The sequence below is a fragment of the Oryx dammah genome, unplaced genomic scaffold (genome assembly GCF_014754425.2).
Source record: "Oryx dammah isolate SB20612 unplaced genomic scaffold, SCBI_Odam_1.1 HiC_scaffold_15, whole genome shotgun sequence".
In the NCBI taxonomy this organism is placed as follows: domain Eukaryota; kingdom Metazoa; phylum Chordata; class Mammalia; order Artiodactyla; family Bovidae; genus Oryx; species Oryx dammah.
This window is the reverse complement of record NW_024070199.1, coordinates 1,238,355-1,310,443: the sequence shown is the minus strand read 5'-3', so window position 1 is coordinate 1,310,443 and position 72,089 is coordinate 1,238,355. Positions and strand designations below refer to the sequence as shown.

The 72,089-nt window shown below is 39.6% G+C and overlaps 1 protein-coding gene across 2 annotated transcripts; it reads right to left on the bottom strand.

The window, feature by feature from the left end:
* Positions 1–32,636: 32,636 nt before the first annotated feature.
* On the bottom strand, positions 32,637–68,743 carry SLC36A4 (solute carrier family 36 member 4). Of its 2 annotated transcripts, XM_040256505.1 has the most exons (10): positions 67,883–68,743; positions 66,438–66,528; positions 65,169–65,257; positions 64,101–64,196; positions 61,371–61,455; positions 56,383–56,610; positions 53,504–53,602; positions 48,849–49,018; positions 42,332–42,501; positions 32,637–36,402 (listed from the first exon to the last, which is right to left on the bottom strand). In XM_040256505.1, the coding sequence occupies exons 1-10, from the start codon at positions 68,002–68,004 to the stop codon at positions 36,095–36,097; spliced, it is 1,458 nt and encodes a 485-aa protein (XP_040112439.1). In that variant the 5' UTR covers positions 68,005–68,743; the 3' UTR covers positions 32,637–36,094. The 2 variants fall into 2 exon arrangements, with proteins under 2 accessions (XP_040112439.1, XP_040112440.1); XM_040256506.1 differs by lacking the exon at positions 67,883–68,743 and having other exon boundaries at positions 65,198–65,257; positions 66,438–66,456.
* Positions 68,744–72,089: the final 3,346 nt, after the last annotated feature.

Below are 72,089 nucleotides of genomic sequence, written 5' to 3'. Positions count from 1 at the left end.
TGGGAGATGGTGGAGTAGACTCGCTGCTTCCCGAAAACCACCTGTGAAGGCTCTGTTCAGCCATGAAAGTTTTTAAAGGGGAAAAGGGAAGTCGCCTCAGGTAATCATTGAGATTGGAGGGGGGTCAGAGTTGTCACCACCCACTGTGTGCAGGACTGTCCACTCCTATGGTCATCCTGTAGATGTTATCTTGTTCACCCAGTTTGTTGGAGAGATTATTGGAGGGGAAGCCAGAGAAAAGATCTGGTCATCTGTTAATTACTAATTCATTTCTCCTCCATTGATCTTACAGAAAGAACCAGCAAATTAGACAAGGTATTGTGTGATTAAACGTTTTGAAAACTGTGCTTGGGCCAGAGAAGAGTAGAGCATGATTTACAAGTTAGTTACAATGTAGCTTCACGCTCAAGTGACAAGAAAACGGGCTTCCTGCTGAGGGTGGTTTCCTGCAAAGAGCTGCTTGCAGCTTCTGAGGGTGATTGACTCTAGGAAAGCAAGCTTGATGCAAGTGTTGACCTCACACAAATAGACTGCTGGATGTTTCTCCAGCAGAGATGGGTTTATTCAGACTCCGTAGGCAATTTCAGTTCAGGGTCTGCAACCATGGAGGGCCATGTGCAAACCCCCTTACAGCCAGGGAAGGAGAAGTCTTTTAGAGAGAGGAAAATGAAGTTGGAAGGGCTCTAGTAAACCTTGGTTTAGTCCATGGCTTTTCACTGGCGAGTCATTGCCAGGAAAGAGTCTTTCTTCTTCCTGCAGGGCTCTGAGATGGTCACAGGGCGAGACAGCTCCCCCTTCTATTCTCCTAGCTCTATTTGTTTATTGAGGTTTCAGCTTACAAATTTTTTACATAGAAAGATTCATGATAAGGCTATTTTAAAAATCCAAATGAAAATTGGTGGTGTGAAATAGAGCCTTTCCTGCCATATCAATAAACAAGGAATCACAGCCATCTGTGATTCCAGCCCACCAAATGTGAATTTCTGAGCCCAGGAAGAACAGTGCCTGCTATCCAGCAGCCCTCAAGCTGCCACCACAAGCTGCCCCTACTCCCTACAGTGAGCAAGGAACTAAGGATGTGAAAAATCAAATCTCAAGAGGCTGGCCCCAGGTAGCTGAGATGTTTATGAAAGGAATGATTTCAGTAAGCCCATACTCTTACATCTTCCCTAAATTCCTTCACTTGAAATATCTGGTTTTCCTTAATTAACAATAATCTTTTGATGCTCCAACTACTTGCCCCTTGCTGCAGACTTATCTGTATAACCAGACTGCTTCCCCCTCCCCGCCTCCTTGGAGCAGTTTTCTCAGGGTCTCTTGAGAAGCTGTCTCCCAGGCTTGAATCCTAAAAATTTCCACCAAATAAAACGTAACTCTCAACTTCTAGGTTGTGACTACTTTTTAAGTTGACAGTGGTATGGACTAGTGTGATTGCAGTTAGTGCAAAAGGAGCAGATGTGAGCTGAGCAGATTTTGAGAGCTGAAACTAATAGGAGTTGCATATGCATTGGATACATGGTGTGAACCCCCACAAAAATGGGGGGAAAGGGGCAAGACTTACCTAAGAGCAGATGGAGACAGGACTGATGGGACGGCAGGAAAGCTGATCTCTCCAGACCCTGCTGGCCCTGAAGTACCTGTTCTTTCTTCAAGGAAAGCCTTGGTAATGCATATCAGGAGTTAGAAAAGGTCAGACTCTCTAAGCCCCATATCTACAGGAGCATCTCAGGACATTGCCCTCCAGGGTCCTTAGCAACAGTGTGACTCTGCTCCTTCTGGAAGAAGAGTTTGGCTCTGGTGGCTCCTTCCAGAGGCATTGGAGTGAAAACAGAGGAGAGAAATGAAGATTTGGGAGTCAGAAGTCAAAAAAGAACCTCTTGCTGTTTGTCTAACATGTAATTCACGAGGGAGCTGGGCTTTCAGGCAGTAAAAGCAGGCAATAACAGCAGAGAAAATGAAGGAAGAGGTAGAAACCAAAGCAAATCCCTCCAAACCAGCACAACTAAACCACATCGGGAGGAGCAGGGAGGCAACATCAGGAGAGAGTCCACCTCACCTTGGAAAGTTAGTCAAGATCAAAGCCACTCTGAGCAGGTCTGCCCAAGGGCACTCCAACTTCCCCATGGTCTGCAGAGCAGACCTACGGGTCTGTCTGGTGCAGAGGGAGCCAGACGAGGTCAGGGAGGGTCCCTGTCGCCTCCATCTCCCTGCTCCTGTCCAGCACCTCTTTGGACAGGAAGCACCTTCAGCGCTGAAGTTCCTTCGCCTTGCCTGAGGCAGCCAGGAAGAACCATAAACCATGACCCTGAGGGCTGGGTGATTCTGGAGCCGCAATTTAAAATCAAAGACAACCTAGGTTCTTTGTTACTTTTAAAAATCGTGTGAGGACTGAGATTTTCAAATTCTTTCCCCGTCCCTGCCCCTTCCTAGGCCTGAATCACACTAAAATCGTAACAGCAACAATCCCGATGATAACCTCCCCCCCCCCCATCTACCATTTGCTGATCATTGTTGAGAGCCAGGTACAGTGTTAAATAATTTCATCACATTAACTCATTTTGGGATCAGAGCACCCTTGTGAGATCAACATTATCTTCATTTCACTGATAATAGTGCTAGCTGACATTTACCCAAATCTTTCAGGTTAAAGCATCTGCCTGCAATGTGGGAGACCTGGGTTTGATCCCTGGGTCAGGAAGATCCCCTGGAGAAGGAAATGGCAACCCACTCCAGTATTCTTGCCTGGAGAATCCCATGGACGGAGGAGCTTGGTGGGCTACAGTCCACAGGTCGCAAAGAGTCGGACACGACTGAGCGACTTCACTTTCACACTTTCACTTCCACCTTCCAGGCACTGTAAATAACATGTATTATGTTATCATGGGGACAGAATTATTCTCATCCCCAGATCACAAAGGAAAAAACACAGAGAAGTGAAGTAACTCATCTGAGATTTTACAACCAGCAGAGTGCTATCATGGATAGGGTTCCCCAGAAAGGCTCACATCCTGGGACTCCTCAGCTACTGAAGGCCAAAATTAAGGTACCTGGGAGCCCTCTCCACTGGCATTTTTACCAACAGCTTTATTGAGATATAATTCACATACCATCTAATTCACCCATTAAAGCGTAGGATTCAAAGGCTATCAGTAGATCCACAGAGTTGTGCAACCATTACTACAGTCAACTTTAGAACATTTGAAATAAAAATGCATTACCCCAAAAAGAAAACCCTAAACTTTCATCAGTGTAGGGTTTAGAAAATAAACCCTAATAACTTTCAGTTTAGGGTTTAGAAAACCCTAAAGTGAAGTCGTTCAGTCGTGTCCGACTCTTAGCAACCCCATGGTTCATGTTTAAAGACAGACATTTGAAAATAAACTTTAAATGGTGTCCAGGATAAAAGAAAAGAAAAAAGATCACGGAGAAAGCAATGGCACCCCACTCCAGTACTCTTGCCTGGAAGATCCCATGGATAGAGGAGCCTGGTAGGCTGCAGTCCATGGGATCGCTAAGAGTCGGACACGACTGGGCAACTTCACTTTCACTTTTCACTTCACGCACTGGAGAAGGAAATGGCAACCCACTCCAGTGCTCTTGCCTGGAGAATTCCAGGGACGGCAGAGCCTAGTGGGCTGCCGTCTATGGGGTCGCGCAGAGTTGGACACAACTGAAGCAACTTAGCAGCACTTAGCAGCAGGAGAAAGGAGAGAGTTGTCATGCTTACAGCTCTCTTTGCCGCTAACACTCATTATATCATGCACCAGGGTGCTGCCCTGTCTCCCATCCAGGGGAGGAATCCGAACCCACAGCCACCTGGCCCAAAGTCAGCTTCTGGTTGACACTGTCCCTATCAACAGAGAAGGTGTCTACTGGCCATAAGCACAGGGAGACCAGGATGGACACAGAGGAGCCAAGTGAAGGTGGGGCTGCAGAACCCCAGCCTTTGTGACCCAGGCACCCAGAACTAGTCATAGGTCTCCTGACAAGAAACTACTGTCGGGAGACTTGTTTCCTTAAGCAATAAATGGTTCCAGTTGGTTCAGAAGGCAACTGTATTGGGAGACTTCTCTGGTGGTCCAGTGGCTAAGACTCCGAGCTCCCAAGGCAGGGGGCCTGGGTATGATCTCTGGTCAGAGAACTAGATCCCACATGCCACAACTAAGAGCCTGCATGCCACAGTGAAGACTGGCACAGGCAAACCCCCCAAAAAGGGGGTGGGGTGGGGCAACTCTATTCATAAGTGAGCAAACGGAGAACAAAGAAGAGCTCGTCTAAGACCCACCCTGCAGCTGTGCACGCCCTCCCAGTGCTGCAAGAGTGGTGAAGAGACAGTTCCCACCCCAGCCCCAGGGAGAAGACTTGGAGGCTCGTGGGAGCTGTAGCCCAGACAAGCTCTTCCTTCTGGCAGCAATTAGGGGAGAACCTCAAGGTCCAGGGAAACTTCTCCACTCTCCTCTAGTTTCCACCTCATCTATCTTATTTCCCTTCCCAGCCAGCTCCCATGAAGGATCCCCCTAGGTGCAGTGACACTGCTTTACTCTTCCCTCCCTTTCATCCTCCCCATGCTCAAAGCACTGTGCTTCGTCATGAGGAACAATCAGGTGCTAAGGCCAGTAGCCTCTGCTCAACCTTCATCGCACTTGACCTCCTATAATGTTAGACTGTTAGCCACTTTCTTCTAGAAATTCTCCACTGTCCAAATGGAGCTTTCAGCTCTGTCTGTTTGAGCTCCTTTTTGTTTTTTTGATTGCCCCTGTGATGTGCCCAAAAACCTGTCCCTGGCTCCCGTTACGTCTATCATTCCCTGCATGCTCTCTTGTGTTTTCATGATGGCCATTTCCTGCTATTCAGAGACCATAAAGGAGAAGCATTAGGAATTCAGACTGCTTCCAGGAGAGGCCCCAAGTGCCAGGCCTGCCGGGTCTCTCCAGGGGCACCCACTTTCACGAGGATCTGGCTTTCAGAGGCTCTCTCTGGATGGGATCCGAGAGCTGATTAAACTTGAGATGCTGATCCATGCTAGTATCAGGGAAGGTGACATTAACCTCTACCCTTCTACGTTCTTCTGACTGGCCTAAGAATTAAGTTGACATGAGACAGGTTAACAGGAGAAACTCACCCAAAATTTAATAACATGTGTACCTGGAAAAGACCGAGGAAAACTGAGTAACTTAGCAAAATCGCTGAAGCTCTCACCTTAAATACCATCTTCAGCTAAAGGCCAAGGAAGAATGGTGGGGATTGTGGTTTGGGACCTCAAAGAGGAGGAAGGCAATTAACATGGAGGTGGAAAAGTAAACGTTTGGCAGATTTAAATGTTTGCTGGGCCGGACAGAAACAGTGGGGCACTGTCAGAACCATATCTGATTTGATCCAGCCGTGGCTTCACTCAGATAGTAGCCCGGCCTCCTGCCCTCCTTTCCCTCAGCCCATGGAGTGACTCACAGTTGGGAGTGAGAGAGGCTCTTAAAATAATATTTCAGTCCCCTGCCTTCCTGTTTTCAGTGTGATTCAGATCTTGAGCCGCTTCATAGAACTGTATATTTTTTTCAATTTTTATTTTTAAAAATTTATTTTATTTCTGGCCACTCTGGGTCTTCATTGCTACATGTGGGCTTTCTCTAGCTGCAGGGAGGAGGGGCTACTCTTCATTATGGTCGAGTATGGCTTCTCATTGTGGTGGCTTCTCTTGCTGGGGAGCACAGCTCTGGAGCACAGGCTCAGTAGTTTTGGTGCATGGGCTTAGTTGCCTCACAGCATATGGAATCTTCGTAGACCAGGAAGCCAAACTGTGCCCCTTGCACACTGTGGGTTCTTAACCACTGGATGACTAGGGAAATTCCAACTGAATTTACTTTTGATGACAGACTCGTAGCTAAAATTTTTCACCTGATCATTTCACTGGTGGCTAAAAGACTTGCAAAAAACCTTTTGCTCTTACAGGGAAAATGAGAACCTTCAATGACTGATTTAAAAAAGGGGGAGAGGCAAAGTTTCCCCCACCACAGCTGGCCTATATTCTTTTCGGGTGCTGAAACAGTCCCTCTCTCTAAATTCTTAGACATTTAGGGAGAAGGGTAAAGTTTCATCTTGAGTCTTTGGGGCCTTGGATTGTTTTTAACTGGAAATAATCCACATGCCAAAGACATTTTTGGATGACAAGTTTTGCTCCATTACACTAACAAAGCTGTATTATAAAGACTGGTATGTAAATACAGGGCATAGTATATCAATTTATGGCAGAGAAGATCATCTAGGAAGATGGTTTTTTTGCCAGCCTAATTAGGTTTTATCTCCTTGTGGTCAGACTGAGGGACTGTCTGAGGCTGCTGCTGCTATGTGGTTGCTAAGCTGTGTCTCACTCTTGTGACTCCATAGACTATAGCCCAACAGGCTCCTCCGTCCATGGGATTTCCCAGGCAAGAATACTGGAGTGGGTTGCCATTTCCTTCTCCAGGGGATCTTCCCAACCCAGAGATCAAACCCAGGTCTCCTGTACTGGCAGGCAAATTTTTTACCTCTGAGCCACCTGGGAAGCCCTGCTAATATAATTCTAGTATCCAGCTCCAAAACATATGTGTGTGTGGAGGTGGGTTCCCACACACTCAACAATTCCTAGATGCCAACAGGGTGCCCCATAATTCAATCCAGGTCTGACACTGTCAAGAGATGGCATCAGATCCCACAGGTGTTTTGATAACTCGGAAAAATCTCTAATTGTTTCTGTTATTTTTTTTTCAACTTATTATTTCTTCATTCTTTTAACCTGTCAACAAACCTTTCATGCCTACTCTATGCTAGCCACTCTAGGTGCTAAGAACATGTATATGGTGCCTACGTAAGTACAAGACACATATTTGCCCTCAAAAGGACTCAGTCTAGCAGGGAAGGAGGGGCTAGGGGTGAGAAATTAATGTGACAAGGTTTGGAATTCTGTTTTGGCAGTTATAGAAAAGTGAATGAGCATCATATTTGTGTGAACTCTAGAGAATTCTATGAGGCTTGTGAATCTGTATTAGGGTGTAAATGTGCCACAGGAGAGTATACTGCTCAGCTCTTGATGTCTTTGGAAATCCAAGTCCAAGAAGTGACCATTTTCCAGTGCTGTCTTATCCACTTAGCTTTCCTATCAGTTTAGTTCAGCAGTTTTGCTTTGATCTTAACTTTTCACTTATGGTTGAAGTCTAAGGAAGGTCTGATTACAATTTGATTTAATTATAGTATTTTTCATAGTGTTGAATGATAGAAGATAAAACTACCTAGTGTGGTTTTAGGCACTTAGTAAGGGACTGTCCTGGTGGCTCAGATGGTAAAGAATCTGCCTGCCCTTCAGGAGATGTAAGAGGCACAGGTTCTATCCCAGAGCTGAGAAGATCCCCTGGAGAAGGGAATGGCTACCCACTCCAGTATTCTTGCTTGGAGAATTCTGTGGACAGAGGAATTTGGCTGGCTATAGTTCATGGAGTTTCAAAGAGTTGGACATGACTGAACAACAATTTTTTTTTAAGGATATATAATTGAAGCTTGCTAAACAAACTATTGTTTGAAAATTAAAATGCATCAAACCTGTAGACAGAAGAATAAATTAATCTTAAATAAGTCAACCAAATGTCAATAGTTCAAGCAAATTGCTTTCAGACTCCTTTGGATGTTACATATAGGCTGTTTATATTAAAGAAGAACAACTCATGTTCCCATTTCATCTTCCTAGACTTCTGTGGCTTGACTTACTAACATGGGAATACATGTTCTTTCATTCAGGAGAAAACGAATTGATTGGAATAATTTCAAATCTTTAAAAAAAATCTCTATTTTCATTTGATGGAGCTTATGCCCTTTGTGCATGAGCAAAGCACATGAGTTTCTATTTCACATTTAGTTACTAGTTATTGCATTTTTAAAATTTGTACTTTGGATAACTAAAGCAAAATTAGTATTAATATTTACAATGTCTTCTTCACAGTTATTGATATTTTTGTTTGCTTTATTATTTTTTATTTGTTAAAAACACTAAGCACAAGACATAAAAGAGATGTAATTTCTTCCTCTGTAACATCAGCAAATATGTTCTTTATTCTGCCTTCCTTAACTGTGCTAAGGCTAAACTATAGATTTTATCATTATAGAGAAAAATTTAAGACTTTGAAATGGGCAAGAGGTAACTGGATATTCTTGCAATAGAAGGTTGAAGGCCCAGGAATTGTTGAATTCCATCACAAGTAATTCCATCAGGAGGGACTTTAACTAGGCTATTTTATAACTCTGTGAAGATAGAAGTTAATTTGTCACAAACTGACAGCAATGAAAACAATTCTTATCTATGGGAATGTAAATTAGATGTGCACTGTTGAAATAAAAATCAACTATTGCTCTATGCATATGTCGGAGGAGTTTGTAATTTCCTCGGTTCTGTCTCATCACAACAAAAATTTGAAAGGATGGACGGATGGACCAGTGTTACAGCTCCGTCTTACCAGCTCAGTTTCATTTAGAAGGCAAAGGAAAATACATCCTCGAGGTGTGAGGGTGGGCCAGCCCAAAAGACACTAAGAGAAGAGAAGCCCCCAGCCCAATTTTGGCTCCTCTTTTTATGTTTTTTTTTTCTCCTCCCCCTGAGCCTGCCCTAGGTAAATTGGTCTAGCCAAGAGGGCTCTTTGTGTTACCTGAGGTTCTCACTCCAGTCCTTGGACCTTCCTTTCTTCTATTTCTGTGGGCTTTTCCATTCTTTGTCTTTTACCCACTGCCATTCTGGACTCCTTTTTCCTATTCTAACTACCTAACACATAGAATAGTTTTTGCAAATTTCTTTCAATACTTCTTTCCTGCATTGTAATTCATGGTGTACAATAAATGTAATAAAAATCTTTGCTCATTTTATATCTCTCGTCAGTTTTTGAAAATTATCCTTTGACATCACATTTAATTTTCACAAAATTTTAGTTAATTAGCAACTGTACTGAATTGTTAACTTAGTAAGTTGTGGAATAGAAATGTGAACTTTTGCCATTTTGATTGACACAGCAAGATGTCACAAAATATTTAGAACATGAAAACAGTGAGATGCAGGCCTAAAATTCAAGTAGAAACACGTTCCTTTCACCCAAACTTCCAATTCATTTAGCAGTAATTCACCTGGTCATTACTAAGACATCGGTTACAACAGTGATTGTTGCTGTATAGGCACTCATTCATGTCCAACTCTTTATGACTCCATGGACTGTAGCCGGTCAGGCTCCTCTGTCCATGGGATTTCCCAGGCAAGAATATTGGAGTGAGTTGCCGTTTCCTTCCCCATACAACAGTGATGGTAACAGCCAAAGCAGACAGCAGTTGTCATGGAGAACTAGAAGGTGGTTCCATAACAAAAAGGTCCATTCCTAATGAGATTGGAATTTTGGTGAATAATTAAGTAAGTAGGACTTTGGGACAACCAAAACCCCAAAACAGGTATAAAGTAGGATTTTTTACAGAACATTTAACAGCAAATATCAAGATGGCTTTCTAATACAGGAAAATTTATAGAACTTCAAAAAACAAAACTGAAAAGACCAACTTGGTCCTTATCAGAGCTGATGCTGGCCTGTGACAAGAAGAGATATATCCTAGAGCAGAAAATGCTGGGCCAGCTGTCAAACAGCAATGTCCAGTGAAGAAATCTCTCCATAACACAACACTTCCCAGTATGTGGGCCAGAGAAAAGGAACAGTAACACATTTCCTAGTATGTGGGCCAGAGAAAGGGAAGAGTAAGTATTTGATGAATGAATGAACAAAGGAATGAACCAGTGACCATCCTTAGAAGTCAGAGAGTTATGTCATAGAATCTGCAAACCATGGTATAAAACAAGTGTTGCTTGGCAGGTTGAAGAAATATGTCACACATATACCTGTGCTTACTACTATCTAAGGTAATTGTGATAACACAATACAGATTTACTTTAAAGCACCACTAAATTCATTGCAGCTTTTGCTATTCATATTTTCTTATGGATACACGTGAAAAGTATGATGACTATGATGGAAAATTTTCAGCAGTGGCCACAGGACTGGAAAAGGTCAGTTTTCACTCCAATCTCAAAGAAAGGAAATGCCAAAGAATGTTCAAACTAAAGCACAATTGCTCTCATTTCACAAGCTAGCAAGGTATTGCTGAAAATCCTTCAAGCTAGACTTCAACAGTACATGAACTGACAAATTCCAGATGTACTAGCTGGATTTAGAAAAGGCAGAGGAACCATAGATCAATTGCCAATGTCCATTGGATCATAGAGAGAGCAAGGGAATTTCAGAAAAATATCTACTTCTGCTTTATTGACTACACATAGTTTGACTATGTGAAGCACAACAAAACTGTGGAAAAGTTTTAAAGAGATGGGAATACCAGACGACCTTACCTGCCTCCTGAGAAAACTGTATGCAGGCCAAGAAGCAACAGTTAGAAATGGACATGGAACAACAGACTGGTTCCAAATTGAGAATGGAGTATGTATATGTATGTATATAATAGCAGATGACACCACCCTTATGGCAGAAAGTGAAGAGGAACTAAAAAGCCTCTTGATGGAAGTGAAAGAGGAGAGTGAAAAAGTTGGCTGAAAGCTCAACATTCAGAAAACTAAGATCATGGCATCTGGTCCCATCATTTCATGGGAAATAGGTGGGGAACAGTGGAAACAGTGTCAGACTTTATTTTTTGGGCTCCAAAATCACTGCAGTTGGTGACTGCAGCCATGAAATTAAAAGACGCTTACTCCTTGGAAGGAAAGTTATGACCAACCTAGAGAGCATATTCAAAAGCAGAGACATTACTTTGCCAACAAAGGTCCATCTAGTCAAGGCTATGGTTTTTCCAGTGGTCATGTATGGATGTGAGAGTTGGACTGTGAAGAAAGCTGAGCGCCAAAGAATTGATGGTTTTGAACTGTGGTGTCGGTGAAGACTCTTGAAAGTCCCTTGGACTGCAAGGAGATCCAACCAGTCCATTCTAAAGGAGATCAGTCCTGGGTGTTCTTTGGAGGGAATGATGCTAAAGCTGAAACTCCAATACTTTGGCCACCTCATGAGAAGAGTTGACTCATTGGAAAAGACTCTGATGCTGGGAGGGATTGGGGACAGGAGGAGAAGGGGACAACAGAGGATGAGATGGCTGGATGGCATCACTGACTCAATGGACATGAGTCCGGGAGTTGGTGATGGACAGGGAAGCCTGGTGTGCTGCAATTCATGTGGTCACAAAGAGTCGGACACAACTGGGCGACTGAACTGAACTGAACTGAAGGCTATATTTAAGTATGTATATAAGGCTGTATATTGTCACCCTGTTATTTAACTTACATGCAGAGTACATCATGTGAAATCCTGGGCTGGGTGAATCACAAGCTGAAATCAAGATTACTGGGAGAAATATCAATAATCTCAGATATGCACATGATACCACTCTGGTGGCAGAAAGTGAAGAGGAACTAAAGAACTTGATGAGGATGAAAGAGGAGAGTAAAGAAGCTGGCTTAGAACTCGGCATTCAGAAAACTAAAATCATGGCATCCAGTCCTATCACTCCATGCAAATAGAAGGGGAAAAAGCAAAAACAATAACTTTTTATTTTCTTGGACTCCAAAATCACTACAGATGGTGACTGCAGCCACAAAATTAAGACATTTGCTCCTTGGAAGAAAAACAATGACAATTCTAGATAGTGAATTAAAAAGCATAGACTTCATTTTGCTGACAAAGGTCTATATAGTCAAAGCTATGATTTTTCTTGTAGTCATGTATGGATGGAAGAGTTGGACCATAAAGAAGGCTGAGGACCAAAGAACTGATGCTTTCGAATTGTACTGGAGAAGACTCTTGAGAGTTTCTTGGACTGCAAGGAGATCCAACCAGTCCATCCTAAAGGAAATCAACTCTGAATGTTCATTGGAAGGACTGATGCTGAAGCTGAAGCTCCAATCTTTGGCCACCTGATGCAAAGAGCCAACTCATTGGAAAAGACCCTGATGCTGGGAAACATTGAGGGCAGGAGGAGAAGAGGGTGAGATAGAATTATATGGTTGGATGATATCACCAACTATGGACATGAATTTGAGGGCATTCGGAGATGGTGAAAGATAGGGAAGTCTGGTGTGCTGCAGTCCATGGGGTCTCAAATAGTCAGACATTACTTAGCAGCTAAACAACAACTCTGATAAGGGAGGCCTCTGAAAAGTTTTACTGCTTTAACTCTACTCAAGAAACTTAAGTAACATATAGGAAAAGAATCTGAAAAAGAATAGATATATGTATGTGTATAACTGAATTACTTTGCTGTACACCTGAAACTAACACAATATTATAAATCAACTATACCCCAATATAAAATGAAATTAAAAAAATAAAATATAAAAGAGGAATGTCTTGCTAGGGGATGATCCAGAGATATGACATGGGGTGGGAGGTGGGAGGGGGATTCAGGATTGGGAGCTCGTATACACCCATGGTGGATTCATGTCAATGTATGGCAAAACCAATATAGTATTGTAAAGTAAAATAAAGTAAAAAAAAAAAAGTCTGAATTATTATTATCTCCAAATATTCTGAGCCCCACTCTTCCTCCTTTTCTCTGGGTCTCTGATTATACAAATGTTAGATCTATTGCTACAGATTCATAGGTACTTGGGATTCTGTTCATTTATTTTCTGCCCATTTTCTGTTTTTCAGACTGAGTCATTTTTCTTTCCTATTTTCATGTTCACTTACTCTTTCCTCTGTCATATTCATTTTGTTATTGAGTCTGTCCAGTGAGGACTCATGTTTATTTATAAAGGACTTTTAAAGATGTCCATTATTATATAATTTTTCCATTCTGAGACTTCCATTTTACTCTCCTCATATATTTCATTTATTTGTTTAGACTTTCTATTTTATCTTTTGTTTCAAGAACGGTATTAGTTGCCCATTTTATGGTGGCTGCTTTAAAATCCTTGTCAGTTAATGCCAGCATCTGTATCATCACAGCATCCATGGATTGTATTTTCTTGTTCATGTTGAAATGATCCTCGTTATAAGTGATTTTTTGGTTGTATTCTATCGTTTGAGTATTATGTTGTGAGATCCTGGATCCTATATCTCTCTTCTGCAGGCAGTCACTCAGTGAAGGTATAGTTTACAGGTTGACGTGAAAGTGGAAGTTCAGCTCCCTTTTGACCACACTGATGCCTCCTGGCAAAACTGGAGCATTTACTAACACTGCCTCATTGCTGTTTAGTGAGGGTATAAGTTCTGTTCAGCTCTGGGCTTCCATGATGTGCGGCAAGGCACAATGGATCAAGAGTGCCAACTACATAAATCTTAGCAAGAGCTTTTTTGATCCACCTCCTAGAGTAATATAAAGAAAAAGAAGCAAACAGGACCAAATTAAACTTAAAAGTTTCTGCACAACAAAGGAAACCATCAACAAAACAAAAAAACAACCCACAGAATGTGAGAAAATATTTGCAAATGACACAACTGACAGGAATTAATCTCCAAAATATACAAACAGCTCGTGCAGATTTATGCCAAGAAACAAACAAACAAACAAAAAAACAACCCAATCAAAATATATGCGGAAGATCTAAATAGTTTTCCTAGGAAGAAATAGAAATGGCCAAGAACACATGAAAAGATGCTCAACATCAGTAATTATTAAACACAAATCAAAACTGCAATGATGTATCACAACACACTGGTCAGTATCAGTTCAGTTGTGTCACTCAGTCGTGTCCAACTCTTTGTGACCCCATGGACTACAGCACATCAGGCCTCCCTGTCCATCAGCAACTCCCAGAGTTTACTCAAACTCATGTCCATTGAGTCGGTGATGCCATCCAACCTCTGTCATCCTGTTATCTGTTATCCTCTGTTATCCCCTTCTCCTCCCACCTTCAATCCTTCACAGCATGAGGGTCTTTTCCAAGGAGTCAGCAGGTGGCCAAAGTATTGGAGTTTCAGCTTCAGGATCTATCCTTCCAATGAACATTCAGGACTGACCTCCTTTAGGATGGACTGGATTGATCTCCTTGCTGTCCAAGGGACTCTCAAGAGTCTTCTCCAACACCACAGTTCAAAAGCATCAATTCTTTGGTGCTCAGCTTTCTTTATAGTCCAACTCTCACATCCGTACATGACCACAGGAAAAACCATAGCCTTGATTACATGACCTTTGTTGGCAAAGTAATGTCTCTTCTTTTTAATATGCTGTCTAGGTTGGTCATAGCTTTTCTTCCAAGGAGCAAGTGTCTTTTAATTTCATGGCTGCAGTCACCATCTGCAGTGATTTTGGAGTCCACCAAAATAAAGTTTGTTTCTGTTTCCATTGTTTCCCCATCTATTTTGCATGAAATGATGGAACCAGATGCCATGATCTTTGTTTTCTGAATGTTAAGTTTTAAGTCAATTTTTTCACTCTCCTCTTTAACTTTCATCAAGAAGCTCTTTAGTTCTTCTTTGCTTTCTGCCATAAGGATGGTGTCATCTGCATATGATATTGATATTTCTCCTGCCAATCTTGATTCTAGCTTGAGCTTCTCCAGCCCAGTGATTCTCATGATGTACTCTGCATATAAGTTAAATAAGCAGGGTGACAATATACAGCCTTGACATACTCCTTTCCTGATTTGGAACATCTGTTGTTCCATATCCAGTTCTAACTGTTGCTTCTTGACCTGCGTACAGATTTCTCAGGAGGCAGGTCAGGTGGTCTGGTATTCCCATCCCTTGAAGAATTTTCCAGTCAAAGGCTTTGGCATAGTCAATAAAGCAGATATAGATGTTTTTCTGAAACTCTCTTGCTTTTTTGATGGTCCAACGGATGTTTGCACTTTGATCTCTGGTTCCTCTGCCTTTTCTAAATCCAGCTTGCACATCTGGAACTTCAGGGTTCACATACTGTTGAAGCCTGGCTTGGATATTTTGGGGCACTACTTTGCTACTTCAAGTGAAATGAGTGCAATTGTGCGGTAGTCTGAGCATTGTTTGGCATTGCCGTTCTTTGGGATTGGAAAACTGACCTTTTCCAGTCCTCTGGCCACTGCTGAGTTTTCCAAATTTGCTGGCATGTTGAGTGCAACACTTTTACAGCATCATCTTTTAGGATTTGAAATAGCTCAACTGGAATTCTATCACCTCTGCTAGCTTTGTTGATGATGCTTCCTAAGGCCCACTTGACTTCACATTCCAAGATATCTGGCTCTAGGTGAGTGATCACCCTATCATGATCATCTGGGTCTTGAAGATCTTTTTTGCATAGTTCTTCTGTGTATTCTTGCCACCTCTTCTTAATATCTTCTGCTTTTGTTAGGTCCATACCACTTCTGTCTTTATTGTGTCCATCTTTGCATGAAATGTTCCCTTGGTATCTCTAATTTTCTTGAAGAGATCTCTAGTCTTCCCATTCTATTGTTATCCTCTATTTCTTTGCATTAATCACTGAGAAAGGCTTTCTTATCTCTCCTTGCTATGCTTTGGAATTCTGCATTCAAATGGGTATATTTTTTCTTTTCTCCTTTGCCTTTTGCTTCTCTTCTTTTCATAACTAGTTGTAAGGCCTCCTCATACAACCATTTTGCCTTTTTTCATTTTTTTCTAGGAAATGGGCTTGATCACTGCCTCCTGTACAATGTCAGGAACATGTGTCCTTAGTTCTTCAGGCACTCTTTCTATCAGATCTAATCCCTTGAATCTATTTGTCACTTAATGTGTATAATCGAAAGGGATTTGATTTAGGTCATACCTGAATGGTCTAGTGGTTTTTCCTACTTTCTTCAATTTAAGTCTGAATTTGGCAATAACGAGTACATGATCTGAGCCACAATCAGCTCCTGGTCTTGTTCTTGCTGACTGTATAGAGCTTTCTCCATCTTTGGCTGCAAAGAATATAATCAATCTGCTTTCAGTAATGGTCAGTGTCAAAAAATCTATGAAAGATAAATGCTAGAGAAGGTGTGGAGAAATAGGAACCTTCTTACACTGTTGGTGGGAATGTATGGACAGTAGGGAGGTTCCTTAAAAAACTAAGAACTACCATATGATCCAGCAGTCCCACTCTTGGGCATATATCTGGAGGATACAATAATCCAAAAGGATATATGCACCTCAGTGTTCATTGTAGCACTATTTACCATAGCCAAGACATGGAAGAAACCTAAATGTCCATTGACAGAGGAAAAGATAAAGAAGATATGGTATATGTATATATATATATATATAAATAGTAGAATATTAGCCCATATAAAATAATAAAATAACACCATTTGCAGCAACATAGACAGACCTAGAGATTATCATACTAAATGAAGTAAGTCACACAGAGAAAGACAAATATTATAATATCACCCATATTTGGAATCTAATATTAAAAATATACCAACGGACTTACTTACAAAGCAGAAGCAGGCTTACAAATATCAAAAACAAGCTTATGCTTACTAAAGGGAAAATATGGAGGGAGGGATAAAACAGGAGCTTGGGATAAACACTTGTACATTAGTATATATAATATAAATTCTCAGACAAGGCTTACTGTATAGCACAGGGAAATCCATTCAGTGTTCTACGACAACCTATATGAGAAAACAATCTAAAATAGAATGAATTTATGTACATGTATAACTGAACCACTTCGCTGTATACCTGAAACTAACACAACATTGTTGATCAATTTCAATAAAATAAAGTATTTTAACAAAGAATGTCAACGGGCACCACATCACCTGCGTTGTTCAGCTTCCCCTGAACATGAGAGAGTGTTGGGTTGGATCCCACAAAGAATCCTTGTGGGACTTGCTCAGCTTCACGATCAAAGAAAAGAACCCAGAGTCAGCAACAGAGACTTCAGTGGTTTAATGGATGGGGGACTTTACGCATCTGAAGCGAGGTCCTGGAGCTCAAGAATCTTGCATTTGTTGATGACTCTTCTGCAATTCTCTTTACTATAATCCCTTTATTCCCTTTGTATCTCTTGACTGTTATTTCAAAGGGGTGAGGACAGCCCCATGTATGCCTGGTCTACCATCAGGAAATGAAGTTCTTGTGCTTAACATAAGATCAACACTTGGGAGATGCTCCCTCAGTGTCTGTGAAATTGAATTCAGTTAAATCCATAGTGTTGGGATTTCGGCAATTATAACATGTTGCTTATTGTACAACTTTTGAAGTTTCTCTGTGTTTACATTTGGATGTCAGATGGTTTGTTTTTATATCTCTAAACATGTAACTTAAATAATAAATTCATTCTTTAGAAGTTTTCATTTAATTTTTAAAATGAAATGTATTTAAATAAATTTTTCAGAATAATTTTATGACATATGAGTAATACACATTCATCTGCAATACACGTATGTATGGTGTGTGTATGTGTGTGTCCGACATACTTCAGTTCAGTTCAGTTCAGTTCAGTTCAGTCGCTCAGTCATGTCGAACTCTTTGAAGCCGCATGAATTGCAGCACGCCAGGCCTCCCTGTTCATCACCAGCTCCCAGAGTTCACCCAAACTCATGTCCATCAAGTCAGTGATGCCATCCAGCCATCTCATCCTCCGTCGTCCCCTTCTCCTCCTGCCCCCAATCCCTCCCAGCATCAGGGTCTTTTCCAATGAGTCAACTCTTCACCTGAGGTGGCCAAAGTATTGGAGTTTCAGCTTCAGCATCAGTCCTTCCAATGAACACCCAGGACTGATCTCCTTCAGAATGGACTGGTTGGACCTCCTTGCAGTCCAAGGGACTCTCAAGAGTCTTCTCCAACACCACAGTTCAAAACCATCAATTCTTCGGCACTCAGCTTTCTTCACAGTCCAACTCTCACATCCATATATGACCACAGGAAAAACCATAGCCTTGACTAGACGGACCTTAGTCGGCAAAGTAATGTCTCTGCTTTTGAATATGCTCTCTAGGTTGGTCATAACTTTCCTTCCAAGGAGTAAGCGTCTTTTAATTTCATGGCTGCAGTCACCATCTGCAGTGATTTTGGAGCCCCTCAAAATAAAGTCTGACACTGTTTCCACTGTTTCCCCATCTATTTCCCATGAAGTTATGGGACCAGATGTCATGATCTTCGTTTTCTGAATGTTGAGCCAACTTTTTCACTCTCCTCTTTCACTCTCATCAAGAGGCTTTTTAGTTCCTCTTCACTTACTGCCATAAGGGTTGTGTCATCTGCAACATACTTCAGCTATATTGAATTAACATTGCAATTCTTATTGCAAAGCCAACTATTCTTTGGAGGTCTTAATCAGCAATATAATTTTCATTGTCAATATTAATCTAAATTAATTTACTAAATTTATACCAAAATCTTAATTTTCTAAGTAACCCACAAATTCAGATTTGGAATTGCTTGGTCTTGCTTTATTAAAACCAAAGAGATTTTAGACATGTTTTTGGGGATCTGATATTTGATTCAGAATTTCCTGAAAATGAAAACTCTTGAAGACTTCCAGAGTAATTTAATCAGTTTCTCTGGCTACAGGCTGAAATCTAAACCTTTGTACAGATGTCTCAAGATACTGCACTCCATCTTTCAGTAAAACATTTCCATGCTTATTACACTCTTGGGAACATCTTCTTTATATCTGACCTGATCCAATTTGAGCTTGTCTCCTTTCTTGTGTCTCTTGACATTTTTAAGAAGAGTGGAACAACCTGGAAGCATTCACATAATCACCTAAAGAAGTTACTGCTTCATTGTATGACTTTTGAAAAATGCCAAGAGCTATTCCCGTTAAAGCTGGATAATGTCATAGGATGATAATTAATTTGATCCCTAACTGTTGAGTGTCATGGCCCTCCCCAAAGAAGTGATGAAATGTAATAGATCGAGTTGTCCCTTCTTATCCATGAGGGATTGGTTCCAGGTCTTGCCCAACCCCAATAACTAAATTCGGAAATGCTCAAAGCCCTTACAAAACTGGTCTAAGTGCCATTTATGAAGTCACGTGCCCCAAAGTCTTGCTGAGCCCTATGGTGAAAAATCTTTCAGTTCAGTTCAGTTCAGTCACTCAGTCGTGTCCAACTCTTTGTGATACCATGAATCGCAGCACGCCAGGCCTCCCTGTCCATCACCAACTCCTGGAGTTCACCCAAACTCATGTCCATTGAGTCAGTGATGCCATCCAGCCATCTCATCCTCTGTTGTCCCCTTCTCCTCCTTCCTCCAATCCCTCCCAGCATCAGAGTCTTTTCCAATGAGTCAATTCTTCCCATGAGGTGGCAAAATTATTGGAGTTTCAGTTCAGCATCAGTCCTTCCAATGAACACCCAGGACTGATCTCCTTCAGAATGGACTGGTTGGATCTCCTTGCAGTCCAAGGGACTCTCAAGAGTCTTCACCAACACCACAGTTCAAAACCATCAATTCTTCGGCACTCAGCTTTCTTCACAGTCCAACTTTCATATCCATACATGACCACTGGAAAAACTATAGCCTTGACAGACGGACCTTTGTTGGCAAAGTAGTGTCTCTGCTTTTTAATATGCTCTCTAGGTTGGTTATAACTTTCCTTGCAAGGAGTAAGCATCTTTAAATTTCATGGCTGCAATCACCATCTGCAGTGATTTTGGAGACCCCAAAAATAAAGTCTGACACTGTTTTCACTGTTTCCCATCTATTTCCCATGAAGTGATGGGACCGGATGCCATGATCTTTGTTTTCTGAATGTTGAGCTTTAAGCTAACTTTTTCATTCTCCTCTTTCACTTTCATCAAGAGGCTTTTTAGTTCCTCTTCACTTTCTGCCATAAGGGTGGTGTCATCTGCATATCTGAGGTTACTGACATTTCTCCTGACAATCTTGATTCCAGCTTGTGCTTCTTCTAGCCCAGCATTTCTCATGATGTACTCTGCATAGAAGTTAAATAAGCAGGGTGACAATATACAGCTCTGACGTACTCCTTTTCCTATTTGGAACCAGTCTGTTGTTCCATGTCCAGTTCTAGCTGTTGCTTCCTGACCTACATACAGATTTCTCAAGAGGCAGGTCAGGTGGTCTGGTATTCCCATCTCTTTCAGAATTTTCCACAGTTTGTTGTGATCCACACAGTCAAAGGCGTTGGCATAGTAAATAAAGCAGAAATAGATGTTTTTCTGGAACTCTCTTGCTTTTTCCATGATCCAGCAGATGTTGGCAATTTGATCTCTGGTTCCTCTGCCTTTTCTAAAACCAGCTTGAATATCAGGAAGTTCACGGTTCACATATTGCTGAAGCCTGCCTTGGAGAATTTTGAGCATTATTTTACTAGCGTGTGAGATGAGTGCAATTGTTCAGTAGTTTGAGCATTCTTTGGCATTGCCCGTCTTTGGTATTGGAATGAAAATTGACCTTTTCCAGTCCTGTGGCCACTGCTGAGTTTTCCAAGTGTGCTGGCATATTGAGTGCAACACTTTCACAGCATCATCTTTCAGGATTTGAAATAGCTCTACTGGAATTCCATCACCTCCACTAGCTTTATTCGTAGTGATGCTTTCAAAGGTCCACTTGACTTTACATTCCAGGATGTCTGGCTCTTGGTGAGTGTGAGTGATCACACCATCGTGATTATCTGGGTCATGAAGATCTTTTTTGTACAGTTCTTCTGTGTATTCTTGCCACCTCTTCTTAATATCTTCTGCTTCTGTTAGGTCCATATCATTTCTGTCCTTTATCAAGCCCATCTTTGCATGAAACGTTCCCTTGGTATCTCTAATTTTCTTGAAGAGATCTCTAGTCTTTCTCATTCTATTATTTTCTTCTATTTCTTTGCATTGATCACTGAGGAAAGCTTTCTTATCTCTCCTTGCTCTTCTTTGGAACTCTGCATTCAGATGCTTATATCTTTCCTTTTCTCCTTCAGTTCAGTTCAGTCACTCAGTCATGTCCAACTCTTTGCGAGCCCATGAAATGCAGCACGCCAGGCCTCCCTGTCCATCACCAACTCCTGGAGTTCACTCAGACTCACGTTCATTGAGTCCGTGATGCCATCCAGCCATCTCATCCTCTGTCGTCCCCATCTCCTCCTGCCCCCAATCCTTCCCAGCGTCAGAGTCTTTTCCAATGAGTCAACTCTTCGCATGAGGTGGCCAAAGTACTGGAGTTTCAGCTTTAGCATCATTCCTTCCAAAGTAGATGGCAGCTAAATCTTTGGGTGGCAGTTCTCATCTATCATTGGCAAAGTGGCTGTCAAAAGTGGTTGGAATAATTCCTAGATTATTTTATTCTCTGCACTGGACTTCCATTAGTGGAGTCTAATAGCACCACAGAGCAGCAGGTTAGAAGAAAGGAGCAAGACGCCAAACCAAGGGGTTAAATAGAGCTATACTCAAGATACCAAGGGGGGGCAAATTCTTGTGGGTGAGAAGCTGGTGGAAGGGAATATGAGAACTTTCATCTCTTTCTGATAGTGTCATTCTGTGCCCCACACAGATAATGTTTACATTAAATAATAACAGCTACCGAGCTTGAAAACCACAGGCTGAAAACTGGAACCCTCCAGAACATAACTGAGGTGAACAGAAAATGGTGACACAGTGAGTTCTCACGTTTGTTGTTTTTCAAGTTGTAAGCAAATAACTAAGTTTAAAAACCTACTAAAAGGTTTTTAGTGGATACAGACAAGATGATTCTAAAATTTATATGGAAAAGTAAAGGAACTATAATAGCTAAAACAATTTTGAAATTGAAGAATAAAGTAGTAGAGATCAGTCTACCAAATGTCAACTCTTATTCTACAGTTACAATAATCAGAACAGAGTGATATTAATGGAGGAATAAACTCATGGATTAGTGGAATAGAATAAAGAACTCAGAAACAGACCCACAAATATCCCCAAACAAAGGTGCAAATTCAGTGAAGGAAAGAGAGCCTTTTCATTATATAATGCTGGAGCAATTGGACATCTACAGAGGAAAATGAATCGTAACCTAAGTGTCATACCTTAAAAATTCTCTCAAAGTGGATCATGAACTTAAATGTAAAAGGTAAAAATGTAAAATTAGTTTTAAATAAAAAAGAAAATCCTTAGGATCTGGATCAAGGCAAAGAGTCCTTAGACTTGAAACCAAAAGTGTGATCTATAAAATCAAAAGTACATCAATGAGACTTTATCAAAATTAAAACCTTTGTTTTGCAAAATACCCTTTTAAAAAGGATAAAATGGCAAGCTACACTTTGGAAGAAAGTATTTGCAAATCACACAAGGTTAATCTGTGATTGGGTGGGTTTTGCACTCTATTGTAAATGTTTGATTCATTTCATTGCTACCTGTTATCTCCAGATATATGCATTCCGGCTACATCAAATCATGCTTTTTACTTAACAACATGAAACATAACTATTTACTTAGAGTCATGTAATGATTACATGTTTAATATTATTGAAATTCTGGAAAATTAATTCTCAAAACAGTAAGTCTAATTACTGGCTTTATCTTTTTAATATAAAAATGATAGGGTGCTATATTCAGGAGCTGTCAGTACTTCAATACCATTTTTTTTAACCTGTTTCTCAATTCATCAAATGTTTATTGACAGTTTGCTTTGTTCAGAGGGACTGCTTTGTTTTGCTTTTTGCTGGAAAATGCAATCTTTATCATGGCTGCTCAGATGCTCTGAGCATATGCATATAAGTTCAGGAGAAAGGGAACATGGATTTCTTTTGAATAACTTGTGTTTTTGTTTGTTTGTTTTTTCTAGATATACTGCTAATAGCTTTGTGAATATCATTTTTATTGCCATATAATTGTTTTACAATGCTGTGTTAGTTTCTGCCGTACAACAAAGGGAATCAGCTGTATGTATACGTATATCCCCTCCCGCTTGAACCCCCACCCCCCTAGGTCATCACCGAGCACCGAGCTGAGCTCCCTGTGTTGTGTATGTTCCCTACTAGCTGTCCATTTCACACACAGCATGTACAGATGACCGTGCTGCTCTCCCGCTCCATCCCGCCTCCCTTCTCCCCGTGCCCACATGCTGTTCTCTGCGTCTGCGTCTCTCTTCCTGTCCTTCAAACAGGTTCATCTGCGGAAGGGACTTTTAAATTTCATTCATGACTGTATTCCTTGTACAATGCATGTTTAGTTCTACCATTATTTGGGGATTTCCTAGTGGCTCAGACGGTAAAGAATCTGCCTGCAATGTGAGAGACTTGGGTTCAATCCCTGGGTCGAGAAGATCCCCTGGAGAGGGGAATGGCTACCCACTCCAGTATTCTTGTAGGAGAACCCCATGGCCAGAGGAGCTAGGACGGCTACAGTCCACGGGGCCACAAAGAGTTGGACACAACTGAGCAACTTTGAGAGAGAGAGCGATTATTTTGAAGAGAAAATCACACGCAGATTTCTGAAGTGGACACATATGAAACACCACTCCATAGCCCTCTCCACTGTGACGTTTCTCCTTTTTTATTTTTTAATCTTACAATCTGAACAGACTAGATTCCTTCCACCCTTTTTACAGGAGCAATTAATCCTTAATCATCTTCTCCTTTCAGATTCCCATGCTGAGTTCTCTTTGTTCAGATCACAGTGTTAATAAGATCATTACCTCAGTTGTTTCCATCTTTCCATCCCTTAATGGTCATCTCCATTGAGAGAGTGTCTGGAGGGAATACTCCCAATACTTTGGCCACCTGATGTGAAGAACTGACTCATTGGAACAGACCCTGATGCTGGGAAAGATTGAGGGCAGGAGGAGAAGGGGGCGACAGAGGATGAGATGGTTGGATGGCATCACCGACTCAATGAACATGAGTTTGGGTGGACTCCGGGAGTTGGTGATGGACAGGGAGGCCTGGTGTGCTGCGGTTATGAGGTTGCAAAGAGTCAGACACGACTGAGTGACTGAACTGAACTGGACTGGAGGGAAGATGTGAGAGGGAGCTTTGTGCTAAGTGTGCAGACTGTGTACTTGTGTGCAGAGATCAGCTCTCTGATGCTGATCACCAAGATGAAGATGAGGAAGTGTGGCTAGCTCAGTCTAAGGGCATTGCTACCAGCTTCTCAAACATCTTTACTGAGATAGCTCTTGTGTGTATGAGATATCAGTGTGTGAATGTGTTTTCTCAGGGGTCCATAGTTTAACTCCCATCAAAACCCTTCAGCTAGAAATTTCTTTGGAGTATTGGGCTTTATGTTTAAAATGGATATGTCTATGCTTTTTGGATCTTAATAGCCTAACTATGTTTGGTCTCCACCTGAGACTTCCTGAGTGACTGCCAATCCCATTCCCTCTTTCTGGACACAGAGGACAACTCCTTCCCAGCCCCTCCTGGAACTGGTAACCCAGGCTGCGGGGTGAGGGTCCAGGCACTGGGAGGCCGGCAGAAGTTCTGCAATGCTCTTGAGGTCTGGCTGCAGAACTCCACTAAAGGTCTCCCGTGCGGGCTCTTTCTCTCCCACGGCAGCCTTGGAGGTGAATGTAGCAGGGGCAGAAGACGCAGACAGCTGGCTATCACTGAATCCCTCCCTGCATGGAAGAGGCGGCCTCAGTGGATAGCGTACTGTGACCTGGTCAAGAAGGAGAATTTTGCTGCGATTCATGCCTAGTGAGGTAGGTGATGGATGGGCCCCTGGGCTGGACAGCTGGTGTTTGTCAAGTTGAGTAAAATTGAAATTTGTTCTCATCCAGACACTCTAAGGACAAAGCTTGTGGCAAAAGCTGAGCTCAGCTGAGGTGAAGCAATAACATGCCCACTCCAGAGGTCAAGGAAAACTTCCCAATCTGCACGTGTGCAGGAAGGTTCCTTGGGGGTCAAAAGAGAGGGGGTGCCAGCCCATAACACACGTGGGCATACCCCCACAGGCCTCAGGGCTGGAAGCTGTCTTAGCAAAAAGTGGTGTGCACATCTTGGGGAGAAGCCTAGGACCAGTCAGGCTGGAGGAAAGAAGCAAGGCCAAAAATAAACACAGACCTCAAAGAACTGTCCTATATGAGTGACTTAAGTCACCTCAGGATGCCCGCACTCCTCGTGGATGTGTATTTCTGCCTTGTTTCAATTTTAAATAAACAGTTTCTCTGTGTACTCGCCCACATGTTATTTTGTGTGTCTCTAAAGTCTCTAAACTTTATAGTTGTTTTCACAGACTTTGCCTCCTTGAAACATTCTTTCATGAATGTTCAGGGCCACTTTGCTTCTAGCCTCTAGCCCTCGGCAGTTTAGTGGCTAGGATTCTGTTTCCATCCAGGTTGCTGCTGCTGCTGCTAAGTTGCTTCAGTCGTGTCCGACTCTGTGCAACCCCACAGACAGCAGCCCACCAGGCTCCCCCGTCCCTGGGATTCTCTAGGCAAGAACACGTTATCCATGTTCAATTCCTGTGTAGAGAACTAAAATCTCTCTTTAGGACTGCTCAACTACTGTCTCTATAAGATTGCTAAGAATATAGGGGTGATTTGTTACAGCAGCTATATTACTTGTCCTGACATCTTTAGAGCAATTTTTTCCTACCAGTTGCACCTATTATGATGCGATTTCATTGAGTTCATAAAATTTGAAAATGGGGCTAAATTGAAGGATGATAATGAGATTTAGGATCTAGGCAATTTCTCTCCTCTTTCTTCTTGCTGTGACAATGTTTCTAGACCTAAGACGAATACAATGTATGGATACCAGAAAAATTTGTTCTTTTACTTTTCTTTGTTCCCCAAGCTCAACGAGCTTTACTGTGGTAATCACTGAGAGACAATGTCCAGAATATCGCACAAGAGGCAAGGGCCTGTTCTATACCGCACAGAATACTGTACAAGGGGCTACTTGGGTTGACATTTTGGGAAATGAATCTTCTTGACAGGAGGAACAATTGTTTGCATCACTTGGCAGATTTAAGGGGTTTCTGATCTACTGTCATTCTCAGTGTATATCAATTTTTATTGAAAGATGGTGACTAACAATGCAATCAATTTACACTGTGATCATTTCCATCACTTGTATTTTAAGAATTTCAAAAGAGTCCTTTCTTCCCATATTAACTGTCTTCATCAAATGCAAATCTCAGGATCTGCACCAGTTTCAGCTGCGCTATGCTGTACTAAGTTGCTTCAGTTGTGTCTGACTCTTTGTGACCTCATGGACCACAGCCTGCCAGTCTCCTCCATCCATGGGATTTTCCAGGCAAGAATACCGGAGTGGGTTGCCATTTCCTCCTCCACCAGTTTTCAGCACTTATTCTCAATTTTCCACGGTCACAACCAGGATAAGTCACTTGGGGGCGTACTTTCATTACCATCAGCTCTTGAGTAGCCTACAGAATTCCCTCAGCCATTCCTTCCATCAGCTATCTCTCACCAGCAGTTCTCAGATGTTTGTTATTCCCAAACCACCCTATGGTTTGCTCATTGTTCTCACGGACCATGAATTTTAAGTGAATAGAAAGAGACACGATAAGTACTTAAGTTATAAAAATGGAACATAATATTAATGGCAAAAATAATTGTTTCATGTCTGTGGAAGAGACATGACCTCATTGCTAACCTTTTTCACTTTTGTCTCAATAATTCAAGCATTAGGTTCTACAAGCATTATGCTTCTTTCCTGTCTTTTACTGCTACTAAATTAGAGGCTAAAATGACAGTTATCGATGACTGCGAATGTGAGTGCCTGATGGCTCCATCTGATAAATCTGGATATTCAAATCAAATATTGTTTGTTGTTTAGTCGCTCAGCTGTGTCTGACTCTTTTGCGACCCCATAGACTATAGACCGCCAGGCTCCTCTCTTTATGGGATTTCCCAGGCAAGAATACTGGAGTAGATTGCCACTTCTCTAGGAGATCTTCCCTACCCAGGGATAGAACCCATGTCTCCTGAATTGGCAGGTGGATTCTTTACTGCTGAGCTGCCGGGGAAGCCCATTCAAGTCAAACATGGACCCGAAATTAATGGAGAGATTTAGTAAGTAGTACCTTGAAAACTCTAAGTCCAAAATTATATCAAAATGTGGCAGTTTGAGTTTACTTGGATAGCGACAAATGAGTTCTCAGTCTACGCTGGTTACATTTCATTCTGTCAAGCAATTGTTTCCATTTTATTGCTGCATCTTGATGTGGCTTTTAAGCATACCCAAGATTTCACTGTCTTGTTTTCTCTAATGAGAAATAAAATAATCAAATATTGGGAATGAATCAATTTCCTAGTGACTGGAGCATTTTTACCCTAGCTTGTTTTGTCTTGTCTTGTTTTAATTCTGACACCTTATCCTCACCATGGAAAACTGGCAAAAGTTTATTTCTCCTGTGGTGAGTTCAGGATTGTTAAGATAATTGAAGATATTGCTGAGATGCACTGTGCATTTGAAATGATAGAAATGATGTTTATTGAGATTATTAATGTCATGAAGAAATGTCCCATCCCTGATTTCACAGCTCCTAGGAGCACATTTCTCTCTGCCAGCCAACATTCCTCAGCAATGAAAAGCAGTGTTTTACATTCACCCCCCCATTTCGTGGCAGAATGTGCTCGAAAAGTGGATATTTAATAGCTGCAATTTGATGGTAGTTATAATTTCCACTATTTCTTTAAACATAAAATTGCAGTCAGGAGGCTCTGTCACCACAGATTGTTAATTAACCCCTGAAAACCAAGCAGTGCATGGATTTGCATTCAGGGACTGGTGGTCTGTTCTTGTGAGAATCTGGGCCCTTGTCCGAACTGAGCACAGCACATCGCCAGTCTGCATGATGGCTGCAAAAGAAACTTTAAATTAGACCATCTCTTCTCCTGGGGTTTGGGTTTTTGTTACAGCATCACTAAGTCATCGAGTACTTCCTCCCTCCACGTGCATCCTCCCCTGCAGCGGCTGAAAAGAGAAACGCTGAGGCACACCGTTTGATGAGCATCTTCTACCACTGATACTATGCCATTTCCAGCAGTGGTCTTTTTGTAAATTTTTAAATGTGTAATTTTTATTGAAGTATAGTTGATGAACAATATTGAATACATTAAAGAAAGAGATACCATAGATTGATTCACAATTTTTAGAGCTAATATTCCACTTACAGTTGATTACAAAACATTGGCTGTACTCCCCCGTGTGGTACACCACATCCTTGTAGTGTATTTTATACCTAATAGATTGTACCTCTTACTCCCCTGTTCCTATATTGCTCCTGACCCCTCCCCTCTCCCCTCTGGGAACCACTAGTTTGGTCTCCAGTTGCTGCAAGCGGCAGGATTTCCTTCCTTTTTAAAGCTGAACAGCATTGCATTGTGTGTTTATACACCACGTCGGTTTCCACTCGTCTGCTGATGGACACTTAGGTTCATAGCGGCATCGTAAACCATGTTGCTGTGAACAATGTGATGCGTGTGTCGTTTTGAATTAGTGTTTTCATTTTTCCAAGACACAGATCCAGGAGTGGAATTTCTGGGTCATAACGGTAGTTCAGTTTTTAGTTTTTGTGGAGAAACCTCCATATTGTTTTCTAACAGTGTTTTTTGATATAGGTTTTGACTGGTTATTAACACTGGGTGGCCAGAGTTACCAGCATATAGGAAAAAGATAACCCAGATCCATTTTTTTCCAAGAGGAGTATAATTTGATGTCTCTTGTATTTTCCCAGTAGCAAAATTCACATGCTTTATACGGAAAGGTATGACTATGGTCACTCATTGCCACAGAGCACTCCGCTTTATGTGCTAGTAATACACTTGGGCAAAGCCTCGTTAAACACAACGTACTGGGGCAAATGAATTTTCAGTTAAACTAATTCCAATTTCCAGCTATCATTTCTGTTCTTCTTAATTTCATTTTCATTTCTAGCTATTCTTACACAATACTCATCTTGGCAGTCACTTTTCCCACACGGATAGGTTCTCGTTCTTGCCCTGCACTGAGGTCCATCTCTGTCGTATAGAGTGATGCAATGCACTTTGACAAGAGGTAGCTTCTCAGATCTGTTTCCCTGGTGGCTCAGAGGTTAAAGCGTCTGCCCGCAATGCGGGAGACCTGGGTTTGATCCCCAGGTCTGGAAGATCCCCTGGAGAAGGAAATGGCAACCCACTCCAGTATTCTTGCCTGGAGAATCTCATGGACGGAGAAGCCTGGTAGGACTTCCCAGGGGGTGCTAGTGGTAAAGAATCCACCTGCCAATGCAAGAGATGCAGGTTCAATCCCTGGGTTGGGAAGTTCCTCTAGAGTAGGAAGTGGCAATCCTCTCCGGTATTCTTGCATGAAAAAAATCTATGAACAGAGGAGCCCGGCAGGCTACAGCTCATGGGATCACAAAGAGTCAGGTGCGACTGAGCACAGAGCACAGACAGAGCTTCTCAGAACAGCCAGAGTATTCCCCTCTGCGAGAAATGTGACTCTTACCAGCAGGGATCCCTTGAGCATCAAAAGTTCAGAATACCCTCAGATATCAGGACTAGATATTATACTTTAGACACATACTTCTTTTTAGCAGAAATGAAATTTGCATTCTAGGTCATATATATATTTTTATATGATAAATAGAAAGTATAACCTCTGATTTTTTTTCTACAAAACAATCTGCTTATATAAAGCATGAAGACAAAGGTTTGCAAAGGAGGGTTTTCAGTCTTTTCCTTAAGGACTTTACATCCATTACAAGAAGTTCCTGAATATGTGTTTAAGGCTTGAGTCATTCAGAGGATATTCTGTAAGACAACTGCTGAGCTCACATACAAAGTGAAAAAGAGTTGGCCACAGTTGTTCAATAAATACACACAAGGCTGGAAGAGTCAGTACAAAAATATGACTTGGCCCCTGTACTCAAAGATTTTATTAAATACCAGAACTCTAATATGGGCTTTTCCTTTTCATTGTTAAATAAATGATTTTCCTTACCATTTATTCAACAAATATTTTTGACCATCTCCAAAGTGCCTGATTGATAGGCTTCTAATATTGAACACAGTTAACAAAACTGCCTACACACACACACACATATGGTATGCTTATAGAACTCCTAATTTAATGGAGAGACAGATCCAGAAACTGAATTACCCCAGCACGCAAAGTGGGATACTAAACCTAAGATTGTTTTCTAGTGTGAAGGAAACAGTGCACAGCTCATTCTGGGTGGAGGAGAGGGTAAACGGGAAGGCTTCCTGGTAGAAGACATGCCTAAGTTGAATCTTAAGAATAACCAGGGCTTGGCCAGAAACCAGTGGAGGAGGAAGTAGAAAGTATTTCAGCATGAAGACATGATGGTCATGCCGATGAAAACCAGCTGGTGTGTGTTGCTGGTGCAGGTGGTGCTGCTGGAACCTGGAGGCTGAGATAGTGGCGGAGGCCTTGATCTTCATACAGCTGAGGTTGGGGAAGAAGAAAAGATTTACGGCAGGGGAGTCACAAGCTCAGTGTTTTGAGCACCTACTCTGTGCGCTAATAGTGTGATGAGCTGCTGAAGCTACAAAAGTATGTAAGACCCCGTAGGCCTGTGATCTGAAGCTGCTTTCTTCTGCACTACCCATTTCTTCCAGCACTTTCTTGTTCTACTCAAGACCTGCTCAGCCTTGACCCACACCCAGCACAGCTTTCCTCTCCACACAGTGCTGGTTGGAGGGTCAGCGTCCAGTCCTCGTCCTGTAGGCCAGATCCAGATCCAGGACGGAGGATGGGGAAGTTACTCCCAAATTCCTTGGCAAGATTAATGCGTTAGGTCTCGTTTGCGAAGCATTGTACTGTCTCCTACCGTGTCATCCTGTACCTCATGGCCTCAGGAAACGGTGGTGAACGAAGACCTCCATGCTACTGCAAACAAGTCCACCTCCACGGGGAAACTCTGAGCCGAAGCCACTCTTCAAACACGGATGTGCCTCTTCCAAGAATTCTTTCCCCTTGGGTCTGTGGACACCTTGAGATGTGAGCTCCATCAATCTGTTTGTAAAATTTTGAGAGAATGTGCTTATCTATTAAGAACAAACACTAAACTTTCTATATTTAACAAAAAAAAAACCCCAAAGTTAATTTTACAAAGTGGTCATATTTTTTCTCCAAGAAGTATTCCATAGGGCTTTTCATTGCATTTACATCTCTCTTATGTACCCACTCCTATTCACATCCCGTAATTTTTGTTTTTTGTTTTTTTTTTTGGTCTTTATGTTCCATTTTTCTTTTTTAACAAAAGCATGTACTACTACTAAAGCTTTATAAACTGACTGTCCCACTCTCAAAACCCTATTTCTCTCACTGCCTTCTTGTAACTACTCAAAAGCAGTAAAACGTAAAACCCATCTCTTTCTTTCAGCACCATGGTTTACTTCCTGCTTATCTTCCTGTCTTGGTCCAAAAGCGTATTTTTATAGAGCTGCAGTTAAAAAATTAACTTTGTATTTATTCTTTACCAAATTACTAATCTTCAGTACAACATTAGTGGAATAATGTAATCTCTAGGCTTTGGAAGGAATGATGCTAAAGCTGAAGCTCCAGTACTTTGGACACCTCATGCGAAGAACTGACTCATTGGAAAAGACTCTGATGCTGAGAGGGATTGGGGGCAGGAGGAGAAGGGGACGACCCAGGATGAGATGGCTGGATGGCATCATGGACTCGATGGATGTGAGTCTGAGTGAACTCCGGGAAATGGTGATGGACAGGGAGGCCTGGCGTGCTGCGGTTCATGGGGTCGCAAAGAGTCAGACACGACTGAGCGACTGAACTGAACTGAACTGAGGCTAAAATATAACAATTGTACTGTAGGCTCTGTAGGCTAAAATTGTACTGTAGGCTAAAATATCACAATTTATGGTTTCCTTAGTGTTGAATATTTAGGTTGTTTTCAGCTGTTCACTATTACACATGAGGCTGCCAATGCACCTTTAGGTATAGAGTCTTTCTCTTCTGATGAACTATGGAATGCCCTTTTCTTAAGTTCACAAGAGCAGAATTATTGCTGTCAAGGTATAAATACCTTTATGGTCTTTGATTTGGGGCTGGCATACTGCAAGCAAAACGTATTAGTGTGACTGGTACCGTCTTGACCCTAAGAGAACGGTAAACGATGGCATGCCTGGCCGTGTCACCGGCAGACTGCCCTCCCAGCATTTACTCTGCAGGAAGTTCAGGTCACTGTTTTGAATATGACCTTTCATTTTCAGTCAACTTAGGTTCTTATATCTCGGTGGTGCATAACAGCAGCTTCCAATGTAGAAGTTCACATGACAAGGAATTAACCTCAAAGACTGATTAAAATGTTACAGTAGAATATACGAGTGCCCTTTGCAGTTTATGACATTTGTGTCATTTAACCTTCTAAAAGACAAATTTATTTTAAAAAGGCATTTGCAAGCAAAATAATATTTTATTGAAAATTCAGAAGTTACAGTACTTTTAAAGACATTTTTTCATATTATAAAGAAAAATAAGTTAAAAGGAATATAATTGACTCAAGTGCACTGATATGTAGTTTTCACTCAAACAAACAATATCATTTCAAGAAACAAAACTCCACAGCTTAATTTATTCACGATATAAGCATGTGTTTCCTATTTGTTATCAAGAAAACTCTTAAGGAATCATTTTCAGGGTGATCTTTCAACACACATCTGTCTGGATCCAATTTCAATGGCAAATTATATTAGTATATAACACAGAGTACTGGAATGTATATATGTGGATACATCAGGACTAGGTAACCTTGATATATAATTTTAAGAATAGGAGTGATCTGTCATTTCATTTTATCATAGGGCAATAAATAACATTTCTAACGTATGTTTTTCTTATCTCCTAGGTCAGAACCAACAACTTTGAGAATGGTGTTAAGCCTAGTGAGCACCAGTGGCATAAATAAGATTATGGTTAACCACACTGCCAATTTGTTAGTTATTATTGTCATCCGTTTAATGTTAGGAAGTATCTTGTTATACCTTTTAGATCAAAGTCTCTCAAACTGTTTTATGAAGGGGAGCTAACTGACACAAAAAGATAAAAATACTCATTAAAAAAAACTCATTTTATAGCATTGCCTTTGTTTTTACCAAGTTATTTTCTCAACAGAAAATATTCACTGAGCCACTGGTATCAGTTAAATAATTTTATTTATTACTTCTATTAGCTCTGCTATGTATCTTCTCCCTTGCAAATGAAGAAATGAGGGAAAACATATTATCAGTAAACAAATGCACTTCTCAGCTGCTGTTCTGACCTCTCTGGCATGTCAGCCCCAGAGGAGATGTCACAGGTAAGCTAGAGTAAAGCATGCCCACAGCTGGACATGTCACTGATGTAGAACTTCAATTAATATCCCAATTAATATCTGTATAGCAGTTTACAGTTAGGGAGCTTTTCTACAACTACTACAGAAATACTGAATGAAATCAGGCCACGTTAGGACATTTACAACATGCATATTGCATAAACCACTTACAAAAATGTTAACTGCGTCACACAGACAAGAGGCAGAAATCATTTCAACAGAGAAGAATCCAGAGGACAGGATTAAAACATAATATGGCATTTGCTAACATAGTATGTTTTTCATTTGGTAACACTATACAAATTGGTCTCTAAGAAAAACTAGGTCTTATTTCTTCACTTGTGGAGAAACCATGCCATTTGAGGAAAAACAGATCCTTTGATAAAAAAGAAAGGTCTGAGAGCCAGTGTTTTGATAAGCTCTGAAACTGGAGAAACTCTTTCGGCTGGAAAGCAACAGAGGTGACTGGCTTATCTCTGAGGTTTTCTGGGGTGAATAAAGTTTTCCTTTATCTTCCCCATTCCAATAGTAAAGTTCATAAGACACCTGGTTGGCTTCCCAAAGGTGTTTTACTGTGGTGGCAGATGACATGCTGAAGTCATTTCAGCCAGAATGCAATGGACCAAAGATACTGGATAAAAAATTTGACAGGTGCAATCACTCTCATTTTTTCAGGTCCCCAAATAAAATCAATAGCTGGTTTGATCAAAGTATCTTCTCTAATAACATTCAGAAAATGTTATGACTCATTAAAAAAAATTTTCAAAGGAAAAATATTGCCTGTTTTTTTTTTTTGCAAATGAAATAAACCATCAAAAATCCTTATATAGAGTGCATTTACGTCTACATAGTGTTTCTTGTTAGGAACTAAAACTATTCTCCCCCTCTTCCTTTCTGCGTTTCAACCTGACTCTGAAAATATACTCAACATTTGTTCACAATATATAAATTAAGATTTATATGTTGCTATGATCAAACATTTGATCTTTCACTAAAGTTGATAAATTTCATAAAGAAAACAAACAAAGGCAAAACTACAAAAATAAAATTTCACACAGACTAGAAATAGTATCTGATATAGCTGACAAAAACTCTAATAGTGCTTTGTATTATATAATAGTTTTCAAGTCACTTTATACCAAGTTACATGTCTTAAAAAAAATACTTAATTTACTCTTATATTCAAGATTATACAACATTAGCTTCAATGGCAATTACTTTTCCTACAATTTCTTCCACATTTTCCCAACATGACTAAAAGTTCAACATAACAGATTTGACATAAAAGTGTCATAAACAATTATTGGTGATTCTTGACACAAATGTTTTTTTAAAAGTTTTGATGCTGATGAATTTGTACCAAAACAAAGTTTCTGATATACCTTTAGGATTATGCTCGACTCTTATGATGTAAGCAAAAAATACTTGAACTGACATTTACATACAAAAATAGAGACTATCTACACTGCAGTGATCTTGGTGATATCTTTCACCAACCTGACTAAAAAATTCAATGAGTTTTAAATTATGATTTTTAAAAAAATTAAGATTCTCAATTTTAAATTTAACCATTTTCACCTTCCATGCCCACTGAGATTCTTTGTTTTCGTTAATAACTGGGCTTGAAAAATATGGAGGAATAAAATAGAATGCATTTCTCTGGAAGAAGCCTGGAGCTCTCAGTATTTAACAGTTTATTATTGTCTCAATTTTCCCTTGGCTTGAATCTTTCTCTTATTTTGCCCATGCGGAGCAATAGAAGGCTCTGATGAGGAAGGCCATAAGGCCAGAAAGAGGGCACAGGTCCTGTATCATGCCAGGTATCTTTTTTTTTTTTTGTCATTAGGAAAGATGGTACCTACAAACCTAGAAAGGAAGAAACAGTAAGGACAGCTAAAGCCACACACAGGACAGCTGGGCACCGTCCACCTGCTAGAAGCTGAACCAGCAAGGTGTTTCCACTGGCTCACTAAAGCACTGCTTTTGCCCCACAGCTGCACTGCAGGCTTTTCAGAGCTCCCTGACTGTCTGCTCAGGTCACACGCACTTGGTAAACATCATATTAAACCGACTTAACACTAAAGTTGAACTGAACATAATTTATTCTTTTTCTAGGATGTGAAGTGAAAGATAAAAAATCCTGGACCAGGAATCCAAAGACCAGGTTCTCTCGATCTCACGCTGAGTGGTCTTAATCAAGTTAACTTTAACCATCCTGGGGGTATCTATTTCCACAGGTTAAAAAAAGACAAGGGAATTTATATTTCACAACTTTTAAAGGTTCTTTCATATCTGGTTGAAACACTAAGTCAGACTCTTGCACAGGCCCTCTTGATTTGCATTATGAAGATCAGCTAAAAATAATTCTGGGTGGGGCATTTTCTGACACTTACATCATGGCTAATGAGGGTTTTCTAAACTTCCAAAGGGTAAACGTTAAGTATCTGGCTCTCTAATAAAAACACAATTGAGATATTTCTATACTAACATGAAGTATACTTTGAAATTCATTACGGTGGTCAGATTTTAGTTGGAAATGGCAACCCATTCCAGTGTTCTTGCCTGGAGAATCCCAGGGACGGGGGAGCCTGGTGGGCTGCCATCTATGGGGTCGCACAGAGTCGGACACGACTGAAGTGACTTAGTAGTAGTATATACCTTCTTCAATCCTCTTAATGCTGAAACCCTGTTCTCTGCTCAACCAGGTGATACAAGAATAGCATGGAGGTAAAAGAATCTTGGTTGAATCATTTCTGACTGAAAGACAAGTAACAGTATTTCTTTAATTATTTAACACTTTAAAATTTTCAATTTTCAAAACTAAAATTTTTGAAATTGCTTCTAATACTTAAAACCAAGAAATATGTTGTAGCTTATCAGTACTGCCAATGTGTCCTAGTGGTTCTTAAATCATTTCCAAACCGAAGACTCACATCTCTGCTTCTACTATTTCATACCCGATGTAAAACATGTCGAATTCAAATTTAAAGAGGGACCATGTGGAGTGCTAGTGATAGCTCTGGGAGTAGGATAAATAATTTCTTCAACAGTTACATATGTCCCTAATAAGAAACCAACAACTCCAGTGAACACGATGGAAACGTTCTTCAGGACCATCCATATACTGTAGCGCTCCTTAGAGAATGTGAGAATTTCAACCAGGGGCGGCAGGATCAGGGCCAGCGTGCTGCTGCTCACAGCTCCGACGAAGGAGATGACAATGTCTAACCGAGGAATGAGGATCGCGCCGGCACCTAGAAAATTGAAAATACAAATTTTCCTTATGTAAATATCTAATACCTATGTAAACACTAACTATAGATTCTTTCAATACATTAAAATTAACTGATGCAAGTAGGCACTATGAAACTATTGCTTGCAGAAGCATCTGTCACGTTTTGTTCTGAGCTAAAAATGAAAATAAAAAAAGAAACCAAAACACTGAGTGATGTTTCTCAGACTTTGACTTATCATTAGGGTTTCTTACATAAACAACTTTTAATTTTTGCTATGAGGTTTTGGGTAAAGAATGCATTTTCATTATTCTGCCATTCAGCTCATTCTACAAAGCACAGAATCTGGTCTGGTATGGTATAAACAAATGGTTAAATCAAAGAGGAGAGATAACTATTTCTTACATTAGAATTCCAATTAACCAAAATAGAAGAAACCATGGAAACAGAAAATCATTATTAAGTAAACACCATCAGTAATAACTGTTGCAGGAAAAGTCAATGAAGGATCCTAAAATTAATGGGCAAAAGGCTCAGATGACAAAGAATTTGCCTGCAATGCAGGAGACCTGGGTTGGATCTCTGGGTCAGAAAATCCCCTGGAGAAGGAAATGGCAACTCATTCCAGTATTCTTGCCTGGAAAATCCAGTGGATGGAGGAGCCTGGCAGGCTACAGTCCATGGGGTTGCAAAGAGTTGGACACGACTGAGTGACTAACACTTTACACTTTTCTTTTTAATAACAGGAAATACCCCTATTAAAAACTCATTAATTATAAAGGGAAAAAAACAGTACCTTTACTGGGGAGACACCTGACAGACACCACCTTAATCAAGTGATCAAAGTTAACATCAGCAGTCATAAGCCATAATGTGATGTACTGAGAAGTGCAAAGCATCACCTGTGGAATTCTTGTTAAAGATGCTTAACTTCAACCTAATCATAAGAAAGCATCACACAAGTCTACACTGAAGGAAATTCTACAGAATTACTGACACTTCAAAGATGTCAAGGTAAATGAAGACAAAAAAAGGTGACTGTCAAGACTCGGGGAGACTAGTAGGCCTGACAACTAAATTCCAGTGGGACCTTGAATTGGTTCCTGGATCAGAAAAAGGGAAAACCAGTGAAATCAAAATGAGGTCTACAGATGAGTTAGCAGCATTTTATTGATGTTAATTGCCTGGCTTTAACTGTTGTATTGTGGTATGTAAGCTGCTAACATTAGAGGAAACAGAGTAAAGGGTTTATGGTAATTCTACTTTCTTGTACAGCTTTTCTAAGCTATTTCAAAATGAAAAGTTAAAAAAAGTATGCACCATTATTGTCAGCAGGATTTTATGCCAAGCTATTGACAAGTTTTCTGCAAGTTTTGATACAGCACTTTTTTGATCTTATCTTTATCTTACCATAAGGTATCAACAGAAGGTTTGCAAAAATCGAGACATATTCTTTCCCTGAAAGTGAAAGTGAAGTTGCTCAGTCGTGTCTAACTCTTTGCCACCCGTGGACTGTAGCCCACCAAGCTCCTCCGTCCATGGGATTCTCCAGGCAAGAATACTGGAGCGGGTTGCCACTTCCTTCTCCAGGGGATTTTCTGACCCAGGGATCCAAGTCTGAACTGTCCTTAAATCACTGAATGATTTGTGAAGGGTTGGAGTTGCCACCAGAAACAGTAGCCAAGTCTGCTGGCACGCAAGCTGTGGCCACTCTATCACCACTGCCACCAAAGATGACTACGTGACCACAGTTCCAGCTGCGTGGACTCTAATTATGTATGTGTTGGTGTTCCTTTCCTTGTCTTCAAAAGCTGTCAGTTTTCTCACTTTTCTTTGTCATCCTTCTATTTCTAAGGTTACTCTCCTTTGCTTTTCTTTTTCCTGCATGTTTGTCTCTTACTGAACTTTCTGTGGGGTGTGTGTGTGTGTAATTTAACTCATGCTCTTTGTAATCAAGTTTCGAGTTTCTGGTCTCCTGGTTTCTTTACTTCTTAACTGTTAGTTTACGGTTTCTCCCTCCCCGTATTCTCTCTGTGGCTCTCGATGTTTTTCCAGGAGGATGTGGCATTAATTTGGAACCACCACATTTTTTAGAACCACACACTGCTACTTACCACTTTTTATTTACATTATTATGAAAGCTAAAATCCTAAAAAAGTTATTTTGAAATCATAAATATAGCTGCACTTCTACAAGACCGAAGTACAATAAATCTTCCTAAGTAAAATAATGTGAAGTTGGAACTCTAAACTAGAAATAAAGTGAATCCTCGTTTAATGGATGTGGGCTATACCATTTTAACATTTCTCTCAAAGGAAGTATAAAGCATGACTCTCAATCACAACAGAACATTTCAAAACCCATTGGCTTTTATCCATTTTGTGAAAAAATACTTATAGTAGATGGCAGTATTTAAAAGGACAACCAGACCAACACGACTATCACCTTGTCATCTAAAGAGCCTTTCATTTTGGAGTCTATTTTTTGTTATTAATGTTTTCCAATAGGCCAAGTTGTTATGATTAAATCAAGTGAAGTATTTTTGGAAAAGCATCTGGAAAAACACTATAGTATTTTAGAATTTATTTATTCAGACTAAAATTCCATTTACCAAATGCTTTTAAATCATGAAATTTATCAATTAGATAAAGTCATTCTTTAAATGTTATATAACCAATATATTTGCTAGTAAAAATGGCTTGAAATATTATTTGATAATGTTAGTAGAGAAGAAAGTGAAATATATATACTTTAGGCAAATGTGACATAGAAGAACTCAAAAATCACAAAAATAGTAAGTCAAAGGATAGCTTGGATAAGGATAGTTTATTCATTACAAATTACAAATATTCACTACAGAATTACTAAAAATATGCTGCCCTTTGTTATTTACAGACAGTTATTATGAATATATCTGCTGCTGCTAAGTCACTTCAGTCGTGTCTGACTCTGTGCGACCCCAGATGGCAGCCCACCAGGCTCCCCCCGTCCCTGGGATTCTCCAGGCAAGAACACTGGAGTGGGTTGCCATTTCCTTCTCCAATGCGTGAAAGTGAAGTCACTCAGTCGTGTCTGACTCCCAGCGACCCCATGGACTGCAGCCTACCAGGCTCCTCCATCCATGGGACCCTCCAGGCAAGAGTACTGGAGTGGGGTGCCATTGCCTTCTCCGATAAATATATCTAGTAAGTACTAATTAATCTTATTCAGTATTTCCAAAAACTGTATTATAGAGGAAAAGAATGTATCCTTAAGGTATAAAGTTGTCTCTGACATGGAAAAAAAAAGCAATGGCAAAAAAGGCCCATTTTCTTGCATCTTAATGGTAAAAGCAGATATATCAGAGAAAAAAAAAATGCTTGATACTGTAACATCAACAACACTCTAGCTCGTAAATCTTTTTTAAAACTTATTTATTTTTAGTTTCGATTGCACTGGGTCTTCATTGCTGCACGCAGGCACACAAATTTAAATTGCACAAACAGTGAATGATCCTCCCCACACACCTACTGACTCTAAGATAGAATACCAGGGCACAGGATGGTACTTATTTTCAGCTACTGTGACAACTAAGTTAAATGGTTCTGGTACGTCTTCATAGTATTCTACAAACTACAAAAGATTTATGCTTTATGTAGTCATAGTTTACTAAAAGAAGAAAGCATACTCTCAAATCCAAGGACTTTTCAAATTAGAAACAGTAAAAGGATCAATGAATTGGACAATAACAGAAATAAGGAGTATTTAACATATTTTGTAGGTTCAATTCAAACAGGGGATAGAAATACTGGTTTGAAATAAAAATTTAGCAGCTTTTTCTACAGGTTTGCCTTTAAAACAAAAGGCATTTATTGCAGTCCAAGGTGGCCTCTGGCCAGTTGCTAGTCACTCTTCTCTCTTACCTGTGTAATGCCTACCTAGCAGGTAAGGCTTTATGGGGAATGTGCAGGAAGATCCTGACCCATCCTTTCAAGCTTTCGATTACATGAAGAAGATGCTGTGAAATGGCGATTCAATACTAAATGGAGACCTAGCCATAACATACAACCCAAGCTGATGAGCCCCATACTTTTGCAAGACCTGTCCTGCGGATGTGGACCGAGCCCCTAGAAAGGACTATGGGGCCTGAAATGCGCAAACCCAGCTGGGCCTCCACTTCCCCTGCTGGTGCTGTACAGCCTGCTCTACAGAAACGACAAGGTCCCGCCAGCTGTCTACACACGCGTCAGTAGGGTCCTCCCCAGGACATTTTCAAGTGCTTTGGATAACGGATACAAAACAGGTCTGTCATGAGCATCAGTTGATTTTAACTTGGAAGGACCTGCCCAAGATTTAAATGAAGGTCAGTGTCCAGTGATGTGTCTCAGTGAAGCAGAAGGGCATATGACATGGTCTGTGTTCTCTGTGTCCAATGCATGCTGTAAATATAGCCCTCACATGTGGGTAAACAGGCTTCTCTATTTTTAACTAAAAGACAGCAGCAACAAAGAACAGGCTGCAACTCTCGGTGCTATCTACTCAGCCCTTGAGGAAAAGCCCTGCCTGTGGGAATAAACTCCTGGAGGCAGAGGTGCAGTCTGGTCCGGACCGCAGCAGACAGGGAGCTCAACATAAGAGCAGCCAATGTGCAGAAGTGGGTGAAGTTATTAAACTTCAGTAGCTAACCTTAAAAGGAGACATGCATTCAGAATAGAACTGCCTCACATCTCCTGATAAAAGGACTTTGCCTGAAATACATCTTTTTATTTAATACAGCTGTCAAAATGTCAATAAAAGTAATGTGTAAAGAATATTCTAAAACATTTTAAAATAATTTTTTTCCTCCTGGGTGTTTCATTAATCATTGGAGTATGGGTTTACTGACTTCATTCCTCAATGTGATTTCCCTTATTAGTTGACATATTTCATTTAATTAATTGCTTCGAAAAGTATGTCTTATCTACTTTATCTACTTTGCCCAGCTTTGCTGTTTCCTTGAACAAAATATAATACACCCAATTCTTTAAATCTAGGCATAAGCTCCACCCCAAGGTGCTCAATGAAATTTACAGAGTTGCCCAGAATTTCTAGTTCTACCATTCTCTAACCTCGAATGGGCCAAGACAGTTACTCAAATCTTCTCTAGAATTTCCAAAGCAGCTTGTCCCCCAATCACCAGTCATCTCGTCCTTGGTATCATCCTAGGCAACCTCATCAGATAGGTCGGTGTGGCAATCATCTTTCTCTTTGCAATTATAATAAAAGTGGTGACAACAATGATAGTATTAACAGCAACTTCTAACCACTTTGTTCATATTTTTAAATGTCTTATCTTCATTTCATAGTTGAGGAAAGAAGGGCTCAAAGATGGTTTGTAACTTAACTAAAGACCCAGCAAGGAAGTGGGAGGCCTGAGTTCTGAACCGTCTCGTCACTGTGACAGTGCCATGCCAAACTAAAGGCCCCTCTCCACAAGTCTCCATGATTAATTCTACCTTGTGGGGCATTTTATAATATGAAACTATAATAAGAGATTATACACACTCCTTCAAACAGTAAGTAAAATAAGCCACTAAAACTGTTAAAGACCAAAACAGAACAAAACCCATTCGTACAGGTAGTCATGGAGAGCTGAACTGTTAAACATACAAAAGTTAGCAGATATAAAAAACCTCAGGAAAACTAGAAAGCCAAAGCAAAATGTTATCAACCATATAAAGAGTCACTTATGCATCTGATTTAAATATACTTATATTTCAATCATCAGCAATATTATTTTGAAAATAATAATTTGGTTACTTGTTTTACGTGTGATAGGATCTGATTTATGATTTTTTTTCTATGTAGAATAACAGAATTTTAAACCAAAATGTATCTAGTTAGGTGAACAAAATTATTTCAAAAATATAAAAAATACACTTTAAGTAGCTTCATTAGAAGAAATTCAACAATAAAAATCAGTGATACTTACAAGTAATAGTAACCAAGAAGGACCTTATTGCAAATTCACAGATATGCTTCCATTTAGCATGAAATCTGGATGTGATCACAGGGATAATTATCTCTGCTGGAACATAGAACTGAATTGAATATGTCACAAAGATGCCGAAGGAATACAGAATTTTCACTGATTGATATAACCTGTTAAAAATTTTCAGAATTTAGTCATTCTTTTATTTCCAGCTTTACCAACATTTAACTAACCAATGAAATTATGAGACATTTAAAGTCTACAACATGATGATTTGATATACATTGTGAAAGAATTCCCACAAACGGAATTAATTAACAAACGCATCCATCACCTCACATATTTGCCTATTTTTTTCTGTTTTGGTGGGAACACCGATTCTACCCTCAGCACATTTCAATCATACTATACAGTAATATCAACCACAGTCACCACATTATACATTAGATGCTCAGACCTTATTCATCTTTTAACCGAAAGCTTGTATCGTTTTACCAAACTCTTCTCTTTCCCCCATCCACCCGCCCCTGGCAAACACCAATCTATTCTCTGTTTATCTAAGTCATAATAAAAATAAAAGAAATAAAATGAAAATAACCAAAATAAACAGAAAGTTAGATTCATATTAAGACAACGTGCATGAACCTGGCGGGCATTATGCCAAGTGAATAAGCCAGGTAGAAAAAGACAAATTCTGCACGATACCATAATATGTCAAGATGATAAACAGCTTTCCTAAACAGCTGCCAAACAAGAAGGAATTCGATTAAGGCTCCTTCTACAATGTATTCATCCTAGGAGTGAAGGAGGAAGGAAGAAAGCTGAGTAGGAACAGATTTGAAAATACTACCAACAGCAAAATTAAGGAAAGAAGGAAGGCCTTAGGGCTAGGAACAATACAAACTTACTATTAAAAAGACCTCAAGGTATATTTCTCACCTTGATGTTTACAGTTTAAACATAAATGGTCAAGCTATTGAAATGTACAAAATAACCAAAAGACTCCTGCTTCATATACTTTGATACATAATTTTGGAGAATTGAATATTCTTATCAGTTTATTATTACAGTCCTTTTTTCTAATTATCTTTTAACTTCCATGTTTTAAAAATATGATTAACAATATATCTGAAAATATATCATTACACATATAGGTAGAATAACTTTTCTATTGGTATAAAACAAATCACATGGGTTAAGAATCTGGTTATTATTAACACCACTCAGTAATATTAATTATATGTAATTACTATCATTTGCTGTTACCCAGAGTAAAAATGGGAAATAAAATGGTCAGTATCTTTTTAGAAGCTGGTATATTTGTTAAGGATCCATCAGACAGTAATACAGAAATCAGTGTTAAAGAGAAGCATTACAGTATTTTAAAATCAACTATTCTATTTTTATTTTTGTTTCAAGAACCCCCTAATTTCTGTGTTTCATATCTATAATTTAAAGCACTCTATTTTTCTATACTCAACTTTCCTACATGTTTATCAACCTTTTTTCTCATTTTGGTTTTAAGCATGTATCTGTGGTAATTGTCCATATGTACTAATCTTGGCCATCTATGCTAATAGTTTCAGAAATTTAATAACATTTACTGTGATGAAAAAAGACAGGCAGAGGAAAGGAAAGGCAGAGGTCATTTCAGCCAGGATTCCTAGATATAGGCAACTTTAATACTGGAAGAATATCATTAAGAATTTCTGAGGGCGAGAATGGAAGAAATAGTTCAGAATATACAAATCTTCTTTATCCTGTTTCCTTATATCTCTCTACATGTTTATTTACTGTGCCTCTTGGTGATTCCATTCTTGCCTAAACATTTTCATCTTAGGTAACAAATTCCCCAGAGGTCAACTCCCAGATTTCCTGGTAGGATCAATTAAGACAGCTTGATTATCTGCCACTATTTGTCATCTATATTTCCCAGAATATTCAACCTCCTAGTTGCTGTATGCTACCAACAGGAACTCAGACTTAAGATTTTTTTTCTGTTTTGTGGGGAATGTGAAGTCCCAGTTCATCTAAATAAATTATGTACCCCACGTCTTCCCTGTTCTTACATGCTTCTCTCCTGTTTGAATTTTCCCTATCCAATGTGTGCTTCAAAAGAATTCCATGTGTGAGATGGAAGAAGTCATTTTACTGCTTCTCAATGTCTGTTTATCTGAAAACTTAATATACCCTTGATATCTCTTAGGAGAAGAATGTCTGCTATTTGGATTACTCTAGTGGAAATCCTGGAAAAACACTGCCAAAACATCATTCAACTAAGACTAGCAGTTACAAGGGCAATGCTTTCATACCTAGAGTACTAGTTAATGAACGTTTACCAAGTGCTGAGTAATGTGCTATATTATGGAGATGCATCACAAACCCAGAGGCGGAGGGTTTCTGCCTCAAGGTGCTCCCGTTCTAGCTCAGAACTGTGAATTTACTTGATTGCTTAGTTGCTCAGTCGTGTCCAACTCTGTGAGGCTCCATGGACTGTAGCCTGCCAGGCTCCAAGAACACTGGAGTTGGTTGCCCTTTCCTCCTCCAAGGGATCTTCCCGACCCAAGGATTGAAGCCGCGTCTCCTGTGTCTTCTGCATTGCAGGAGGTCCTTTAACCCCTGAGCCCTCGGGGAGGCACAATTTACTTTATTATAATCTTTAAAATATACCCTTTACTTCAAAAGCTAAATGCACCACATTGAACAGTATCACTCATAACTAGTTTCAAAAGATGATGCCTCATAAGATCGAAGGTTATAAGTGATTAATAACGTGGAGTCTCTCTAATCCATACTTGCTTTATTCTGGGGCTGCTCTCTAACTCAACCTTTTATTGTAGGAATACCGCACATGGACTCTGAGACTTTAAGTCAACGTGGCATCAAAAGCCTTTTACAGCTTCTCATGGCTGGTAGCTGGGCTCCCTAGGCCCCTGTGACAGTCACTGGCTTTCACATCTGAGGCAGGGATTAGGTGGGCTCCTGCTTACATTTCTTGGGACAGAAAAAAAAAAATGGGCTTCAGGCTGGACACTCTACAGCTAGCCTCCTGTTTGCATTTCCTGAGACAGGAGATAGGGGGGCTCCAGATTATGTATTTACAACCAGCCTCCTCTTTGCACTTTGAAATAGAAATAACAACAGAAACAGGGAAAATAGCCAGACTATGTCTTCTGTGCACACCTTAAGGTAACAGTCACGGCAGAAACAGAGAGGGGCTAAACCCTGTTTGAGTAAAGGATCAAGAGGTCATATATTTCCCATCCTTGGGGCAAGGGAGACACTGAACATGTGCACAAAAGCTCCTTGGGGTCAAAGGAGGGGGCACGCCCCCACAGCATGTGATGCCAAGGCTGCCTGGCATCCACTGGAAAATGGATTCCAGCCCAGGATTGGCGGGCTACAGTCCATGGCGTTGCACATGCCTATGGGGGAGGGTCCTAGGGTAAGTCAGGCGTGGAAAGAGAAACCAGATAATTGGCCCAAAGTAAACAAAGACCCAGAAGAACTGCCCTACGTGAACGCCTTAACTGCCTCTTTGCAGTGCTCCTTGTCGCTAAGGGGGACACCCCACCCCTCCCCTCCGGGTGTGCATCTCTGCCGTACATCTTTCTCAGCTACACAAACTTTCTCCATTGGGCCCTCGCACTTGTGATTGTGTGTGTCTAATAACAAACTTTGTATCTCTTTTCACAGTTTTTGCCTCCTTGAGAAATGTACTTCAATGGGGGCAAGAGCTTCTAGCCTCTAACCCTTGCTCATCTAGTAGCCAGTTTCATCCAGGCTACCCAGGTTCAATTTCTGAGCAGGAAACTAAGATCTCGCTTCACATCACGGCTCACTGCTGCCTCTCCAAGATCAATACCCAGCCAATAAAGAGTACAGTACACATTCCCTACACTGCTCAGCCTATTGCCTGAAGCACAGAAAGGGGAGGGAAGAAGGGGCTCATACACAGCAATTCAAGATAGGAATCTCTGCGATAACCCCATGATTATCCTAGTCCAAACTTCTCATTTTGGAAGATTATCATTATAAAAGACAACCGCCTTCTCTCCAGAATCCCTCAACCATGGCTAGTATTTTAACTGTCCTAGTTGCAGAGAACTCACTTCCCAGTGCAGGAGATGTAAGAGACGGGGGGTGGGGGAGGGGGTTGATCACTAGGTTGGGAAGATCCCCTGGAGAAGGGTATGACAACACTCCAGTATTCTTTCCATGGACAGAGAAGCCTGCTGGGCTACAGCCCATAGGGTCGCTAAGAGTCGGACATGACTGAAGCCACTGAGAACACACGCACAGTTGCAACCATAAAGAAATAAGACTGTAGGCCAGAAAAGGCATGTCTCCACAAGAAGGTGTTACTCAACAGCAGTTCTCTAAAGGGGAGTATCTTGACTTGCTTTCCTGTTTTGTACAGATTTTTGTTTCCAAGGATACAAGGCTCCCCTCTTCTCAATAAAAAGCAGGTGTCTAACCAGGCTTTCCTGAATAGAAACTATGATCTTGTCAACTAAAAAAAATAGTCACAACCTGAAAGTGGAGAGTTGTTTTATTTGATCGTCTGTTTTTAATTAAGGCTTATAATGAGTTCCTTTCTAACTGCGGAGCCATAGCAATTAGGGAACAAGGCAAAGGTGGGAAGGGGAGGCAGAAAAAGGGAAGGATTCATTAGAGCTGCTGCAGGGACAGTACCACCCCCTTGAGGGTTAGCTGTGAAAACCAAAAGCATGCCCTCCACCTCCGTGCCCACTGCTACTTCGCCAGGTTCCTCGCTCCCTGGGGAGAGGAGCATCTCAACCTGACACGCAGGCACTCCCACCTCGGTATCTTCCCCCTTAAGACTTTCTTTAGATACATTCATGAATAAGGGTAGGGGAGAATTCTGAGATCGTTTCCCCACCTACATCTTAGAGTACTTGTCAAATTTACTTACAAATTTGCTTTTAGGATTTAGTCTAAACTTTACTTCAAGTGGAGAAATGTATCATTTTGTTTTCTAGACACTGTACTATCTTTGAAGAGAAACTAAACTACCATAATTCTTAGCCTTGATCCTCTTATATTAAGCTGTTTGTCTATACTCCATACTAAACTATTACAAAAAAGAAAAAAAGGAGCACTTTTGAAGGAAACAAAATTATATTATCAACTATAAAATAGGTTAATGAAATAATTGCCAAACAATCACATGTCTTGTTTGTAGTCATGTCTCCAGCTTGAAACAAATGTATAGCACTGAAACGGTTCCATCTTGGAATGCCTTCCTAAATATATCATAGCTAAAGTAAAACTGTACTTAAAAAAAAAAAGATAAACACACTGCATATGTGAGACCTGTGCAACCTGGAAACTACTCTAGTTACCTTCTCCCTATCATAAATGGTTCCCTACACACACTTGTTCTAACAACATTTTGGACTCTAATGAGGACCCAGGATTCAAATGTCTACTGAATAGCAATCAAACTCTCATCAGGAAGCCAGTGAAAATATTTAAATTTAAGGTTTCACAGACTTCCATCCAAACAGCTAAAGGAGAAGCATGATATTAGGTCAGCATTTATTCTTTGCATTTATCAAAACTAAGGAGTTACTTTCCATTTCATAAATAAGGGAGCACGTCTACATCATAATCACTGCCAATATCTTTATTAAATCTCCAAAGATCAATCTCTGGAAGAAGATAAAGACTCTATATATTGCTTCATTAGCAGAATATGGTTCTAATATTAAAGAGAATATTAAGATACACCACACTATTTACAGCTGACCCTTGATCAATGCAGGGGTTGGGGTCTGACCCTGCATATAACTTCTGATTCCCCCCAAACTTAGCTACTAATAGCCTACTACTGACTAGAAGCCTTACTGACAGTCAGTTAACTCATATCTTGTATGTTACAGGTACAGCTACATATATTTTATAGATTCATCACATATCTTTTTTATATTTCTAGGCTATGTAGTTTGTGAGTTTTTTCGAATTGTCATGAATCTCAAAAATTTTTCTAACATGTTAATTGAAAAAAAAAATCCATATAAGTGGCCCCATGCAGTTCAAACCCCTGTTGTTCAAGGGTCAACTGTATAATGTGTCCTGTGTTCAAAAAGGACTGAGGCACATACAGTGTTAAAGCTGACCACTAAAACCTTGAGGGCCATAAGTGACGGGTTATATGATTTTATCAGAAACCCAGAATGTTAGGTTTTTGGAAGCAAGGATAAGTATTAAATTTTTTATTAAACTGAGTCCATATTAAAAGAGTTCATGTTTCAGCTGTTATCCAAATTTGGAACAACCTGTAATTTTTACTCTTTTAAAAATATGCCACAAAAATCTGTAAAATCAGATGATCTCCTCTGAAGATCATGAAAAAATGTAGCTTACACAAATAAAGAAACCACAGTAAAGATTTTAAATGTTTAAATCATAAAACTAAAAATACACCTTTATCATAAAATACTAGTAAATTATAAAATATACAAATTAGGTTAACAAACTCTTGTCTACCTACCACACGTCTTGGGGAAGATTTAAAGTTATGCTGCCTTTGATATCATCGTGGAAACACATATATCCTAAAGTAGCTAATGATACATACAGTGCTGTGACAATCCCCATGCCAATATTCAATGCTTGGGGGAAGCGTTTTGATTCTTTCATTTGATTTTCCAGTGGAAGGACCTAAGAAGAGAATGCAAGTAAATGAAAACAATACAGCATCCTCCTGATAGGTGCCCAAATTAATCTTTCTATAGTATATGCAACACATAATTGTTTATGTATTTTTCTAAATATTACATATTTTTTCAGACTACAGATTTTTTAAAATTCCTAAAATAAAAAGATTTTAAATCAGCTCTTAATACACAAAACTGTCAGGTTTTTTAAAAAAAATAAACTTTCTACTTCGGAATAATTTTCGATTCACAGAAAAAATGCAGAGATATACAGAAGACTCCCATACACTCCTGACCAATTTCTCCTTTGATTAACATTTTCCACAACCAAAGTACATGTGTTACAACTAAGAACCAATATTGGGACGTTACAATTAAACTCCAAAATGTATTTGGATTTCACCGGTTTCTCCACAAATGTCCTTCTTCGGCTCCAGGGTCCTGCATTTTGCCATCATGTGTCCTTAGTCCCCTCTGGTCTGGGGCAGGTTGTTGATCCTTCCTTATTGCTGATTGCCTTGACAGTCTGGAGGAGCATGGTTACGTATTTGGCACACTGCTCCTTTATTAATCGTCTGATGTCTTCCTCACGGCTAGATTGGGATTATAGCTTTCAGAAAAGTACACCATGGAGGTGCGATGCCCTTCCTATCATACATGCTGTCAACATGATTTATCGCTGGTGAAGTTCATTTTGATTCCCTGGTTAAGGCAGTGTTTGCCAGTAAAGTTCTGCTTATAAAGTTCTCTCCTTCCTCCTCCTCATACTCTATTCATTGGAAGTAAATCACTACAGGCAGCCCACACTCCAGGGACTGGGGGGATTAAGTTACAACTCCTCGAGGATAGTATCTACATAAGCTATTTGGAAATCTGCCCTATGTGCTTATTTATTTAATCACACATTTGCATTCATAGGGATTCATATATATTTGTTTTATAGTTTACTACTGCTTATTTTGTTACTACTCTCATTCCAGCTTCAGTCATCATGAATTCTATCAGGTGAGGTCCTTTGTCCTTTTGATGTGCGTCTATTCTTTTGGTTTTTGAGCACTTCCGTACTTTCTGGCAGGGCTCCCCAGCTGGCACTCGTGGGTAAAGAACCTGCCTGCCAATGCAGGGCATGTAAGAGATGAGGGTTCAATCCCCGGCTCAGAAAGGTCCCCTGGAGAAGGAAATGGCAACCCACTCCAATAGTCTTGCCTGGAAGACTCCATGGACAGGAACCTGGCAGGCTACAGTCCATGGGGTTTCAGAGTCAGACACAACTGTGCAACTAACACACACACAAACATACTCTCTGGCACTATAATATGCTCCAGGTATACCTTGAATTTCCTTGCTTCCATCCTGTAATCAGCCATTTCTCTAAAGAACTTTTTTTCCTTTGCTGGAGAATCAAGATCTGGGCACTAAGCGGGCTCAGTGCTCCTGGGTGCCACTGCTTTCCGCTCTCTCAGCAGACAGAGTTAGTAGGTACATGCACGCATACTGACCCAAGTATACGTGTCTACAACTGTTTCTCTATCTATCCATCTGTATCTGTTGTCTGTCAATGAGATGAACGTGTGAAGTGTGAAAGTCGCTCAGTCGTGTGTGACTCTTTGCGACCCTGTGGACTCCTCTGTCCATTGAATACTCCAGGCCAGAATACTGGAGTGGATAGCCTTTCCCTTCTCCAGGGGACCTTTCCAACCCAGGAATCAAACCCGGATCTCCCACATTGCAGGCGGATTCCTTACCGTCTGAGCCACCAGGGAAGCCGCAGTGAGATGAATAAGTATTTACACTATTGGGGGAAAAAAAGGGCTAATTTAAAAGTTTAAAAGCTTGGGGCTGGTGCATGGGGATGATCCAGAGAGATGATATGGGGTGGGAGGTGGGAGGGGGATTCAGGATTGGGAGCTTGTATACACCCGTGGTGGATTCATGTCAATGTATGGCAAAACCAATACAGTATTGTAAAGTAAAAAAAAGTAAAAATAAAATTTAAAAATAAAATAAAATAAAAAAATAAAAGTTTAATTTGTAGGCAAATCTTTGGAGGTTTTGGGCATACAAATTTACACTAAGTAATAATGAGTATTTACTAAGTGCTTACAGTGTGCCAGGTATTCTCCTAAAAGCTTTGCATGTAGGATCTCACATAGTCCTCACAATAACCTCATGAGATAATAACTAATGTTATCTCCGCTCTTCGGGTGAGTTAGGTCAGTCCATATGAAAACCGTGAGTGATTAACAGAAAACAGAAGAGTGCGCAAGTCGTATGCTCAGAGCAAACCCAGACTGAAAGAGGAAGCTCAAGTCAGGGGTGGCGCCAGTTCAGGAAGGAAACGGGCACTACAGAGGCTCCATCCGCGTGAAGCAGCGCCGCCTGTTCCGCACATAACCTCACTTATGGAGCCGATTTGGGGAAAGACAAAAAGACTCAGCACGTCTTAATTGCTGACTGGAATGGGGAAACCAGGGACACAGTGAAAAGAAATACTCCAGTGTTTCAAGTTTGAGCAACCAAAAGTAAAACTAAAAGAAATACAGAAATGAGGAAGCGAAACTGATTTTATATAAAAAAGAAAAAGCATGTGTCAGACTTCAGAGTTGTTGAATCTGAGATGTCAGAGGAACAACAGTTAACTGGAAATGTCCAACAGCTTAACTACGGCTTACTAGTTAAAGCAGAAATGAAAATCTACAATTATGTCTCTAACAGGGATAAATGGAGCTTCCAACAGTTAGTAAGAATTCTGTAAAAGGAGAATTGAGAGAGAGCAGAAACCCAACTACAGTCGCATAAAACGGTCTCAGTTGTCTTTTGTCTGTGGTTCATACAAACAGATGTTTCCCGGGGCTTCTGCTCCCACACCAAGCATCAGACCATGAAACATACGCTATGGCCTTTCGCTGTTCAGTTGCTAAGTCGTGTCTGACTCTTTGCAACCCCACGGACTGTAGCATGCCAGGCTTCTCCATCCTTCACTATCTCCCTGAGTTTGCTCAAACTCACATCCGTTGAGTCGGTGAAGCCATCCAACCGTCTCGTCCTCTGTTGCTCCCTTCTCCTCCTGCCCTCAGCCTTTCCCAGCATCAGGGTCTGGGTCACTGGAGAAGGACCCAGTGGTCCAGGGAGAAGTGAAGTGAAGTCTCTTAGTCGTGTCCGACTCTTTGCGACCCCGTGGACTGTAACTTACCAGGCTACTCTGACCATGGGATTTTCCAAGCAAGAATGGTGGAGTGGGTTGCCTTTTCCTTCTCCAGGGGATCTTCCTGACCCAGGGATCGAACCCAGGTCTCCTGCATTGCAGGCAGATGCTTTACCATCTGAGCCACCAGGAGGTCCAGGGAGAAGGGGATGGCAAACCACTTCAGTGTTCTTGCCCTGAGAACCCCATGAACGGCATGAAAAGACAAAAAGACATGGTCTTTTGACCAAGATCAAATGTAGTATGGGGGCTTCCCAGGTGGAGTAGCGTCAAAGAATCCATCTGCCAACACAGCAAACACAAGAGATGCAGGTTTGATCTCTGGGTCAAGAAGATCGCCTTAAGTAGAAATGGCAACCCTGTCCAGTATTCTTGCTGAAAACTTCCATGGACAGAGGAGCCCAGCAGCTTACAGTCCATGGGGTCACAAAGAGTTGGGCATGACAGACTGAGTGAGCACACAAACAGCAATATCCTATTTTGCCCAAATCCATACATTCTAGGTTTTCAATAAATGGGAAGCATCTTTTTTAATTTCTGGCCACACCACATGGCATTTGGCATCTTATCTCCCCAACCAGGGACCGAATCTGCACCCCCTGAACTGGAAGTTCAGCGTCTTAACCACTATGCCACAAGGATGTCCCTGAACTGGAAATATCTTGAATGGAAATATTCAGGATCTCAGAATCCTCATGATGTTTGTATCTCTTGGTATTAGCTTCATGATAACATCATTTCACAAAACAAATATGATATGCATAAATCTAAAAAGAATTTATGTTTGACTCTTCTTACGTAATAGTACACTTTATAACAATTTCAATTCATTTCTAATAATCTAGTCTATAAGATATAATGTTTGGGATCTGTCTAAATATAACCCAGACTTGACAGAGTAGAGTGAATATAGATCAGACAAAATTAACCATGAGTTAATGGTTTCTGAAGCTTGGTGACGCTTACAGAGGAGTTCATCACACTATATAGGTTTGAAAATATTCACAACAAAATATTAAAAATAATCTATTCTAATGCTCTCATTTTACTTATTAAGAAAATTATCCAAGATAAAACATGATGAACTCCTGGTTAGTAGAGGAGCTAAACTGTAATTCAAGATTATCATATCAAAATGCAAATCATTTTCTAGGAATAAAAAAATAGAAATAACAACAACAAAAAAAACAGAAACAGGAAAGAAAACCATGTATTTTTAAAAGTAAGTAAGTCTCTGTGTTGACTTAAGATTTTAAAAAATAATAATAAAGACTAAATCCTTACCACTCCTATGCCTTCAAAAGCAAATACAGCAGTACCAAAAAAGAGGGGGTATTTTTTCCAACCAGCCACTATTGGAAGGTTGTGGAGATCTGGCATATTCTGGAGAAAGAAAGAAAAAATAAGTTACTTACTTGTTTGAAACAATTTAAAGCAGAAGAGTAAAATCATATACTTATGAGCTTCACACTAGCAAATGTAGGTTATAAATGTGAATAATTCTTTCAAGAAAAAGTTTAAGCATCCTATGTTAAAGGTAGCCAAGCTGTTAGGATTTTACTGCCAGAGGCAATTGTCTCCCTCGAGCCCACACGTTCCAGCTGAGCTGAACGCTCCTGATTACCTGCTTCCACCTGTAAGGCCCAGGCTGTTCTCACTGGGCAAGGCTCCTGCCACCGCTGGAAACGCGCGAGCATATTCATCATCTGAGCTGAGAGCTGTACAATCAGCTACCAACCACTGCCGGCAGTATCCAGTGGAGCTTGTCCCCGCTCTCCTTTCATTGCTCTTCTGGTTTCTGAGACTGCCCAGCTCTGGCTCTCTGCCTCATCACCCTGCGTGGCTCCCTAGCTCCAGGCTTCAGTGTTTTACTGTTTGACCTGACGATTGCCATCACCCTTATTATTTGTGCAGAAGCCTTGACTCTGGCTTCGATGACTTGGTGCTGATTCATACAGCCTTGTTCCAACCCTCACTATCTGGAAACTTGCAATCTGCATATCCTGTTCAAGATGTCTGGGTCCAAAGTGGCTACTTCCTCCAGCTACCCCAAGTCTCCTCACCACCCTGTGTTCTCTGCCTTACCAGACTGGAAGTGGAATTCGAGGCCGATGTAAAGCATGAACAAAGACACTGAAGTGCGACAGCACAGGGATAATTGGGGAAATAAGAGAGGTCTAGAAAAACTTTATTTTCTTGGGCTCCAAAATCACTGCAGATGGTGACTGCAGCTGTGAAATTAAAAGACGCTTGCTCCTTGGAAGGAAAGTTATGACCAACCTAGACAGAACACTACAAAGCAGACACATTACTTTGCTGACAAAGGTCCACCACCTAGTCAAAGCTACGGGTTTTCCGGTAGTCATGTGCAGATGTGAGAGTTGGACCATAAAGAAATCTGAGCGCCAAAGAACTGATGCTTTTCCAACACTGTGGTGTTGGAGAAGACTCTTAAGAGTCCCTTGGACTGCAAGGAGATCCAACCAGTCAATCCTAAAGGAAATCAGTCCTGAATATTCATTGGAAGGATTGACGTTGAAGCTGAAACTCCAATACTTTGGCCACCTGATGCAAAGAACTGATTCATTGGAAAAGACCCTGAAGCAGGGAAAGGTTGAGGGCAGGAGGAGAAGGGGACGACAGAGGATGAGATGGTTGGATGGCATCACCAACTAGATAGACATGAGTTTGAGCAAGCTCCGGGAAGTGGTGACGGACAGGGAAGCCTGGCATGCTGCGGTCCATGGGGTCGCAGAGTCGGACACGACTGAGCGACTGAACTGAGAAAACGTGAAGCACAAGTAGAACCGTGTGACATGATGGTGCTACATGACTAAAAACATGTTAGGATCAAAATGGAAAATTAAAATGTTTGGATTGCTGGATGATACTAAACTGTCCTTCAAGGCTCACAAGTTTCCCTCTACCTAAGGAACATACATTTCTGCTCCACTGACTCCTAGATGTCCAACTAAGGGGTCAGGAATTCTAGAAAATCTTATGAGGTCTTCCTGCCTCTCCCCTTCCACTCACATATGCTAAAACAACGAGTCCACAGGCTTTGGAATTCAGACAAGGCAAAAAAGAGACAGAGACTCATCATAAGAGAATTCATCATGGACTGCTAATGGAGATTTAAGGACAACTACTTTGGCAGCAATGTCTAAAAAGTCTAATTGCATCAGAAAAGAATAAAACAAGGATTCTCTACCTTTTTTTGAGTCACTGGCCCCAGTGAGAGATGAAAGCTATACAGCTGCCCAGTGGAAAAAGCACATATACATACAGAAACACCGCTGCTGCCGCTGCTGCTGAGTCACTTCAGTCGTGTCCGACTCTGTGCGACCCCAGAGATGGCAGCCCACCAGGCTCCCCCGTCCCTGGGATTCTCCAGGCAAGAACACTGGAGTGGGTTGCCATTGCCTTCTCCAATGCATGAAAGTGAAAAGTGAAAGTGAAGTTGCTCAGTCGTGTCCGACTCCTAGCGACCCCATGGACTGCAGCCTACCAGGCTCCTCCGTCCATGGGATTTTCCAGGCAAGAAACACTAAATCTTATAAATAATTTTAAGGGATTTGCAGATCCCTTGGATCCCCTCAACAGATTATTTTAAGGAAACTGAGTTAAGTATCTCCAGACTACTGATGATGAACTCCGTTGTGGTTACTGCAGAAAGAGATTACAGCCCAGGGCAGTGTCAGTGAGCTGAAGCAGTGGCAGCAAATAAAGCTTCAGGCGTGAAAGAAAATCATTACATCACAGCTAGACTCCCATCTCCTATGATTGGTTTAAGTCTTAAAGGAATAAACAAAACACTGGTGAGTTCTTTATTTCATGTTAGGCAGTGTACTAAGGCAGGGTCCTGCATCTCACAACTCTAGTAGGGCAGGCATTACTGCCTTCTGAGGCAATGCCATACAGCTCAGAAGCATACTGACCAAGATTCAAAACCAGATCTGACTACAAAGCCTATGCTTTCATCCTCTATGCCATATACTTCTTCAGCTAAGCAGTATCCCCCCAAATAAAACCTGATTATGTGTCCTAGGTGACACATAGGACGTCGGATCTTTACTTATCATCACTTTTACCTCTAAAGTAAAAATAAAAAAAGTTTACTTGTTAAAAAACATACAACACAGTTAAAAACATGTTATACTTACCCTAACAACGTACTGATAAATTATCACAAGACTGATAGCCATGGATATGTTGGCAAGGAATGAAAGCACAAACAGATTCTTGAGCTCACGAATGAAGACCAAAAGAATTAAAAATGGAAGAAAGCAAAGCATATATATTCTTAGGTCAATACTTCTTCTCTCACATGGACTTGATGAATTGGTACTATTCAAAACAAACACTTTACTCTCCAGGAACCCTTCATGAACCTATACAGGATTACCAGGAGAATAAGGAAGAGGGAAGACAAAAACTTCCATTAACTTATAAGCATGGAGAAATATAAAGAAAACTATGATCTATATACACTCTATGATAAATTCCTTTGCAATAAATAAAATACATAGTTTCAAGACAATCTAGCAACCTAGAAATATATATATATATATAATTTAAGGATAATTAAAATAGTTTTCTTTGCAAAATAACTTTATCATACTGTGAAAACAAGGTTCACTAGAAACTTATGAGGACAGACTTGCTAATCCATTTTGAAGCTTTGTGACTGTGATGCTCGTGATGCCTGCAAAGGCTCAATCTGCTTCTGAGATAATCAAAAGTAGAAGTATGCTTGTCTAGAATGGCCACTGAGTAGTCTATTAACACACTTTTTTCGAAGCAGAAAACAATCTCCAAGTGCCTTTTAGAAATGTACAGTAATCAAAATGAAACTCAGAAATCAGAGCCCAATTTTAAAGGTATTCTATAAAGCAACTGTTGATGAATTAGTATCACTGTCAATAAATATTTATTAAAAATCAGTTATCTGTGTGCTAGACAATAAATTTTTGTCAGAGCAAAAAGCTTCTATAAGATAAACCAACTCTACCTCAAAATTTATTCAGCTGTTTCTATAAACCAATATTTAGCTTCCAAATGAGAGTCCATAATTTATAGGCTCCATATATTAAAAATTGTCTCTCATTCAATTAATCAAATAGTCCAACTTACAAAAATAGAAATGAAATTATAGAGGACTTTAAAAATAATCTTAAAAACTCACAGAAGAGGCAGATCATACTAAAATAAAAATATCAGTGAAAATCTATTTGCCCCAAACACTGTACCCTCCTTTGAACATAATGACATTATCACGTCTCTGGATATATAAATTAAGAAGCAAAACTTATAGTAGTGACAGCAAGTATTTTCTGAGTATTTTGTATGTGTTAGGTACTGCACTTTACTCTCCAGGAACCCTTCATGAACCTATACAGGATTCCCAGGAGAATAAGGAAGAGGGGAGGAAAAGACTTCCACCAACGTACGCCCATGAAGGAGAAATATAAAGAAAACTGTGATTTATATACACTGTGTCAAGGGCTGAGCTAAATACTTGATACGCAACATCTCATTTAACCCTCAAAACAACTCTCTGAGGTGCGTGGTAATATTAATTTCCATTTCATAGTTGAGGAAACTGAGGTTTAGGGGAAGTAAAAAAGAAAAATCTATATAATATCAAGTCAGGAAGTGGTGGTTCTAGGATTCAAGCCCAGGTCTGAGACCCAAGAATCTAGCGTGTGACAGGTACACGTTCATCGGATCAAAACGCTGCAAGCCTTAAGGAGGGGCCTGCCCAAGGAGCCCCTGGTCCCCTCCGTGACATTTCTCTCCCCTGAAATGCAGGACTAGGAGGCCAACAAGTCAGAAGTACAGAACAAAGTTCTGACATGATTAATAATGCAGGGGGTTAATTTTACCCTTACCCACAATAAGTAATGTTTAGTGTCACTACAAATGTACCTATCATCTTAAATTGCAGGGACTATACCTACCAGTTTTAAGTTATGTTGGCAACTTATAACTCATACTGGACTAGCAGACTCTCAGGTTATGCCAGGTACCATTTAAGAAATGCACAGCTCTCATTTATCTTATAATTGGCCATTAAAACTTCCTATTTTATCTTCTATAACTTGAAATAGAAGCAACATTGATTGTTTACATCACTTGGCGTTTAAGAAGATATTTTATTTGCTGACCCGATTTTCTCTGTCATCAAATTATTTACAGCCAAATACTTCTGAAGTACAGGTATTCAAAGAAATACCTCCCATAATCAAGATGAGGTAATGATAGAGTTAAGCTCTATCAAGGATTCCTGGCAAGAGAAAAGTAATCATATAAAAGGGTTGTTTGAGTCATTAGGTGCTTGGGAATTTTACATCAATTCTATCACAAACCTCTCATAATAGTTTAGTATTCTTTCGCAGAAAGACGGTTATAAGAAATTCTCAAGATTGAAAAATAAAGTAAAATAAAAATATCGATACATACCCAGAGCAAGATTCAGGTAAACATTTGAGTCCTTCGGTGCCCTCTAGAGACAGAGATTGGCTATCTAATAGGACTTCCTACGCTCTCACATGTTTACCAAAATGCAAAACACTGAAATAAATATTATAAGATAAAATTACTAAATTCAGTTGCTTCCAGTAGAGCTCAAATTTACTAAATTCTACAGTTTATTAACTTTTCAATTCAGTGATTTAATGGTTAAAATTCCAAAGGCAGATGATGTTCTTCAGCAAAGCTATAAGGTGGAATTAAAGCTATAATATGCTACATTTGCATACTGCATATAAAATGCATAATGCATTGTATAAAGGCTTTCACAAACCTTTCATCAGCTGAGCCTCACAATAAGGCTATGAGGAACATGGGGAGATTTTGCTATTGTTCCTATTTTACAAATGAGGAAATCGAGGTTTGACCAGGAATAAGGGGGTCTTACCCGAAGTGTAAGTTAAACTTGAGAGCATGCACCTGAATTCAGATCTTCTGACTCTGACGTCCATGGGCTTTGGTATCACAACATTTTTTTTTCTCTGAATGTAACAGCCCTTCCCTCTTCTTCATGCCCACATACACTACTTTGTCCATCTGACCTTTTCTTGAGCATTTTAACGTAAGATCAGCAAGAAGCTACTATAACCACGATGGACCAGCATCACTGGAAGCGCCACAGTACCTCACCCCTGCCAACTGTCCACAGTGGCTTAACGGGACCAAGAACAGCCACGCAGCAGCTACACAGCAAGAGACGCACAAGTCCATATGGGAACTAAACTCTTAATTCTTTGGTTCAGTGTAACACTGAACCTTCAGTTTTAGGCAGATCAAGGTGGTAATAACCTTACAGGTTTAAACTGTGAAAGTAGTAGCAATTAGTATGGTTTAATCAACCTGTGTGTCTTTTACCGGAGACTGCTCTCAAATGTGAGGACGCTGCTGCAGAGAGGGGCAATCTCTGACGATGCTGTTTCAGTGATCAGACTGCTGATTCAGTCTGCTCTCGAAGGTGAGGAGCCTAGCATTGCTTTCAACTTTTCTCACATCTGCCTCAATGTCTTTTTCCATACTGCTCTTTGGGCTGCAAAAGAACTTTCATCTTTCTATCAACTGCAAGCTTCTCCTTACCTTCCAGAGAGTCACTTTTTCTACCTGGTCTTATGATGTGTGCAAATGAGTTAAATTCTTCCATTCAACTTTGGAGGCAACTGATAACATTTCATTGGAGAAAGTCACCAATCCTGAGCTTACAGATATTTATTTTATATACTTATATAGTCTGTCATACACACACTCACAACTAAAGTCAGACAATGCCCTGCCCTAGGAAGAGCAGTAGTGTGGCAGCTGTATGAGGCATTTAGGTTGCTGCCTAACTCACATGACCCGGGGCACATTGCTCATGCTCTGTGAGACTCTCTATCCTCATTCATAAAATGAGCATAAGACTTACATTACAGTGCAGTTGCAAAAATTAAAGGATACGTATCACAGTTTATAAATATAGGATCATAAAGCATTATGAGCATTATCTATAACTTTAGGTCAAGCTTGTTGGTAGCTCTCTTAGGGGATGATAGGAAACATTCACTACTACCAGGCTGTACACTCCCAGAAAGGCACCATTTCCACTATATTCTGTGTAAATGACTGCCAAAATGGGTTATCTTATCTTGACATTAAATAGCCTCTTAACTGAGTCAGTAATCCTAAAACTATATGACTTGAAGAATTAAATACTTGTAAAATCAAAAGCATCATCAATGATGAATAATGCTGATAAAGGCATCAACTCTCTTATTTATAAAAGAATGACTCAGTGACCCTTTCCACCATTAAAAATCTAAGAGGAGGGCTTTATCAAACTATGGCTCCCAGACCAAAACCTACCATCTATTTTTGCAAATAAAATTTTATAGGAATATAGCCATATATAACATATTATTGTCTACAGCTGAGTTGAGATAGAGATCATATGGCCTGCAAAACTGAAAATACTTACTATCTAGCCCTTTACAAAAAATGGTTGCCAAATCTTGGTCTAAATATAAAATGAAGTTATCTTACACTTAGAAAAGTGAGTCAAATATATACTTGAAAGTGAAAGTGAAAGTAGCTCAGTCATGTCTTTTTGCAGTCCATGGAATTCTCCAGGCCAGAATACTGGGATGGGTAGCCTTTCCCTTCTCCAGGGGATCTTCCCAACCTAGGGATCGAACCCAGGTCTCCTGCATTGCAGACAGATTCTTTACCAGCTGAGCCACAAGGGAAGCCCAAATATATACTAGGTATAGAGATTCTTTAGAATACATATTCACATGATTTTGCACTAAAATACCTACAGAAGTACTTCGATTACTGAGTAATGCCCACTATTGTACCATGCACATGTGGATAATTAATAACCGTTATTGATTAAAATAACTAAATAAAAACATATGGTAAAGTAAGAATAATACAGGCCAACTATCAGTTAAAGCACATAAAGAAATGTACTTTGGCATTGTGCTAAAAGGAGAGCTTTTTTTTTTATTTCAGTGCTTTGCATGTTTGTTTAAACTGATAGTCTCTACCAAGACTGCAAACCATCTATGTTTGATGCCATATCTAAATATGATGCCATAACTGTGGCATCAGAAGAAAATGATTTCAAAAACTGGAGAAAAACACTTACTTGTTTCACATTTTCAGCTAAGAAGACAATATACACACTACAGAATCCCAGCTGTGTTATCACCAGAAAAAAGTCAACCACATTCCTAAAAAGGGACACCCACAAATAAGTATTAGTAAGAGCTGAAGAAATGTCAATATATTTTTTCCCTTTTAACTAATTTAAATATTTCATAATGTCGTTGTTGTTCAATCACTAAGTCACATCCAATGCTTTGCAACCCCATGGACTGCAACACACTAGGCTCCCCTGACCTTCACTATCTTCCTGAGTTTGCTCAAATTCATGTCCACTGAGTTAGTGATGCTATCTAACCATCTCATCCTCTGTCGCCCCCTTCTCCTTTTGCCTTCAATCTTTCCCAGTAACAGGGTTTTTTTCCCAAAGAATTGGCTCTTCACATCAGGTGGTCAAAGTATTGGAGCTTCAGCATCAGTCCTTCCAATGAACCTTCAGGACTTATTTCCTTTAGGATTGACTGGTTTGATATCCCTGCAGTCCAAGGGACTCTCAAGAGTCTTCTCCAACACCACAATTCGAAAGCATCAATTCTTTGGTGCTCAGCCTTCTTTATGATCCAAGTCTCACATCCAGACACAACTACTAGAAAAACCATAGCTTTGACTATATGGACCTTGTCAGCAAAGTGATGTCTCTGCATTTTAATATGCTGTCTAGATTTGTCACAGCTTTTCTTCCAAGGAACAAGTATCAGTCACCATCTGCAGTGATTTTGGAGCCCAAGAAAATAAAATCTGTCACTGCTGCCACTTTTTTCTATTTGCTTAAAATATTTATTATCTACAAAGAGCATATATTTATGATCTGCATATCACTAGACTATCATTGAGCAAAAAAAGTTATAATACTTAAAAGTTCCCAATTTTCCCATTATTTACTTCTGAAATTCAACAGATTAATGAGTATCTATCTATAAAGTGATTTCATGAAAACATTTAATCAATTATATTAAGCCCATCTCTTCTGTTTCTCCAGATCTTTTTCAGATCAACCCAGTGTACTGCTGCTGCTGCTAAGTTGCGTCAGTCGTGTCCGACTCTGTGTGACCTCATAGATGGCAGCCCACCAGGCTCCCCCATCCCTGGGATTCTCCAGGCAAGAGTACTGGAGTGGGTTGCCATTTCCTTCTCCAGTGCATGAAAGTGAAAAGTGAAAGTGAAGTCGCTCAGTCGTGTCCGACTCTTAGCGACCCCATGGGCTGCAGCCCACCAGGCTCCTCCATCCATGGGATTTTCCAGGCAAGAGCACTGGAGTGGGGTGCCACTGCCTTCTCCAACCAAGGGTATTTCCCAGCAAATAGGATGAGCATGTTCCCTACCATCCAAATCACTAATAAGAAGATGAAATGGAAGGGGACTGGGAGCATGGCCCTTACCATTCTACAGAGACCTCTCCAGGTGCTTACCTCTCTGCACACTTTTTTAGGTACTCTAAACAATTCCAGCCACATAACACAGCGGGTATGGAAGTGGGGAAGGGAAATCACTGGCCAAATTAGCATTATTTGGGTATGATTATAATCAAGTTAAGTCTGCCTACATATTATTAGTATACAGTCCATACCTCTGCCTATTGTTCTGGGAACAGTGAGCTTGCACTTACTAATTCATTATAGTCTCTTGTTTGACCATTAATGTCAAGGTATCAAGTAGTCTAGTCTAAAAGTCAACAAACCCTCCTCCTCCCGTGTGAAGTTGGAAGGGCCCTTGCCTATTTTCATTCTTGCCATAACTCTCTTTCTTCACGGTTCTTCAGGGAGCCCATGTGTAAATAATCGTGGTACCTTGAAATGAATCCAAACTCCTTCTCTCTGATGAATTAAGTATTTCTTTAAGATCTCTTCACTCACCTTTAATTTTAGTACCCTTTACCAACAATCATCGCAGTAGCTTCTGTCTGAAAGCCATTCTTTTAGACAGGAAAAGCAGATAAAGCTGCCTTTAGACTGGCAGGAGGAGGAGGAAGACGGGGTCCTGGAGGCAATCCCCAGGGCGCTGGGCTCTGCTTCCTTCCTTCTCCCGCACAGTCTATCAGGCCGGAAACTCTGAGCAGCTCACAGACACATCTAACGTCCTGAAAATCAAACCATAAACCACTCTACTAATACCATCCTTTTCCTTCTTTTAACTTCCACCACTTTTCCTTCTTTTAACTTCCACACACACATTATTTGTACCCTGGTTAGCATGCTGTAAACTGCCTATGCTTATTTTCCAGTCCTGTGTTCACCTGATTTTGATTAGCTATGTCTGACAACCATAAAGTTACATGTAAACTCTACAATGATCAAAACAACATTATATTAAAATACATACTTCAGATGTCTTATGAGTATGGGCTAAACACTACAATTTTATTTGAAATAGAGATTGCAACATTTTTCTTGCCTTTTTTCCTTAAAAATTATCGAACATGATTATGTCATAGGTTAGCTAGACACTTTATAAATATCATTTTATTTCAACTATTATTATAATTCTGTGAAGTATTATTATAAACTCACTTGATAGTGAAAAAACTCAAATAAAATAAAAATTCTTTGACCCAGATCATAAATTTGTAAAATGATAGAGCTGAAATTTGAACCCAAGTCCATTTAACTCTAAAACTTATGTTTCCCCCAATTTTATTATACTTCTATTAATGTGCTTTATCAGATTAACATACGTACACTGATAACTATATATTAATAACATAGCAAGTACTTACCGCCCCCATGCTGATTGCTTCTGCAGACAACTCCAAGGACTTACTTCCATTGCAAAACTCACAGTGTCACTATACCCTAATGTTGACTTTTTAAACCTGAAATTTAATGACATACATGCATATGAAAAAGAAAAATTTTAAACTGTTCCATAAATCCATTTCTTGAAAAGAACATCAATAAATGGGCTATATACTGACAGAGGAGTTTTTGAAATTTGGAGATTTCCATATTTCTAAAGACTTCTCATGAAATTTAAAGTTTTTATATATCTTTTTAACCAATATATTAGTTTTAACCCACTGTTAAAGTTTATATATTTGTTAAATTCATATAATATTTGTGTTTCACTGATTTAAATATTTCAATTATCTAAAAACATCAACTATACTCTTCATGCCTAAACTATTCCATTCTTATAACAGCATTATTTTTAAAAACCCATAATATACTGTCACATATTTAACCATCTAATAGCCACATTCTCACTTCTATTTTTTCAAGTATACAGTGTTATTTAAAGATCATAAATGACCTGCCTAAAGTTTTAAGAACATTTAGCAACAACAAAAGTGAGTTAAAGTTAGAATATTAGTTTGCCAGAATAGACAATGTTTGTTTAAAAGTTGGTTCACTATCCAATAGAAACATTTTGATACAAAAATAAAACAGAGTATTATTTTACTATCTACCAACCCACATATCAGCAAAAGAGCATAAAAGGTCTTATACTCAAAATGAAATTAGCAACAAATGACCATTATTATTTAAGTAGTAGCCCTGCTGCCTCCTTTAGCCCCATATATCTTCCCTGAGTTTTTTCATTTATACTATATTAAAAAAATTTGATTTCACTACTTTTAAAAGAAGTATATTTATGCTGACCAGATTTCAATCATATAAAATGCTACCTTTTTCCATAATCATTCTCTTAGAATTGTCTATGTTAATAGATTATAGGCAATACAATGTATAGTTGCAAAGCACAGTAGAAATATAAGACTATCTTATCCTTTAAAAACTATATAGCTTTAAAATAAATTAAATAGACTTAACAAATTCACATTTACCTCTGACATAGAAAGTGACTGCAACGTACCAAAATGTGCATACAGTGAACAGAAATAATTCCTATAAACACAAGGCTGATTGGTCCAAGCTGTGGGAAAAACATAAGTTTTAAATATTTAAGTTTAATAAAAATTAAATTATCTTATAAACAATGAAATACAGACTATTAATTGTCACTGACAAATTTTAGACAAAATGATTAAAGAATCATTTGCATAATAGAAATTAATGGACTTGATACAGAAAGAATTTAGTAATATTTAAGACAACCACATATGATTATCAACTTGACTATCCAAACTTATGAATGTAGAATATAGAAACGCAACACAATAGAATAGAATACAGTGTGATATTTAACATCAGATGGCAAATCTGTGACAACTGGTATCCCATCATTAAAAGTATACGCAACCATAAAACATTATCTAAGTTACTAAAAAGCACTGCATTATCTGGGAGCGTAGGCAATCTACTTCTGTGTATCCCTTGTTGAGAATCACACCTGAGAAACTGTGCCTAGAAAATAATTATTTGAAAAAGTGGTACATAAAAATTTCAAGTATTCATTCACTAAAATTAAAGTGATGCCTAGATTATTGACAAAGTATTGCCAAAGTTATTTTTATAATGAGAAATTTTTCAGTTTCTCTAAATTAGGATGGACGAAGTCCAAAATGATAGTTAAAACTCTTCTTAAGAAAATTCATCAGTTAAAAAATGTTAAATACAATTTCATTAGTTCATAACTGAATACTCCCCTATCAGGATTCTCTATAATTACAATAATTGGTTCCAACAAACTCTTTGAATATTTGTTTTCAAAAGATATTGTTAACTTTTTTTTAAATTATTATTCTTAAAACCTGAAAACTATATATTTTATTTGGAATCTAAAAAACTATAAAATTTCACCAATACTAATACTCTATAAATATATCTGTTGCTATGAATGTATCACCTAAATTCCTGAAAATCCAAAAGGCTAATAAGATCTAACTATATCTGGAAAAATCAGATACTGATTTAGGATCTGTCAAATATTGTAAACAAGTAATTAGGTAGAAATGAAAAGAGTAATTGATTCTCATTTTTAGTTAGATATTATCATAGTTCATATAATTTTAACAACAGTAGCTAAACGATTATCTAGTTGTCACCTGACCAGGTTATATTTGACTAAGCTAGATGTTAACTTGCTCTAATTTTTGCTGTAAATTAAGATTGATAACTGTATTTTAACTAGAGATTACAAAGATGAGTCTTACCACTATGCCTGCATTTTTTATTGCTAGTGGAAGTCCTAAAAGACCAGTTCCAATATTTCCTTTAAGAAGATGAATAAGAGTTTGTACAAATCTGAAAAGTAGAAGTTGTAAGAATTAAACATTTTAGAACAAAAGCTATTAAAATTACATGACCATGGTTTTAACATCAGAAGGGAACTAAAAATTTATCTAGGCAAGGAATCAAACTAACATTTCCATGTGACCAGAAGCTAAAGAAGCCAGAAGTTATATCTGGTTCAAGTACTACCTTTGCACTTTAAAAGCAGAATACAGAGGGTTATTATGGAGATTAAATGAGTTAAATGAAAGTATTTTTGTACATGTTAAAGTAATAAGGGAAAGGCAATTTTCTCATAAGATTCTTTGCTGCTATGATATTCAGAACAAGGCTGAATATTATATACGGCTAAGCTGGTAAGACAGCAATTTATTGCACTATGCGATCATGACATTAAACATAGTCTATGATTATCAACCTCAGAGGACGTTAATTAAAAGAAAAAATACAATTTCTAAAACTGTGTATATCATCAAGTAAGATAAATACTAATCAGCTTTTATAATCATGAACTCCCAAGGGATTTCACCTAAGAAAGCATTCCAAGAGGCATTTGGAGAGTCTCTTGGCCAAGAAAACACAAATTAAACTAGGAAGAAGGGCACAAATTTTTAATTTTGAAAAAAAAATGCTTATCTAAAGTTTTTATTAGTTTATACTATTCATCTTTGGTCAATAAAAATGTTACTTTGCTTAACTGTCAAATTATCATTAGAATAATAAGTTATTCAAATCTATTAATGATGACAAAATAACAAAAAAGATTTTTAAAATATTCCACTGCTTTCCTGAGACCATGACTGTTTCACACCATTCACTCAACATAAAGAACTGTTTACTGCCTACTTCCCAGAGTCTAACTCCTAAACATTGCAGAAGCTCCATCTCTGGAAATTCTATTCCCCTCAATCCAATCCCCCTACTTTCAAGATTCATAGCATTTGATATGTATTATCATGTAGTGAGGGGGCTTCCCTTGTGGCTCAGCTGGTAAAGAATCCACCTGCAATGCGGGAGACCTGGGTTCGATTCCTGAGTTGGGAAGATCCCCTGGAGAAGGGAAAGGCTACCCACTCCAGTATTCTGGCCTGGAGAATCCCAAGGACTGTGTAGTCCACGGGGTCGCAAAGAGTCAGACACAACTGAGAGACTTTCACTTTCATCGTGTAGTGATTCCTATACACTGCTCTGTAATTTAGATGTTTTTCTTCTTTCCAAAAATAGACTATGAATCTCTTGAGGGTGAGGACTATGTCTTACTCATCTTTGTGACTTCTGCAGTATCCAGTGCCTGATCTGTAGAAGATGATTACAAAATATACAGTGAATGACAAGAGAAAAAGACATTTAAACCCTAATTACTCACGAAATACCCTCTTGATCCTCAAGCTGGTGATGCTTCTGAACAGGCAGAAGCTCCTGCTCCTGTTCTTCATCCGATGTCCCATCAAAATTCTGCTCGTTTATTAAGGGCCTCATTACATCCATATCTTTAAAAAGAAAAAAAAGTGCTTCACCATCATTTTAAAAATTGAGTTAAAGCTGGTGTAAATGAAGTTTTTAATAGAAGGCCATGCAATTTTACTCTTTACTATTTTCACCCTAAGTTAATGCACATTAATACTTTTACCATATTTAGAATGCACATTAATAGTTTTGCCATATTTAGAAAGAAACAACTAGACTTTACTGCTGGTTATTTTGTTTGGACTAAGGAGTGCAAGGTGAAAAGCACTGTTAAGTATTCACTGTAACACGTTTTCTACTTTGTCTCCATGAGGTTTATAGTAAATGATGATAGAATTATGGTATGGAAAATGTGAAGAAATAATCCAATGAACTTTTATCTTTTGTTAGCGTCAAATCATACTGAGTACATAAATGGCAATCATATTTTTATCTTTTAATTAAAAAGCTTTTTAATATTGTTGTACAGTATTACATAAGTTACAGGTATATATATAGTGGTTCACAATTTTTAGAGGTTATACTCCATTTATAGTCACTATAAAATATTGGCTATATTCCCCATGTTGCATTTGGACATGCAGCTTTTACATCTAACAGTTTATACCTCTTAATCTTCTGACCCTATATTGCCCCTCCCTCTTCCCTTTCCCCACTGGTATCAACTATTTTGTCCTCTATGAGTTGGCCTTTTTGTTATATTCTCTAGTTTTATATACTTTTTAGATTCCACATATAAGTGATATCATACAGTATTTGCCTGACTTATTTCACTTAGCATAATGTCCTCCAAGTCCATATATGTTGTTGCAAATTGCAGGATTTCATTCTTTTTTATGGCTGAGTAGACTCTATTATAAATATATACCACGCTTTACACTTTCCCTTTCTGAAGATTTTCACTGTGCTTCTTCCAAGCCTCCTCCTCCCTCTCTTTTCCACAGAGACTGCTCCACTCTCCATGTTTGCAGCAGCAAAAGGATCTCTGCTGGAAATTTTCTGTTTATTTTTCTATCTACAGATTATCTGAAGTTTGTGGTATCCTTGGTCTCCTATTACTTTGTCGACTAAGGTCTGCCTAGTCAAGCTATGGTTTTTCCTGTGGTCATGTATGGATGTGAGAGTTGGACTGTGAAGAAGGCTGAGCGCCGAAGAATTGATGCTTTTGAACTCTGGTGTTGGAGAAGACTCTTGAAGGTCCCCTGGACTGCAAGGAGATCCAACCAGTCCATTCTGAAGGAGATCAATCCTAGGATTTCTTTGGAAGGAATGATGCTAAAGCTGAAGCTCCAGTACTTTGGCCACCTCATGAGAAGAGTTGACTCACTGGAAAAGACTCTGATGCTGGGAGAGATTGAGGGCAGGAGGAGAAGGGGACAACCCAGGATGAGATGGCTGGATGGCATCACGGACTCAATGGACGTGAGTCTGAGTGAGCTCCGGGAGATGGTGATGGACAGGGAGGCCTGGCGTGCTGCGATTCATGGGGTCGCAAAGAGTCGGACACGACTGAGCAACTGAACTGAACTGAGCTGGTCTCCTATACTAAAAGAATAATTTCATAGATGTGTTTTCTTGTGATCTTGTTGAATTAACAGGTTTCGGGTGAGGATATGTGGAGAGATAAGATTTAGGCAGCTGCCATTATCCTAGTGCTAACTGGAACTCAGTACAACAGGTCTTCATAAGAGTAAAGCTATGCTTTAAGATACTGGAAGATTCTTTAGCTTTGATTTTATGCTCTTTGCAATCTCAATTTCCTAACCTAAAATCAACCTGAAATTTCCAGTTATCATCAGAATAAAGAACAATCACATTCATTTAGCAATATGAACTGAAATCTGAGTAATCCCACGTCTGCAAATGTAGTATATGAAGAAAAGGATTTCTACACAAAGATGTTAATCAAAACAAAATACTTGCTGAAAATTTGGAAACAATCTAAATGTGTAACAATCAGGAAATCGATCAATTCACTAGAGCACATCCACTTTGTAAACTATGACCCTGACATTAAATTATGGCTTTCAAAGTCTGAACAAAACAGTGATAATATATCAACTGCTGAGGAAGAAAAAGCTAGATAATCACAGCATGAGTGCAATGATGTTTTAAAAGTTAAATAAAAATTTTGAAAAGGAAATAATACAAAATGTGAATAAGTTAACAAGGATAGATACAGACAACGAAAGTGTGAGTACCTTTTTCTGTCTTTCTCTGGAAAATGTAAAAAATAAGGAGAAAGTAATAAACTTGCCTTACTTTTATACTAGCCAAAGAAGCCACTTATATTTTGACAATGGAGAAACTAAAATAAAGTAGAAAGCTTCCTTTTTAAAAAATAACATAATGTTGCCACCTAAATCTATGTACTACCATATATAAGAGAGGAACAGTAACTATTTTATCCATTTCTGAGGCAGAGAGCTTATATGTATAGCACGAAACCTTCCAGAGGTTCCTATTTGCTCTGAAATAAAGTGTGGACCTTAAGCTCAAGGAAACCTGTATCTTAACTACTCTACTAGTGCTTTTCACATAGACAGCCAGTTTTTTAAATTCTTTTTTAAATCAAATAATATTTGGTCATTGTATAAAATTAGAAAATATAAAGATAAGCAAATTTTTTAAATTAAAATAACCTCGTTACCTAGAAACTACCACTGGAAACAATTTAGAGTACACACAAACAAACATGTTAATTCACTTCAGTTTATTGTCATTCAGCCCTACGGCTTTAAATACTATCTACACGTTGACGACTTCCAAATATTTATCTCCAGATCGGGCTTCTCACTAACTCTAGACATAAATCCCATTGACTACTCAACATCTGCACTTTCATGTCTAGCAGACATCTCAAACTTAGCAAGCCTCAAACTAAACTGATCTTCACCAGCAAGCCTGCTCCGCCCAGCTTTAACCATAGGAACTTGTTATCTGCATCAGGAGGCCTCTGTTCCATGACACATGGGCTCTTCCTTATGGCTGCTTGAGTATCCTCACAGCACGGCAGCTGGCTTCCCTGCAAGGAACTGATCCAAAAGACAGAGCACGGCACAGTGCCTTTCAGGACCCAGCTTTGGGGTTACTGCCACCATTTCCACGACTCCATCACCATTTCCACCGTATCTATTCACTAGAAACAAGTCACTAAATATAGCCCGCATTCAAAGGGAAGGGAATCAAGGGAATTAAATTCCTCCTCTAGAAGAGAGAAACATCAAAGAATTTGTAGACATACTATAAAACCACTGCAACATCTCAGATGATGGCAGTTTCATTCTTCCAGACATGCAGGTCCCTGGAGTTATGCTTGTCTCCTCTGTTGCACCACCACTCCACATCTACCTGTCAGGAAATCATTCTGGTTCTGCTTTATATATCCAGAGTTTGACCATTTCTCTCCATTCTCCATGCTGCTACCACACTGCTGTGAAGGACAAGTCCATCTGTTTGCTGATTTGCTGAAATAACCTGCTTCTACTTTTGCCCCCTTAAGCCTGTTCTTCACACAGCAGCCAGAGTGATCCTTTAGAATTAAAGTCAGATCATGTCTCTCCTCTCCTGAACCTTGCGTTGGCTCCCTATTTTCTCAGAGTAAAAGCCAAAGGCTTTGCATGGACGTCCACACCACTACATAATCTGGCTTTATCACCACCTTGACCATTCTGCTTCAGCTTCCTGGCCCTTCTTGCTATTTCTGTCATTACTCCAGCTGTTCTTTCTGCCTGTAATAGTCTGTCTTCAGATATCCACTTGACTAATCCCCTAATGTCTTTCAAGTCTTTGTTCAAATCTCACTGTTTCAATAAAGTCCATTTAGACCACTTTATAAAATACTATAAACTGCCGAGCCTGACAATCATTCCTGATTTCCCTTACTTTGTTCTTTTTCTCCAAAGCACTTTTAGCCTAACGTAATCATTGTGGCGCAGTGGTAAAGAATCTGCCTGCCAACGCTGGAGACGCAAGAGACTCAGGCTCGATCCCTGGGTTGGGAAGATTCCCCTGGATATTGGCAACCCACTCCAGGATTCTTGCCTGGAAAGTTTCATGGACAGAGAAGTCTAGTGGGCTAAAGTCCAGGGAGTCGCAAAGAGTCC

Coding starts and splice junctions, on each gene's coding strand:
- SLC36A4 (XM_040256505.1), bottom strand. CDS start 68,004: ATGGATGTAATGAGGCCCTTAATAAACGAGCAGAATTTTGATGGGACA. Junction 64,197..65,168: donor AGTCACTTTCTATGTCAGAG/GTAAATGTGAAT, acceptor ATTAAATTTCAG/GTTTAAAAAGTCAACATTAG. Junction 53,603..56,382: donor TTTATCAGTACGTTGTTAGG/GTAAGTATAACA, acceptor TTCTTTCTCCAG/AATATGCCAGATCTCCACAA.